Genomic DNA, 70,710 nt, shown 5'->3' with positions numbered 1-70,710 from the left:
ACCTTCGCTCCGCCTGCTCCCCCGGGCGTGCCGCCGCTCCGCTTCTCCCCCCTCCCTCTCAGGTGAGGGAGGGCGGAGAAGCGGAGCAGCGGCACGTTCAGGGGAGCAGGCGGAGCAGAGGTGAGCTGGGGGGGGGGACGCAGGAAGTAACGGGGGGGTAGAGGAACCGCTCTCCGCTCCAGCTCACCTCCGCTCCAGCACCACCACCTCCCCCGAGCGCCCGCCGCTCCGCTTCTCCTCCCTCCCAGCCTTGCTGCGCGAAATAGCGGTTTTGCACGTGGCAAGCCTAGGAGGGAGGGGGGAGAAGCGGAGCGGCGGCGCGTTCAGGGGCGCAGGCGGAGCAGAGGTGAGCTAGGGTGGGGGGGCGCAGGAAGTAACGGGGGGGTAGAGGAACCACTCCCTGCTCCAGCTCACCTCCACCGCCTCCCCCGAGCGCCCCGCCGCTTGGCTTCTCCTCCCTCTGGGAGGGAGGGGGGAGAAGCGGAGCGGCGGCGGCGCACTCAGGGGAGCAGGCAGAGGCAGAGCGGAGGCGAGCTGGGGCGGCGAGGGCACTTTTTCCCCATGCCCCGGAGTCGGCACCTATGATGGCCGGCACCTGAATGCCGCCCCTAGAAATGTGCCACCCCAAGCACCTGCTTGTTTTGCTGGTGCCTGGAGCCGGCCCTGGGAGAGGGGATGGGAGCCAGACCAGATCAGTAGAACAGGTCAGCCACCGATTCGCCACTCGCCTCCTCAGCCCCCGTCTCCCGGCTCGCCTACTCACCCCCTGCCACTGCCTGCTCGCTCGCCTCCTCAGCCCCCCACCCCTCCGGCTCGCTGGCTCACCTGCCCCCCCGCCACTGCCCACCCGCTTGCCGCCTCAGCCCCCCCCTCCCCCGGCTCGCCTACTTACCCCCCGCCACTGCCCGCCCACTCGCCTCCTCAGCCCCCCCTCCCCCGCCACCGGCTCACCTGCCACTGCCCGCCCACTCGCCTCCTCAGCCCTCCACCCACCCGGCTCGCCTACTCTCACCCCCGCGGGCCGCACAGTGAGCCCACGCGGGCCACATGTTGTGCAGGCCTGCTCTACATAGTGCCAACCTGTGCTCAGCACCCAAAGGTCGTCAAGGCAGCACTAGCCATCTTATTAGGACAGGGGTACTCGGTGCTTTTTCCATCTTCTCTTGTCTCCTGTAACCTCACCACATATGGTACAAAACCCCTTCATAGCCTCTGCCATCTAAAAACGTCTCTCTCTGTCATTCTGCCTTCTCACGTCTACTGATCTGCTCTTCCTTGTGCCTCTCAATCCTTTGTTTAAATGGCCTTATACCTGAAAGCTATAGAGTATCCATACAATGCCTATACAACAGTGCACCAGGTACTCATCACTATCCTACATGGTTCTGAGCATGCTTTGGGATAGTTTGTCCCTTGAACAAGCCAGTGGGTGCTCATTCTGCTGAGAAAAAATTAAGTGGTTCTGTTGACTCTCCAAGGCCGGTGGCTCATTACCCCGCTTGGACATGAGAGAGGTGGGAGTGGCTCTCTTGGGGACAAAGGACCTAGGGTGTGGGCTGGGCAGTCCTAAGAGAAGAACCCTAGGAACAGACAAGCCTAGGAAGAAAATCTGAGCAGATATTATGGCTTTACTAACACAAATCAGCAACCTCCCAGGAGGGGGCAAGTTTGGACTTTACAGGCTGCTTTACATGTCTGTAGAGGAAGTTGGAAAAGATGCCTGCTCAAAGATCCCATCCCACATCAGGTTGCATTGTACTCCACACAATGAGAGAGACCAAGGCTAGCATATGAAATATTTAGTTACATTTGTAATCAGACACACACAAGTTCCCACAAGGAAAATGCTTCACACACAAAACAGATTTTTTTTTTTTTGCCATATAGCCATTAGTCATAATTAAGATAAATAATGTACAAGAGGAATTGACCTCTATCAGAAAGGCCCGTGTAGATTGATGACCACCTCTCCTCTCTCTCTCCTCCATGCTGGGGATAGGTACAAACACCCCTATGACTGAGGGCTGCATACACAAGGAAGAAACTAAGTCTTCAAGAGAGAGACAAGGCTCCTCTCGAAACCCTATGGGCCCAATCCTCCAATCAGATTGCATTTAGCAGGGAGACCCATTGAAGTCAAGGGCATTCTGCATTGGTGCATGGATTGGATTGCAAGATCGGGCCTTAAGGCGTAAGAAAAGTGATTAAAACTGGCACCTCACTTCATGTATCTGCTCCTTGGAGCTGTGCACGTGCTGGGACAAATGGACCCTCTATTCACACCCACTGCAGCCCAGCAGAAGCTGCAGCATGGAAAGAGCTCATGACTCTTAGTCTCGGATCTGAACAGCACTAGACCACAGGGCAGCAGAAGTCCTGGCTACACGGCTACTGCTACCGCTGCTGGAGTATTGCATGTACTATTTTTGCCAGAGTAGACAAGATGCAGATCTGTTGACACAGCCCAGCTTGTACTTTTTACGCTAGCTGAGCCAACGCAGCTCTGGAAGGTGGCTTCTAGTGTTAGCTAAACTCCAATTATTCACAGGGATAATGGAAGGGGGAGAAGGACTCCGCTTCATTTGCAGCTTCTGAACCAAGGGCTCAATCCTGCCTGCTGTTGCATGCCCTCCACTCCCACCAAAGCCACCAGGATACACCACCCTGTATATCGGACCTTCCCAGCACCCAGTGCCATGGCATCAGGTCAGGAGTGGGCAGCAGCTGCTAGATAAAAGCCTTTGGACTTGTAAGGTCAATTAATTGGACTGGGAGCCATTACATGAAAGGGTGAATGGAAAGGACATGCTGGGCTCCACAGCCACTTTCCAGCATACACCTCCCTACAAAGGAGGGCCCTGGCTCAGCAGATGTAGGGCGGTACAGTCTGGTTCCATCAGCAGGCAGGAGGACTTCCTGTTCCCAAGGATACAGGTAACACCAAGATTTGCCGGGAACAGGACGCCATAGCCAGGAACTGGAATTCCAACCTGGGCGAGGAAGGTGGAGTTCTCCCCTACACCAGGCTAGCCATGTGCTAACATTCATGGTAACAGACACAACCAGGCATGATGAAGGGTCCCTCCCAGTGGCATGCTGGAAAGGAGACCAGCAGCAGTCCCTCCCCAGTGGTGGGAGGAATGGCTTGCAGGGGAGATGCCTGAACATTGCCCCGGCACCCAGAGAGCAGCGAGGATTGGTCTAGCTAGCTTGGTGTCTGTACTATGCCCACCACAGGGGCATGGCTCAGCTATGCTGCGCTCTATGGTCATGTCTATCAGTCCCCAGCGGCCTCCCCAGAACACCGTTAGGGCAAAGGGGAGTTCAGTCTCCATGGCCCATTCATACAGAGCTGGGGACCCAGAGATAGGAAACCACGTGCAGCCTTGTGCTGGTTCAGTCTACTTCATCCATCTCCCACCGGTGCTCCCGACAGAGCCGAGCAGTCTGGGAATAGGGATGCACCTGGGCTAAGAGCATGGCCTCGAACTGAGAGAGAGACAGAAAAGGGGACACACTCCTCCAGGGGAGATGCAGAGACACCCCAGTGAGTCTCACTCCTGTCTGTTCGCCGACTCCTGCGCTGGAGGGGTCACTGGAGGGGAGAGATCTTCAGGGGGATCATGATCCGAGACTCCATGTTCCGAACCAGGGGGACTGCAAATCAAAAGGAACAAACATCACTGTGCATGGGAGCCCTGGGCAGAGGGGGCTGTAAACTCTGCCCCAGCTTTGGCTCCTGAGGCGCTCACAGCTACGCCACTCTACCAGCAGGAGGCACTGCAGCACACTGATTATAGGAGAAGCAACAGAGGGTCCTGTGGCATCTTTGAGACTAACAGAAGTATTGGAGCGTAAGCTTTCGTGGGTGAATGGCCACTTCATCAGACGAAAGTAATGGAAATTTCCAGAGGCAGGTATAAGTCAGTGAGGAGATAACGAGGTTAGTTCAATCAGGGAGGGTGAGGGCTCTGCTAGCAGTTGAGGTGTGAACACCAAGGGAGGAGAAACTGCTTCTGTAGTTGGATAGCCATTCACAGTCTTTGTTTAATCCTGATCTGAGGGTGTCAAATTTGCAAATGAACTGGAGCTCAGCAGTTTCTCTTTGGAGTCTGGTCCTGAAGTTTTTTTGCTGTAAGATGGCTATCTTTACATCTGCTATTGTATGGCCAGGGAGGTTGAAGTGTTCTCCTACAGGTTTTTGTATATTGCCATTCCTGATATCTGACTTGTGTCCATTTATCCTCTTGCGTAGTGACTGTCCAGTTTGGCCAATGTACATAGCAGAGGGGCATTGCTGGCACATGATGGCATATATAACATTGGTGGACGTGCAGGTGAATGAGCCGGTGATGATGTAGCTGATCTGGTTAGGTCCTGTGATGGTGTTGCTGGTGTAGATATGTGGGCAGAGTTGGCATCGAGGTTTGTTGCATGGGTTGGTTCCTGAGTTAGAGTTGTTATGGTGCGGTGCGTGGTTGCTGGTGAGAATATGCTTAAGGTTGGCGGGTTGTCTGTGGGCGAGGACTGGCCTGCCTCCCAAGGTCTGTGAAAGTGAGGGATCATTGTCCAGGATGGGTTGTAGATCACTGATGATGCGTTGGAGAGGTTTAAGCTGAGGACTGTAGGTGATGGCCAGTGGAGTTCTGTTGGTTTCTTTTTTGGGCCTGTCTTGTAGCAGGAGGCTTCTAGGTACACGTCTGGCTCTGTTTATTTGTTTCTTTATTTCCTTGTGTGGGTATCGTAGTTTAGAGAATGCTTGGTGAAGATCTTGTAGGTGTTGGTCTCTGTCTGAGGGATTGGAGCAGATGCGGTTGTACCTCAGCGCTTGGCTGTAGACGATGGATCGTGTGGTGTGTCTGGGGTGGAAGCTGGAGGCATGAAGGTAGGCGTAGCGGTCGGTGGGTTTTCGGTATAGGGTGGTGTTAATGTGGCCATCACTTATTTGTACTGTGGTGTCTAGGAAGTGGACCTCCCGTGTAGATTGGTCCAGGCTGAGGTTGATGGTGGGGTGGAAGCTGTTGAAATCATGGTGGAATGCATGCAACAAACCTCGATGCCAACTCTGCCCACATATCTACACCAGCAACACCATCACAGGACCTAACCAGATCAGCTACATCATCACCGGCTCATTCACCTGCACGTCCACCAATGTTATATATGCCATCATGTGCCAGCAATGCCCCTCTGCTATGTACATTGGCCAAACTGGACAGTCACTACGCAAGAGGATAAATGGACACAAGTCAGATATCAGGAATGGCAATACACAAAAACCTGTAGGAGAACACTTCAACCTCCCTGGCCATACAATAGCAGATGTAAAGGTAACCATCTTACAGCAAAAAAACTTCAGGACCAGACTCCAAAGAGAAACTGCTGAGCTCCAGTTCATTTGCAAATTTGACACCCTCAGATCAGGATTAAACAAAGACTGTGAATGGCTATCCAACTACAGAAGCAGTTTCTCCTCCCTTGGTGTTCACACCTCAACTGCTAGCAGAGCACCTCACCCTCCCTGATTGAACTAACCTCGTTATCTCCTCACTGACTTATACCTGCCTCTGGAAATTTCCATTACTTTCGTCTGATGAAGTGGCCATTCACCCACGAAAGCTTACGCTCCAATACTTCTGTTAGTCTCAAAGGTGCCACAGGACCCTCTGTTGCTTTTTACAGATTCAGACTAACACGGCTACCCCTCTGATACTGATTATAGGAGAGTTCTCATTTACACTGATTCCAGCCCCTTGACTGGAGGCACACTGAAAAGGAGTAAAGGTGGAGTGCTGGCTATGGAGGATGTGCCACAACAGAACGGACATAGTCCAGCTGCTCCACTATCCTCTTTCTGGCTGTGAGCAGCCAATACTATTTCATAGGAAAGCATATAATCCCCACAATATACCTCACTGGGCAACACTGTATCATAGGGGGCTTTTCTTCCTGACCACAGCTGACAACTGGCTTCGGCCCTGGAGCATGAGGATTAGAGCTCACAGCAGCAGCCACTCCAGAGAAGCACTCACCTGTATAGTACACATTCTCATCCCAGCCTCGCTTCCTCCAGGCCGCGTTCCTTGTCTCCTCTCGGGACTGTAGGTCCTTGTAGGCTGAAAGAAGAAAATGCCAGGTGTGGAGGCGGGGGCATCCCCCCCATTTGCTGAGGTCTCTAGTGTTTGCTGCCAGCAGCAGCTTAGCTAGAAATCCAGGCAAAAGGGAGCATTGCTATGGGGGACAGCCCAGACTAAGTCTTGGTGTGTCTCCATGGTATGCTTTAATGCTGTGGGTGGGGGGCTGGGAGGAGGGTCTCTGATAGGAGGGTTGCGTACACAAAAGCAGTGGAAGGTTCACTCTCCAGGACCAATTCAATCCTACCAAGGGTGCCAATGGGTGCCAGTGTTAATGGTGGGTTTTGTGATGAGGATAACTGTCCACTTCAAACTGGGCTGAGACCCACCGAACTCATTGCACATGGGTGCTCTTCCACTGGAGAAGGGATGCAGCAGTGGCAGGGCTGGCCACAGACACTTTGTAGGATGCTCAGAAGTGGTTCGTGGCCATCTCAGCTGATTGCTTTTTGCAGGAGCTAGGGGTTCTCCCCAGTGTCTTTCCATCAGATTTCAGTGCGAGTAACAACACTCTACCTCCCTAAACTTTCAACTGGATACCGAGTTATTTTCACTCCTTGTCCTAAAGTGTTGTGTATGCTGCCAAGCATCATTAAACCAAGCTACCATGTTTCACCCCAGAGTTGGCTGCATTTTGTTGGCCCTTCCTTTGGAAGCAGTTTGCAAAACACATACGGATCCTTCCTGATGACAGGCACAAAGGAAATGTACAATGTTCCTATTTTAAAAATCACATGCATCTGCCCTAGTCAATTGGGCTGTGGCTGCCAAGCAGCAGCGGTAACTAGGCCTAGTAGGAAAATTGTGGATGAAACATTTTTTCCTTAGAATCTGGACATGTTTTGCGGGACTGTGTTGATTTTGGTGGAATTCCACCAGAAACCAGCATGAACCTGATGGAACCCTGCCTGCCATTGCAAACCTGTCTGCTTTCCTGCCAGCCTGGAGGACTGATAGAAAGCCCAGAGTCTGGGGGTAGGTAGGTCTACACTGCAGTTAACAACCCCCGGGTGGCCCGTGTCAGCTGACTCAGGCTACGGGGCTGTAAAATTGCGGTGTAGCCATTCAGGCTCGAGAAGGAGCCTGGGACGAGGATCTCAGAGTCTGGGCTCCAGTCCAAGCCTGAATGTTTACACTGCAGTTTTTGCAGCCCTGCAAGTCAGCTGACACAAGCCAGCCGGAGGGGGGTGTGTGTGTGAATTGCAATGTAGACATACCCAGAGAGTTCAGATTCCCAGTCCCTGGCTCCCCATCAGCCCACCAGGTGGACTGCCCCAGAGCTGGGGCTCCCAGTAGAGCTGGGTGGAGAATTTGTCTTTTTGTTCTGCATTTGTACAATGCCTAGCACAAGGGATTCCTGCTCCTATGTGCTCCAGTAATACAATACCAGAACTGAGAAATACTGCAGGGTGTTCTGAACCGGAATAAAACCGAACTTTGAAATCTCAAACCCCGCCCTGAAATGGAATCGCTGCTCTCTGCCCAGCTCGCAGTGCCATGTACAAAATGTAACCAATGGGGCAGGAGCTGCTTTAAAGGCACTTGGTGATAATAAACCGTCTTACAATGCTTTCAGCACTGCAATAAGGACCAGCCTCTGAAAGCAGCCGAGAGCGTGAAAACAGAGGCATGAAGGTAAAGGGGAGATCATAGACTATCAGGGTTGGAAGGGACCTCAGGAGGTCATCTAGTCCAACCCCCTGCTCAAAGCAGGACCACTTCCCAACTAAATCATCCCAGCCAGGGCTTTGTCAAGCCTGACCTTAAAAACCTCTAAGGAAGGAGATTCCACCACCTCCCTAGGTAACCCATTCCAGTGCTAATGGCGTGTATGTGTTAGGAGGATGTCGGGGGAGGGGATAAGGGAACAAATGTAGGGCCCAGCAATCAAACTAAATCTCCCTTTTGGAACGGCCAGGGTCTGACATTGATTAAGTGGCGAGAGAGGGCACATGGGAGTTTCATGCTCTAGGATGCATCCTCGCAAAAGTGGGACCCTTGTGCTGCGGTGCTGGCAGAGCAAAGTTACCCACCAGCTGAAGCTCAGGCCGGACAATGGCTAATAAATACTCAAGGAAAAAGAAAGCCACCTACCCCAGAGGTGATGAACCACGTAGAGCTCTCCAATCTGGGAGAAGAACCCGCCCACAGCTTCCTGGTTTTTCTGACGGTATTTAATGGCTCGAGCCCTAGCAAAGACATAGGAGGAGAGAATCGATCAGGTGGCATTGCTCTGGGATGCAACCGGCATTGCCAGAGGCGTTTTAAAGTTTCCACAGAATCCTAATTATCCAACCTCCTGCTATGCAAGTCTCCTTTAATGACCCCAGGCTACTGGCTAGCCAAACATACCCAACATCACCCATGTGCAATAAGAAGTGGTCACATGGATATTACCATGGTCAGCAGCAGGGCTTGAACTAGGAGACGTCAGCACAAGACACACAGGCCTCGACCCTTAGAGCTACAGGGAGAAACAACATCAACAGGGAAGAAGTGGCGGGCTGTTCTTGTCGCCGACGCCAGGCACTAAAGGGCACCATTCTCACATATGTAGTGTGTTATACATGCAGTCAGAACAGGCCAGGCTTCTACCTGGTTCCTCCAGCTAAGAGGAAGAAATTAACAGCAAGAGAGTGAGAAAACAGAGCAAAGAAATCAGAGTGAAAGTTCAACTGGAGATTCGATAGTTAGCCCCTTAAAGGCGGAAGGATGGCCTAATGGACAGGGGACTTGCCTGCACTAGGTCTCAGCAGACCTGAGTTCAATGCCTGGCTCCATCATAGACTTTGGGCAAGTCACATCTTCTAGCCTGCACCTCAGATCCTGTATGTGGGGCTAATACCCCCTACCTGGGGGCGGGGATAAAATCCATTAATGATTGGGTGGTGCTCAGATGCTATAGGGATGACAAGAACAACATAAGCACCTAGCAAGAGCCTTACACATGCCATAACTTTGATACAATAGCAGCCCCCACCTTGATATAAGAGATGCTTGTATCTTATTTTGGATACATGTAACTAAGACATGGCCAACGCTGGCATGAAAAGATCAGACTACTTTTGCCCAATGCAGACCCCCTTTATACGCTACTACAGTCCATTTCTGCATTGCACAATAGTTCAGACTACAATACAGCTACTCACCTCCCACTATAGGCCCAATCCTCAGGGCTTCCCTGTTTAGAAGGTAAGAGCCTCCAAGAGGTTTTGGAACCTGCTCAGTCTGATCCATCTGGTGCCAGCTGAATTCTAGGCATGGAAAACACTAGTTTAAGGTGGCAGAATTTTATACCCTCCCTGGGATTTTGTCCCGTAGAATCACTGGGGACATTAGGGTTTGTCCTTTTCGTTTTACCTTTTCCTCCATCCCTCCTTCCTTTCTCTTCATCTCTTACTTCTTTTGTCCTTTCTCCTGTTCCCCTCCCACCACCAGGAGGTGTGAATGTGTGTGTGTGAGTGTGTGTGTTGCGTGTTGCGGGGGGTGCTCTGCATCTCCCATTGTGGGGGGTCCACCCAAGAAAGTGGGGCTGAAATAGTCCTCGGACAGTGATCCCTACTGGTGACCTGGGCCTTCCTTTGGGCTCTCTGGTGAGAACTCTCAGCCTCCCGCCCCTCATTCTCTACCCTGATACGTTGAGCAGGGGGTTATTGACAGGGAGGAGACTCAGGTCCTTTTTGTTCTCTTTTAAGAACAAGTAAATAAGTCATAACCAGTCATCTGTTTGACGAATTTTGCTGCTTCTCTACATGAATTGTCTCTGCGCAGTTCATGAACTGTTGTTGGTCTGGAGCTCATTTGAGAGCACTTTATTCAGGCTCTGGCTTCGGCAGGGATGGGGAGGGACCAAAAAGGCTGGTTAGTGAGAGGCTGCCTTGACCCCAGACTCACGCCTGCTCCCCGCTCGGTTCCAGGCTGTCCTGAGGAGGTTCAGGAAGAAGGCTCTGCAGGTGGCCCCAGAGCCTGAGGGAAGCAGCTGCCATCTTCCCCAGGAGCAAAGCGGCCTCTCCGTCCCTGCTGGCGGGGAAGGAGCTCCCGGCCGAGCGAGGAGGTGGAAGTGCCCAGCCTTCTGGCAGAGGAAAGCCGCTCCTGGCGCAGGCGCTGAGGTGAGAGAGCCACCAGCCAGGCCGAAATGGAGCTGGCCCAGGATGCGGCTGGGCAGGCAGGACCCAGCCCAGAAGGGGAGCCGGGCAGGGTGGCTCTGGGGCTTGTTGTGTGGGAAGCACCGGCCCCAAGAGCCCAGCCCTGATTCTCATCAGGAGGCATCGCCCTGCCTAGTCCCTGAGGACCTTCCAGCCTCCCCAGGGCAGGAGGTGGAGGATCCCTGTCGCAGCACCAGCAGCTCGGCCCACTCCCCAGGGGACAGCAGCAGCACCTGGGACTCAGGCAGCAGTGAGGCCGATGGGCGTTGCTGCTTTGTTCCAGGTGAGGAGCCAGGCTGGGCTCAGGGAGGGGTGAGGAGGGGGCTGTGAACACCCTGGGCCACGCACTCGACCAGTACTATGGGGGCGGGTCCCCAGCCCAGGTGTCTGGTCTGAGCCACGTGAACCCCACTGACACTAGATGCTGCCATCCTGTGGCTTAGCATTAGTGTCTGGGATGACTTGGGGCAAGATCTCAACCTCCCCGCAACCCACTTCACTGCTGCCAGAATCCCTCCTGCCCCCCCTGCTAGAGCCGCCTCCCTGCCCAACCTGGGTGGGGGTGGAGAAGAGGGTTCTGAGAACTTGAGCTGTGGTTTGGAGGTGGAACAGCTGTCAAGGGCACTGAGGGGGAGGTAGCAGGAGCTCACCCTACAAGGAGGGGGGTTGGCACTGGAGGTTACTAGAAAGGACAAGAAGACTCCATTCTGGGGTTCAGGAGGTGAATTCATCCCTCAGTGGTGGGCAGGTGCTGGGTGGAAATACTGCTGGTTCCAGGTGCCCTTAATTCCCCCTGATTCCTCGGGGCGTTTAAGTCTCTGACAGGTTCTCGTTCCCTTGCAGCAGGAGGACGTCACGGCCAAAGTGATGCACCAGCTCCACATCATCCGGCACTTGCGCCAGGTGCCTGAGACACTGCAGGGGCTGTGCCTCTGAGGCCATCAGCAACTCCCGCTCCCTGCTGCAGGTACTGCTCTGGCTCACTGTAAATGGGGAGCTAGTGGAAGGGGAAATGGAGTCCCCTGGCACTCACTAAAAGGGAAAGTGGTGGATTCTCCATCTCTTGATGTCATTGAATGAAGACTAGATGCCTTTCTGGAATGTGTTTCCAAAAAAGTAACTGTTGTGCTATACAGGAAGCCCATGATATGCAGGGGGTTAGATGAGATGCTCTAAAGGTCTCTTCTGGCCATAAAGTCTACTAATTTTGGAAAAACTGAGTGTAGCATTGGGAGCAGCCTCTGATGTTTTACTGTCTAGCCGGCTTGCTTCCTAGAATGAACACGCATTGAGTGGGGTGATCCACAGAGAGTAGCTGAAACCTTCAAAGTGTCAGGCCAGCAGCAGGACATTAGCACTTCAGGGGATGGGTGGGTGTGGCAGTGACATCACAAAGGCCTTTTGCAGGACCTCAGCCTATTGGTCAAAGGTGTTAGGGAGGTGGTGACCTCACAGAGAGATGCTGACATCAGCCAGGCAGGACAGGGGCGCAGGGCCAGGGAAACCTCAGAGACCCCTGTGGCTTTGCTTCAGCAAGTCTCCTTCTCGAGGTCTCTCTTTGAGGACTGAGAGAGTATTAGGGTTCACGTATGTGAGTGCGAGCAGGCGCCTCTTTCGAGTTTTCTCCTTTCCTTTTACTGATTTTACTAGAAAACAGACTTCCCTGTTTAGAAGGTAAGAGCCTCCAAGAGGTTTTGGAACCTGCTCAGTCTGATCCATCTGGTGCCAGCTGAATTCTAGGCATGGAAAACACTAGTTTAAGGTGGCAGAATTTTATACCCTCCCTGGGATTTTGTCCCGTAGAATCACTGGGGACATTAGGGTTTGTCCTTTTCGTTTTACCTTTTCCTCCATCCCTCCTTCCTTTCTCTTCATCTCTTACTTCTTTTGTCCTTTCTCCTGTTCCCCTCCCACCACCAGGAGGTGTGAGTGAGTGTGTGTGTTGCGTGTTGCGGGGGGTGCTCTGCATCTCCCATTGTGGGGGGTCCACCCAAGAAAGTGGGGCTGAAATAGTCCTCGGACAGTGATCCCTACTGGTGACCTGGGCCTTCCTTTGGGCTCTCTGGTGAGAACTCTCAGCCTCCCGCCCCTCATTCTCTACCCTGATACGTTGAGCAGGGGGTTATTGACAGGGAGGAGACTCAGGTCCTTTTTGTTCTCTTTTAAGAACAAGTAAATAAGTCATAACCAGTCATCTGTTTGACGAATTTTGCTGCTTCTCTACATGAATTGTCTCTGCGCAGTTCATGAACTGTTGTTGGTCTGGAGCTCATTTGAGAGCACTTTATTCAGGCTCTGGCTTCGGCAGGGATGGGGAGGGACCAAAAAGGCTGGTTAGTGAGAGGCTGCCTTGACCCCAGACTCACGCCTGCTCCCCGCTCGGTTCCAGGCTGTCCAGGCTCCTGAGGAGGTTCAGGAAGAAGGCTCTGCAGGTGGCCCCAGAGCCTGAGGGAAGCAGCTGCCATCTTCCCCAGGAGCAAAGCGGCTTCTCCATCCCTGCTGGCAGGGAAGGAGCTCCCGGCCGAGCGAGGAGGTGGAAGTGCCCAGCCTTCTGGCAGAGGAAAGCCGCTCCTGGCGCAGGCACTGAGGTGAGAGAGCCACCAGCCAGGCCGAAATGGAGCTGGCCCAGGATGCGGCTGGGCAGGCAGGACCCAGCCCAGAAGGGGAGCCGGGCAGGGTGGCTCTGGGGCTTGTTGTGTGGGAAGCACCGGCCCCAAGAGCCCAGCCCTGATTCTCAGCAGGAGGCATCGCCCTGCCTAGTCCCTGAGGACCTTCCAGCCTCCCCAGGGCAGGAGGTGGAGGATCCCTGTCGCAGCACCAGCAGCTCGGCCCACTCCCCAGGGGACAGCAGCAGCACCTGGGACTCAGGCAGCAGTGAGGCCGATGGGCGTTGCTGCTTTGTTCCAGGTGAGGAGCCAGGCTGGGCTCAGGGAGGGGTGAGGAGGGGGCTGTGAACACCCTGGGCCACGCACTCGACCAGTACTATGGGGGCGGGTCCCCAGCCCAGGTGTCTGGTCTGAGCCACGTGAACCCCACTGACACTAGATGCTGCCATCCTGTGGCTTAGCATTAGTGTCTGGGATGACTTGGGGCAAGATCTCAACCTCCCCGCAACCCACTTCACTGCTGCCAGAATCCCTCCTGCCCCCCCTGCTAGAGCCGCCTCCCTGCCCAACCTGGGTGGGGGTGGAGAAGAGGGTTCTGAGAACTTGAGCTGTGGTTTGGAGGTGGAACAGCTGTCAAGGGCACTGAGGGGGAGGTAGCAGGAGCTCACCCTACAAGGAGGGGGGTTGGCACTGGAGGTTACTAGAAAGGACAAGAAGACTCCATTCTGGGGTTCAGGAGGTGAATTCATCCCTCAGTGGTGGGCAGGTGCTGGGTGGAAATACTGCTGGTTCCAGGTGCCCTTAATTCCCCCTGATTCCTCGGGGCGTTTAAGTCTCTGACAGGTTCTCGTTCCCTTGCAGCAGGAGGACGTCACGGCCAAAGTGATGCACCAGCTCCACATCATCCGGCACTTGCGCCAGGTGCCTGAGACACTGCAGGGGCTGTGCCTCTGAGGCCATCAGCAACTCCCGCTCCCTGCTGCAGGTACTGCTCTGGCTCACTGTAAATGGGGAGCTAGTGGAAGGGGAAATGGAGTCCCCTGGCACTCACTAAAAGGGAAAGTGGTGGATTCTCCATCTCTTGATGTCATTGAATGAAGACTAGATGCCTTTCTGGAATGTGTTTCCAAAAAAGTAACTGTTGTGCTATACAGGAAGCCCATGATATGCAGGGGGTTAGATGAGATGCTCTAAAGGTCTCTTCTGGCCATAAAGTCTACTAATTTTGGAAAAACTGAGTGTAGCATTGGGAGCAGCCTCTGATGTTTTACTGTCTAGCCGGCTTGCTTCCTAGAATGAACACGCATTGAGTGGGGTGATCCACAGAGAGTAGCTGAAACCTTCAAAGTGTCAGGCCAGCAGCAGGACATTAGCACTTCAGGGGATGGGTGGGTGTGGCAGTGACATCACAAAGGCCTTTTGCAGGACCTCAGCCTATTGGTCAAAGGTGTTAGGGAGGTGGTGACCTCACAGAGAGATGCTGACATCAGCCAGGCAGGACAGGGGCGCAGGGCCAGGGAAACCTCAGAGACCCCTGTGGCTTTGCTTCAGCAAGTCTCCTTCTCGAGGTCTCTCTTTGAGGACTGAGAGAGTATTAGGGTTCACGTATGTGAGTGCGAGCAGGCGCCTCTTTCGAGTTTTCTCCTTTCCTTTTACTGATTTTACTAGAAAACAGACTTCCCTGTTTAGAAGGTAAGAGCCTCCAAGAGGTTTTGGAACCTGCTCAGTCTGATCCATCTGGTGCCAGCTGAATTCTAGGCATGGAAAACACTAGTTTAAGGTGGCAGAATTTTATACCCTCCCTGGGATTTTGTCCCGTAGAATCACTGGGGACATTAGGGTTTGTCCTTTTCGTTTTACCTTTTCCTCCATCCCTCCTTCCTTTCTCTTCATCTCTTACTTCTTTTGTCCTTTCTCCTGTTCCCCTCCCACCACCAGGAGGTGTGAGTGAGTGTGTGTGTTGCGTGTTGCGGGGGGTGCTCTGCATCTCCCATTGTGGGGGGTCCACCCAAGAAAGTGGGGCTGAAATAGTCCTCGGACAGTGATCCCTACTGGTGACCTGGGCCTTCCTTTGGGCTCTCTGGTGAGAACTCTCAGCCTCCCGCCCCTCATTCTCTACCCTGATACGTTGAGCAGGGGGTTATTGACAGGGAGGAGACTCAGGTCCTTTTTGTTCTCTTTTAAGAACAAGTAAATAAGTCATAACCAGTCATCTGTTTGACGAATTTTGCTGCTTCTCTACATGAATTGTCTCTGCGCAGTTCATGAACTGTTGTTGGTCTGGAGCTCATTTGAGAGCACTTTATTCAGGCTCTGGCTTCGGCAGGGATGGGGAGGGACCAAAAAGGCTGGTTAGTGAGAGGCTGCCTTGACCCCAGACTCACGCCTGCTCCCCGCTCGGTTCCAGGCTGTCCAGGCTCCTGAGGAGGTTCAGGAAGAAGGCTCTGCAGGTGGCCCCAGAGCCTGAGGGAAGCAGCTGCCATCTTCCCCAGGAGCAAAGCGGCTTCTCCGTCCCTGCTGGCAGGGAAGGAGCTCCCGGCCGAGCGAGGAGGTGGAAGTGCCCAGCCTTCTGGCAGAGGAAAGCCGCTCCTGGCGCAGGCGCTGAGGTGAGAGAGCCACCAGCCAGGCCGAAATGGAGCTGGCCCAGGATGCGGCTGGGCAGGCAGGACCCAGCCCAGAAGGGGAGCCGGGCAGGGTGGCTCTGGGGCTTGTTGTGTGGGAAGCACCGGCCCCAAGAGCCCAGCCCTGATTCTCAGCAGGAGGCATCGCCCTGCCTAGTCCCTGAGGACCTTCCAGCCTCCCCAGGGCAGGAGGTGGAGGATCCCTGTCGCAGCACCAGCAGCTCGGCCCACTCCCCAGGGGACAGCAGCAGCACCTGGGACTCAGGCAGCAGTGAGGCCGATGGGCGTTGCTGCTTTGTTCCAGGTGAGGAGCCAGGCTGGGCTCAGGGAGGGGTGAGGAGGGGGCTGTGAACACCCTGGGCCACGCACTCGACCAGTACTATGGGGGCGGGTCCCCAGCCCAGGTGTCTGGTCTGAGCCACGTGAACCCCACTGACACTAGATGCTGCCATCCTGTGGCTTAGCATTAGTGTCTGGGATGACTTGGGGCAAGATCTCAACCTCCCCGCAACCCACTTCACTGCTGCCAGAATCCCTCCTGCCCCCCCTGCTAGAGCCGCCTCCCTGCCCAACCTGGGTGGGGGTGGAGAAGAGGGTTCTGAGAACTTGAGCTGTGGTTTGGAGGTGGAACAGCTGTCAAGGGCACTGAGGGGGAGGTAGCAGGAGCTCACCCTACAAGGAGGGGGGTTGGCACTGGAGGTTACTAGAAAGGACAAGAAGACTCCATTCTGGGGTTCAGGAGGTGAATTCATCCCTCAGTGGTGGGCAGCTGCTGGGTGGAAATACTGCTGGTTCCAGGTGCCCTTAATTCCCCCTGATTCCTCGGGGCGTTTGAGTCTCTGACAGGTTCTCGTTCCCTTGCAGCAGGAGGACGTCACGGCCAAAGTGATGCACCAGCTCCACATCATCCGACACTTGCGCCAGGTGCCTGAGACACTGCAGGGGCTGTGCCTCTGAGGCCATCAGCAACTCCCGCTCCCTGCTGCAGGTACTGCTCTGGCTCACTGTAAATGGGGAGCTAGTGGAAGGGGAAATGGAGTCCCCTGGCACTCACTAAAAGGGAAAGTGGTGGATTCTCCATCTCTTGATGTCATTGAATGAAGACTAGATGCCTTTCTGGAATGTGTTTCCAAAAAAGTAACTGTTGTGCTATACAGGAAGCCCATGATATGCAGGGGGTTAGATGAGATGCTCTAAAGGTCTCTTCTGGCCATAAAGTCTACTAATTTTGGAAAAACTGAGTGTAGCATTGGGAGCAGCCTCTGATGTTTTACTGTCTAGCCGGCTTGCTTCCTAGAATGAACACGCATTGAGTGGGGTGATCCACAGAGAGTAGCTCAAACCTTCAAAGTGTCAGGCCAGCAGCAGGACATTAGCACTTCAGGGGATGGGTGGGTGTGGCAGTGACATCACAAAGGCCTTTTGCAGGACCTCAGCCTATTGGTCAAAGGTGTTAGGGAGGTGGTGACCTCACAGAGAGATGCTGACATCAGCCAGGCAGGACAGGGGCGCAGGGCCAGGGAAACCTCAGAGACCCCTGTGGCTTTGCTTCAGCAAGTCTCCTTCTCGAGGTCTCTCTTTGAGGACTGAGAGAGTATTAGGGTTCACGTATGTGAGTGCGAGCAGGCGCCTCTTTCGAGTTTTCTCCTTTCCTTTTACTGATTTTACTAGAAAACAGACTTCCCTGTTTAGAAGGTAAGAGCCTCCAAGAGGTTTTGGAACCTGCTCAGTCTGATCCATCTGGTGCCAGCTGAATTCTAGGCATGGAAAACACTAGTTTAAGGTGGCAGAATTTTATACCCTCCCTGGGATTTTGTCCCGTAGAATCACTGGGGACATTAGGGTTTGTCCTTTTCGTTTTACCTTTTCCTCCATCCCTCCTTCCTTTCTCTTCATCTCTTACTTCTTTTGTCCTTTCTCCTGTTCCCCTCCCACCACCAGGAGGTGTGAGTGAGTGTGTGTGTTGCGTGTTGCGGGGGGTGCTCTGCATCTCCCATTGTGGGGGGTCCACCCAAGAAAGTGGGGCTGAAATAGTCCTCGGACAGTGATCCCTACTGGTGACCTGGGCCTTCCTTTGGGCTCTCTGGTGAGAACTCTCAGCCTCCCGCCCCTCATTCTCTACCCTGATTGGTTGAGCAGGGGGTTATTGACAGGGAGGAGACTCAGGTCCTTTTTGTTCTCTTTTAAGAACAAGTAAATAAGTCATAACCAGTCATCTGTTTGACGAATTTTGCTGCTTCTCTACATGAATTGTCTCTGCGCAGTTCATGAACTGTTGTTGGTCTGGAGCTCATTTGAGAGCACTTTATTCAGGCTCTGGCTTCGGCAGGGATGGGGAGGGACCAAAAAGGCTGGTTAGTGAGAGGCTGCCTTGACCCCAGACTCACGCCTGCTCCCCGCTCGGTTCCAGGCTGTCCAGGCTCCTGAGGAGGTTCAGGAAGAAGGCTCTGCAGGTGGCCCCAGAGCCTGAGGGAAGCAGCTGCCATCTTCCCCCGGAGCAAAGCGGCTTCTCCGTCCCTGCTGGCGGGGAAGGAGCTCCCGGCCGAGCGAGGAGGTGGAAGTGCCCAGCCTTCTGGCAGAGGAAAGCCGCTCCTGGCGCAGGCGCTGAGGTGAGAGAGCCACCAGCCAGGCCGAAATGGAGCTGGCCCAGGATGCGGCTGGGCAGGCAGGACCCAGCCCAGAAGGGGAGCCGGGCAGGGTGGCTCTGGGGCTTGTTGTGTGGGAAGCACCGGCCCCAAGAGCCCAGCCCTGATTCTCAGCAGGAGGCATCGCCCTGCCTAGTCCCTGAGGACCTTCCAGCCTCCCCAGGGCAGGAGGTGGAGGATCCCTGTCGCAGCACCAGCAGCTCGGCCCACTCCCCAGGGGACAGCAGCAGCACCTGGGACTCAGGCAGCAGTGAGGCCGATGGGCGTTGCTGCTTTGTTCCAGGTGAGGAGCCAGGCTGGGCTCAGGGAGGGGTGAGGAGGGGGCTGTGAACACCCTGGGCCACGCACTCGACCAGTACTATGGGGGCGGGTCCCCAGCCCAGGTGTCTGGTCTGAGCCACGTGAACCCCACTGACACTAGATGCTGCCATCCTGTGGCTTAGCATTAGTGTCTGGGATGACTTGGGGCAAGATCTCAACCTCCCCGCAACCCACTTCACTGCTGCCAGAATCCCTCCTGCCCCCCCTGCTAGAGCCGCCTCCCTGCCCAACCTGGGTGGGGGTGGAGAAGAGGGTTCTGAGAACTTGAGCTGTGGTTTGGAGGTGGAACAGCTGTCAAGGGCACTGAGGGGGAGGTAGCAGGAGCTCACCCTACAAGGAGGGGGGTTGGCACTGGAGGTTACTAGAAAGGACAAGAAGACTCCATTCTGGGGTTCAGGAGGTGAATTCATCCCTCAGTGGTGGGCAGGTGCTGGGTGGAAATACTGCTGGTTCCAGGTGCCCTTAATTCCCCCTGATTCCTCGGGGCGTTTAAGTCTCTGACAGGTTCTCGTTCCCTTGCAGCAGGAGGACGTCACGGCCAAAGTGATGCACCAGCTCCACATCATCCGGCACTTGCGCCAGGTGCCTGAGACACTGCAGGGGCTGTGCCTCTGAGGCCATCAGCAACTCCCGCTCCCTGCTGCAGGTACTGCTCTGGCTCACTGTAAATGGGGAGCTAGTGGAAGGGGAAATGGAGCCCCCTGGCACTCACTGAAAGGGAAAGTGGTGGATTCTCCATCTCTTGATGTCATTGAATGAAGACTAGATGCCTTTCTGGAATGTGTTTCCAAAAAAGTAACTGTTGTGTTCTTCTTCGAGTGCTTGCTCATATCCATTCCAGTCAGGTGTGCGCGCGCCATGTGCACGATCGTCGGAAAACTTTTACCCTAGCAACACCCGGTGGGTCGGCTGTGGAGCCCCCTGGAGTGGCGCCCTCATGGCGCCGGATATATACCGCAGCCGACCCAGCGCCCCCTCAGTTCCTTCTTACCGCCCCTGACGGTCGTTGGAACTACGGAGCACAGCTTAGCTGGTCTCCACACTCCCTAGCGTCTAGCTTATTTCTGTAGATAGTTTAGATAGTTGTATAGTAGTTAGAGTCTTTAGATAGTTGTTATTTAGCTGGTAGCTGTTATAAATTGTGAGCGGGGGTTAAGGGGTTTGTTCTCCCCCCTTTTTTTCCCCCCGGAGCATACCGGGCTCATGCCCAAGGCTCCTGGCTTTAAGCCGTGCGCGTCCTGCGCGAAGCCGATGCCAACAAGTGACCCGCACGCCTCCTGCTTGAAGTGCCTCGGGGAAGCCCATCACGCAGATAAGTGCCCAATCTGCAAGGCCTTCAAGCCTCGAACGAGGAAGGAGCGGGACTTTCGGCTTCGGCAGCTCCTCATGGAGGCGGCGCTCAGCCCGGATCCTCCCTCGGCGCGCCCGACCCCGGCACCGAGCGCGTCGGTGCGCAGCGCCCCAGCGGCTCCGACCGGCGCCGCGGACAAGTCCTCCCGGCACCGGCAGACTTCGGCACCGCGCCCACCTCAGGGGACTCGGCGCCGATCCCTCTCTCCAGGCCATAAGAAGGCCCGCAAGGCTCAGGACACTGCTGCCCTGAAGACGCCGGCTCCCCCTGTGCCGGGGGTAGAGCCGCGTCCGCCTTTGGACCGCCAAAAGCAGGCGGCCACACCGTCGACTCCGGCACCGAGGCCGTTGAGTCCGGTACGGACTGCTTCCCCACCTAGGTTGGTGGTGGAACCTTGTCTCCCCTCGACTCCGGAGACGTTTAATACCGCGAGGGACCTGATCGCACTCACGGAGCCGGCACCGTCGCAGCTCCCGGCACCGGTGGCTCCGCGCATTGTGCAGTCGAGAGGCAAGCCTGCACTGGTGCGCCCACCGTCTCCAACCGTGGACTCTCGGCACCGCTCCAGGTCTCGGAGCAGGTCCCGACGCCGCTCGGAGTCCCGGCGCCGACTATCACCTCGGCGCCGGTCGTACTCGCGGTCGAGATCCTCTTCGCGACGCCGCTCTACATCTCGGCACCGTCGCGACCGCCGGCGCCGATCGGACTCGAGGCGCACCTCCCGGTACCGGTATGAGCGCCGATCAAGGGACCGCTCCCGGCACCGGGTGTCGTCGCGATCGTCGTCCCGCTCCAGATCCGGATCGCGGCACCGGCGGGGCTACCGGCACCGATCCCGATCCAGGCACCATTCTCCGGCACGCTGGGACAGATCGTCCTACGACCGGCACCGACCGGCACCGCACCAGCCGGGGACGGATGCTTCGCGTTCGGCACCGCCATGGCCGTCAAGATCCGCGTCCCACTCCTCTGAAGGGGCCTCTAGATCGGCCTACCCTCCACAGGGACAGGCGGCTTCGGCGGACTTCGGGCACTCGCAGGACATGGCAGAGGACCCTACGCAGGGACCTGCTCACTGGTCCTTTTGGACCCCATGGGCCTATCACCAAGCCCAAGGGGCCCCACCGTCTGCCTCCCGCTCGGCACGCTCTGAGCCCAGAGCCCCGGAGGCCACCATCTCCCGCCCCCCGCCAGGGGGCATGGAGGCTCCAGTGCCCACGCCGGCGCAGGCCATAGACACTGGGACGAGCGAGGCCCAGCTCCAGGAGCACCTGGAGCAAGACTTGCCTTTGGACCCCTTGCCACCGGGCGTATCCTCCTCCTCCTCGCCTGATGAGGCGGTAGCGGGGACATCCGCCATGGGTCCGCCCCCCATAGACCTCCGGGCCCACCAGGACCTGTTGCGCCGGGTGGCGCGCAATATGGACCTTCAGATGGAGGAGATCGTGGAGGTTCACGACCCGATCGTGAACATCCTTTCAGCGGACACCCCATCCAGGGTCGCGTTACCGCTGATTCGCTCCATTCAGACCAATGCCACCTCCATCTGGCAAACCCCGGCCTCTATTCCCCCCACGGCCAAGGGCGTGGAGAGGAAGTACTTTGTACCCTCCAAGGACCATGAGTACTTGTACACTCACCCTCAACCGTGCTCGCTGGTGGTCTCATCAGTAAATGCACGGGAGCGCCATGGTCAGCAGGCGGCAGCGCCGAAATCGAAGGACGCTAAGCGCTTCGATTTGTTCGGGCGCAAGGTCTATTCCGCGGGGGGGCTTCAGCTTAGGGCGGCCAACCAGCAGGCGCTCCTAAGCCGATATAGTTTTAACACCTGGTCCTCCATGGAGAAGTTCAAGGAACTGGTTCCCCAGGAATCTAGGGAAGAGTTCGGAACTTTGGTAGAGGAGGGTAAGCGGGTGGCACGCACCTCCCTACAGACCTCACTGGATATAGCCGACTCGGCCGCTAGGACCCTAGCGTCGGGTATAGCTATGAGGCGAACCTCCTGGCTCCAGGTGTCGGGCCTGCCACCTGAACTGCAGCAGACCCTCCAGGACTTGCCCTTTGAGGGTCAGGGCCTGTTTTCGGAAAAGACAGACTCGAGGCTCCAAAACCTTAAGGACTCTCGAACAATGATGCGCTCTCTGGGGATGCACGTCCCGGGTCCACAACGCAGACCCTTCAGGCCCCAGCCTCAGAGGTTCTACCCTCCCCCGCCTCGCCCGAGACAGGACTTTGCCAGGAGGCGGGGTCGAGGCGGTAGGCGACGGTCGACCGGCCCTCAACCCGGTCAGAACCAGGGCCAGCCGAGACCACCTTCAGGGCCTAGACAAGCCTTTTGAAGGTGCGGTCGAGGACGGCACCAGAACCAGCACCCAGGATTCATCTCCCCCCTTCCGGGATCGCCTTTCCCGTTTCCACCGTGTTTGGTCCCTTATAACATCGGACCGTTGGGTCCTTCGCACGGTGGAGAAGGGATACGCCCTCCAATTTTCCTCGCCCCCCCCCTCCCACTCCCCCTCCCCGTCCCTCTTCAGGGACCCTTCTCACGAGCAACTCCCTTCACTGGAGGTTTTTGGGCTCCTCTCTATGGGAGCCATAGAGGAGGTTCCGCAGGAGTTAAGGGGCAGGGGGTTTTATTCCCGCTACTTCCTGATCCCCAAGTCGAAAGGGGGTCTACGTCCCATCTTAGACCTGCGCGGACTCAACAAATTCATAGTAAAGTTGAAGTTCCGCATGGTATCATTGGGGACCATTATTCCCTCGCTGGATCCTGGAGACTGGTTCGCCGCCCTCGACATGAAGGACGCTTACTTCCATATAGCTATTTATCCGCCTCACAGGCGCTTCCTGCGATTTGTAGTGAACAAGGTGCACTACCAATTCGCAGTCCTTCCCTTCGGCTTGTCCTCGGCTCCCAGAGTGTTCACGAAATGTCTGGCAGTCGTCGCGGCATACCTTCGCCGACGAGGGGTACAGCTGTTCCCGTATTTGGACGACTGGCTGGTGCGCGGCCGCACCAGGGACCAAGTTCAAGCTCACGTCCACATGGTGACACAGACTTTCCACGAACTGGGCATTCTACTCAACAGGGAGAAGTCCACTCTGGTGCCAACACAGAGAATAGAGTTCATTGGAGCGATCCTGGACTCCAGAAGCGCACGAGCCATTCTGCCAGAAGGTCGCTTTCAGTCCATCGCACGCGTCATTCATGGACTGCGGGCATCTCCGTTCACCATCATAAGAACATGCCTTACCCTGTTGGGTCACATGGCCTCGTGCACCTACGTAACCAGCCACGCCAGACTGCGGCTTCGCCCACTGCAGGCTTGGGTGTCATCGGTGTACCGTCCTCACCGGGACGACCTGAACATGCTGGTCACGGTCCCACCCTCGGTCTTGACCTCCCTCACCTGGTGGTTGGATCGCGCAGTGGTCTGTGCAGGAGTGCCTTTTCACGCCCCACAACCTTCCCTCCACCTAGTCACGGACGCTTCATCTCTAGGATGGGGCGCTCACCTCGGGGAGCGTCATACCCAGGGTCTGTGGTCCGCTTCCGAATTAGCCCTACACATCAACGTCCGGGAACTGATGGCGGTGCGCCTAGCCTGCCAGGCATTCCTCAACTTCCTACAGGGCCGTTGCGTGCTGGTCCTCACCGACAACACCACGGCCATGTTTTACATCAACAAGCAAGGCGGAGCCCACTCATCGCTCCTATGCCAAGAGGCCATTCGCTTGTGGGACTTCTGCATCGCCCACTCGATCTATCTCACCGCATCATTCCTGCCTGGAGTCCAGAATACGCTGGCGGACCGTCTCAGCAGGTCCTTCCAGACGCACGAGTGGTCGATTCGCCCGGATGTCATCTATTCCGTCTTCCGGAGGTGGGGATTTCCCCAGATCGACCTATTCGCATCCCGGGCCAACAGGAAGTGCCACGCATTCTGCTCCCTTTACGGACGAGCTCCAGGCTCTCTGTCGGACGCATTCCTTCTAACGTGGAAGGGTCACCTGTTCTACGCCTTTCCCCCATTTCCGCTTGTCCACAGGGTGCTGCTCAAGATCCGCACCGACCAGGCACGAGTAATTCTAGTGGCTCCCGCTTGGCCGAGGCAGCACTGGTACACCACACTGCTAGAGCTGTCGGTTCAAGCGCCGATCACGCTCCCCTTGAGTCCGGATCTCATCTCTCAGGACCACGGCCGTCTGTGTCACCCCGACCTACAATCGCTCCACCTCACAGCGTGGATGCTCCATGGCTGAGTCAGACGGAGCAACAATGTTCGCAGTCCGTCCAGCAGATCCTGCTGGGAAGTAGGAAGCCCTCTACACGGTCCACTTACTTAGCCAAGTGGAAGCGGTTCTCCTGTTGGTGTCAGCAACGGGCTACGTCCCCCTTGCAGGCACCTATCCCTCTCATACTGGACTATCTCCTGTCACTAAGACAGCAAGGCTTGGCGGTATCTTCAATCAGGGTTCACCTCGCCGCCATTTCGGCATTCCACCCAGGAGAACTCTCGTCATCGGTCTTCTCTAACCCGATGGTCGTTAGATTCCTCAAGGGCTTGGACCGGCTGTACCCACAAATACGCCAGCCGGTTCCAACGTGGGACCTCAACCTTGTTCTCTCCAGGCTCACAGGGCCCCCATTTGAACCATTAGCGACCTGTTCGCTCCTGTACTTATCCTGGAAGACGGCCTTCCTCGTAGCCATTACCTCAGCACGGCGTGTTTCTGAACTCAGAGCGCTGACGTCCGAGCCCCCATACACGGTGTTCCACAAGGACAAGGTGCAGCTTCGCCCCCACCCTGCCTTTCTTCCGAAGGTGGTTTCACCTTTCCACGTAAACCAGGACATCTTTCTCCCGGTCTTCCATCCAAAGCCACACGCTACTCGTCAAGACCAGCGTCTGCATTCTTTGGACGTACGCAGGGCCCTGGCTTTCTACATTGACCGTACAAAGCCGTTTAGAAAGACGACGCAACTCTTCGTTGCGGTGGCCGACCGGATGAAGGGCTCACCGGTCTCCTCACAGTGCCTGTCCTCTTGGATCACGTCCTGCATTCGTGCTTGTTACGACCTGGCCGGTGTCCCGACGCCACGCCTCACCGCTCACTCCACGAGGGCCCAGGCCTCCTCGACTGCCTTCCTGGCTCAAGTCCCGATCCAGGACATTTGTAGAGCTGCAGTGTGGTCTTCGGTGCACACGTTCGCAGCGCACTATGCGCTGGTGCAACAATCCAGAGACGATGCTGCTTTCGGGTCAGCGGTTCTGCACACAGCAATGTCTCACTCCGACCCCGCCACCTAGGTGGGGCTTGGGAGTCACCTGACTGGAATGGATATGAGCAAGCACTCGAAGAAGAAAAGACGGTTACTCACCGTTGTAACTGTTGTTCTTCGAGATGTGTTGCTCATATCCATTCCAAACCCGCCCCCCTTCCCCACTGTCGGAGTAGCCGGCAAGAAGGAACTGAGGGGGCGCTGGGTCGGCTGCGGTATATATCCGGCGCCATGAGGGCGCCACTCCAGGGGGCTCCACAGCCGACCCACCGGGTGTTGCTAGGGTAAAAGTTTTCCGACGATCGTGCACGCGGCGCGCGCACACCTGACTGGAATGGATATGAGCAACACATCTCGAAGAACAACAGTTACAACGGTGAGTAACCGTCTTCTATACAGGAAGCCCATGATATGCAGGGGGTTAGATGAGATGCTCTAAAGGTCTCTTCTGGCCATAAAGTCTACTAATTTTGGAAAAACTGAGTGTAGCATTGGGAGCAGCCTCTGATGTTTTACTGTCTAGCCGGCTTGCTTCCTAGAATGAACACGCATTGAGTGGGGTGATCCACAGAGAGTAGCTCAAACCTTCAAAGTGTCAGGCCAGCAGCAGGACATTAGCACTTCAGGGGATGGGTGGGTGTGGCAGTGACATCACAAAGGCCTTTTGCAGGACCTCAGCCTATTGGTCAAAGGTGTTAGGGAGGTGGTGACCTGACAGAGAGATGCTGACATCAGCCAGGCAGGACAGGGGCGCAGGGCCAGGGAAACCTCAGAGACCCCTGTGGCTTTGCTTCAGCAAGTCTCCTTCTCGAGGTCTCTCTTTGAGGACTGAGAGAGTATTAGGGTTCACGTATGTGAGTGCGAGCAGGCGCCTCTTTCGAGTTTTCTCCTTTCCTTTTACTGATTTTACTAGAAAACAGACTTCCCTGTTTAGAAGGTAAGAGCCTCCAAGAGGTTTTGGAACCTGCTCAGTCTGATCCATCTGGTGCCAGCTGAATTCTAGGCATGGAAAACACTAGTTTAAGGTGGCAGAATTTTATACCCTCCCTGGGATTTTGTCCCGTAGAATCACTGGGGCCATTAGGGTTTGTCCTTTTCGTTTTACCTTTTCCTCCATCCCTCCTTCCTTTCTCTTCATCTCTTACTTCTTTTGTCCTTTCTCCTGTTCCCCTCCCACCACCAGGAGGTGTGAGTGAGTGTGTGTGTTGCGTGTTGCGGGGGGTGCTCTGCATCTCCCATTGTGGGGGGTCCACCCAAGAAAGTGGGGCTGAAATAGTCCTCGGACAGTGATCCCTACTGGTGACCTGGGCCTTCCTTTGGGCTCTCTGGTGAGAACTCTCAGCCTCCCGCCCCTCATTCTCTACCCTGATTGGTTGAGCAGGGGGTTATTGACAGGGAGGAGACTCAGGTCCTTTTTGTTCTCTTTTAAGAACAAGTAAATAAGTCATAACCAGTCATCTGTTTGACGAATTTTGCTGCTTCTCTACATGAATTGTCTCTGCGCAGTTCATGAACTGTTGTTGGTCTGGAGCTCATTTGAGAGCACTTTATTCAGGCTCTGGCTTCGGCAGGGATGGGGAGGGACCAAAAAGGCTGGTTAGTGAGAGGCTGCCTTGACCCCAGACTCACGCCTGCTCCCCGCTCGGTTCCAGGCTGTCCAGGCTCCTGAGGAGGTTCAGGAAGAAGGCTCTGCAGGTGGCCCCAGAGCCTGAGGGAAGCAGCTGCCATCTTCCCCAGGAGCAAAGCGGCTTCTCCGTCCCTGCTGGCAGGGAAGGAGCTCCCGGCCGAGCGAGGAGGTGGAAGTGCCCAGCCTTCTGGCAGAGGAAAGCCGCTCCTGGCGCAGGCGCTGAGGTGAGAGAGCCACCAGCCAGGCCGAAATGGAGCTGGCCCAGGATGCGGCTGGGCAGGCAGGACCCAGCCCAGAAGGGGAGCCGGGCAGGGTGGCTCTGGGGCTTGTTGTGTGGGAAGCACTGGCCCCAAGAGCCCAGCCCTGATTCTCAGCAGGAGGCATCGCCCTGCCTAGTCCCTGAGGACCTTCCAGCCTCCCCAGGGCAGGAGGTGGAGGATCCCTGTCGCAGCACCAGCAGCTCGGCCCACTCCCCAGGGGACAGCAGCAGCACCTGGGACTCAGGCAGCAGTGAGGCCGATGGGCGTTGCTGCTTTGTTCCAGGTGAGGAGCCAGGCTGGGCTCAGGGAGGGGTGAGGAGGGGGCTGTGAACACCCTGGGCCACGCACTCGACCAGTACTATGGGGGCGGGTCCCCAGCCCAGGTGTCTGGTCTGAGCCACGTGAACCCCACTGACACTAGATGCTGCCATCCTGTGGCTTAGCATTAGTGTCTGGGATGACTTGGGGCAAGATCTCAACCTCCCCGCAACCCACTTCACTGCTGCCAGAATCCCTCCTGCCCCCCCTGCTAGAGCCGCCTCCCTGCCCAACCTGGGTGGGGGTGGAGAAGAGGGTTCTGAGAACTTGAGCTGTGGTTTGGAGGTGGAACAGCTGTCAAGGGCATTGAGGGGGAGGTAGCAGGAGCTCACCCTACAAGGAGGGGGGTTGGCACTGGAGGTTACTAGAAAGGACAAGAAGACTCCATTCTGGGGTTCAGGAGGTGAATTCATCCCTCAGTGGTGGGCAGGTGCTGGGTGGAAATACTGCTGGTTCCAGGTGCCCTTAATTCCCCCTGATTCCTCAGGGCGTTTGAGTCTCTGACAGGTTCTCGTTCCCTTGCAGCAGGAGGATGTCACGGCCAAAGTGATGCACCAGCTCCGCATCATCCGGCACTTGCGCCAGGTGCCTGAGACACTGCAGGGGCTGTGCCTCTGAGGCCATCAGCAACTCCCGCTCCCTGCTGCAGGTACTGCTCTGGCTCACTGTAAATGGGGAGCTAGTGGAAGGGGAAATGGAGCCCCCTGGCACTCACTAAAAGGGAAAGTGGTGGATTCTCCATCTCTTGATGTCATTGAATGAAGACTAGATGCCTTTCTGGAATGTGTTTCCAAAAAAGTAACTGTTGTGCTATACAGGAAGCCCATGATATGCAGGGGGTTAGATGAGATGCTCTAAAGGTCTCTTCTGGCCATAAAGTCTACTAATTTTGGAAAAACTGAGTGTAGCATTGGGAGCAGCCTCTGATGTTTTACTGTCTAGCCGGCTTGCTTCCTAGAATGAACACGCATTGAGTGGGGTGATCCACAGAGAGTAGCTCAAACCTTCAAAGTGTCAGGCCAGCAGCAGGACATTAGCACTTCAGGGGATGGGTGGGTGTGGCAGTGACATCACAAAGGCCTTTTGCAGGACCTCAGCCTATTGGTCAAAGGTGTTAGGGAGGTGGTGACCTCACAGAGAGATGCTGACATCAGCCAGGCAGGACAGGGGCGCAGGGCCAGGGAAACCTCAGAGACCCCTGTGGCTTTGCTTCAGCAAGTCTCCTTCTCGAGGTCTCTCTTTGAGGACTGAGAGAGTATTAGGGTTCACGTATGTGAGTGCGAGCAGGCGCCTCTTTCGAGTTTTCTCCTTTCCTTTTACTGATTTTACTAGAAAACAGACTTCCCTGTTTAGAAGGTAAGAGCCTCCAAGAGGTTTTGGAACCTGCTCAGTCTGATCCATCTGGTGCCAGCTGAATTCTAGGCATGGAAAACACTAGTTTAAGGTGGCAGAATTTTATACCCTCCCTGGGATTTTGTCCCGTAGAATCACTGGGGACATTAGGGTTTGTCCTTTTCGTTTTACCTTTTCCTCCATCCCTCCTTCCTTTCTCTTCATCTCTTACTTCTTTTGTCCTTTCTCCTGTTCCCCTCCCACCACCAGGAGGTGTGAGTGTGTGTGTGATGCTCTAAAGCAGGCCTGCACAACTCGTAAAGCGGTGAGGGCCATATTACTCCAAAGAAAACAGCTGAGGGCCGAAACCCTCTGACCGCCGACAACCCCCCCCAGCGCCACCCAGCCCCCCCGAAACACAACACCCCCCCCCCCAGCGCCACCCGCCCCACGGAAACAACCCCCCCAGCGCCACCAAAACACCCCCCCTCCCGCGCCACCTGCCCCACGGATAAAAAGCCTCCTTCCCCAGTGCCGCCCCACCGAAACAGAAGTATTGAACCTTGGTAATATGTTATAGCGGGCCCCTAAGGTAGTATAATTAAGGTAAAAGAAAAATGTCTTTTTGCTAGAAGTAGAATAAGATCTTCCCCGGCACTTTGTAATCAATTGCCCTGTTGAATGAACGAGGTGTGAATGAGGAAGGCATGGAAAGCAGGCACCTCCAGACCGCTGCAACCCTTGGAGAGGGCAGGGCTGGCTCTAGGATTTTTGCCGCCACAAGCAAAAAAATTTTTGGCCGCCTCCCCTTTCTTTTTCATGTCCCTCTGCCCCCAGCCCCACCCCAACTCTACCCCTTCCGAACCCCTTCCCCAAATCCCCAGCACCGCCTCCGCCCCCGGCGTGCCACATTTCTCCCCCCCATTGCTTCCTGCGGGGCCCCCGTGACCTCCCGCCCTAACTCACCTTCGCTCCGCCTGCTCCCCCGGGCGTGCCGCCGCTCTGCTTCTCCCCCCTCCCTCTCAGGTGAGGGAGGGCGGAGAAGCGGAGCAGCGGCACGTTCAGGGGAGCAGGCGGAGCAGAGGTGAGCTAGGGTGGGGGGACGCAGGAAGTAACGGGGGGGTAGAGGAACCGCTCTCCGCTCCAGCTCACCTCCGCTCCAGCACCACCACCTCCCCCGAGCGCCCGCCACTCCGCTTCTCCTCCCTCCCAGCCTTGCTGCGCGAAATAGCGGTTTTGCACGTGGCAAGCCTAGGAGGGAGGGGGGAGAAGCGGAGCGGCGGCGCGTTCAGGGGCGCAGGCGGAGCAGAGGTGAGCTAGGGTGGGGGGGCGCAGGAAGTAACGGGGGGGTAGAGGAACCACTCCCTGCTCCAGCTCACCTCCACCGCCTCCCCCGAGCGCGCCGCCGCTTGGCTTCTCCTCCCTCTGGGAGGGAGGGGGGAGAAGCGGAGCGGCGGCGGCGCACTCAGGGGAGCAGGCAGAGGCAGAGCGGAGGCGAGCTGGGGCGACGAGGGCACTTTTTCCCCATGCCCCGGAGTCGGCACCTATGATGGCCGGCACCTGAATGCCGCCCCTAGAAATGTGCCACCCCAAGCACCTGCTTGTTTTGCTGGTGCCTGGAGCCGGCCCTGGGAGAGGGGATGGGAGCCAGACCAGATCAGTAGAACAGGTCAGCCACCGATTCGCCACTCGCCTCCTCAGCCCCCGTCTCCCGGCTCGCCTACTCACCCCCTGCCACTGCCTGCTCGCTCGCCTCCTCAGCCCTCCACCCCTCCGGCTCGCTGGCTCACCTGCCCCCCCGCCACTGCCCACCCGCTTGCCGCCTCAGCCCCCCCCTCCCCCGGCTCGCCTACTTACCCCCCGCCACTGCCCGCCCACTCGCCTCCTCAGCCCCCCCTCCCCCGCCACCGGCTCACCTGCCACTGCCCGCCCACTCGCCTCCTCAGCCCTCCACCCACCCGGCTCGCCTGCTCACACCCCCGCGGGCCGCACAGTGAGCCCACGCGGGCCACATGTTGTGCAGGCCTGCTCTACATAGTGCCAACCTGTGCTCAGCACCCAAAGGTCGTCAAGGCAGCACTAGCCATCTTATTAGGACAGGGGTACTCGGTGCTTTTTCCATCTTCTCTTGTCTCCTGTAACCTCACCACATATGGTACAAAACCCCTTCATAGCCTCTGCCATCTAAAAACGTCTCTCTCTGTCATTCTGCCTTCTCACGTCTACTGATCTGCTCTTCCTTGTGCCTCTCAATCCTTTGTTTAAATGGCCTTATACCTGAAAGCTATAGAGTATCCATACAATGCCTATACAACAGTGCACCAGGTACTCATCACTATCCTACATGGTTCTGAGCATGCTTTGGGATAGTTTGTCCCTTGAACAAGCCAGTGGGTGCTCATTCTGCTGAGAAAAAATTAAGTGGTTCTGTTGACTCTCCAAGGCCGGTGGCTCATTACCCCGCTTGGACATGAGAGAGGTGGGAGTGGCTCTCTTGGGGACAAAGGACCTAGGGTGTGGGCTGGGCAGTCCTAAGAGAAGAACCCTAGGAACAGACAAGCCTAGGAAGAAAATCTGAGCAGATATTATGGCTTTACTAACACAAATCAGCAACCTCCCAGGAGGGGGCAAGTTTGGACTTTACAGGCTGCTTTACATGTCTGTAGAGGAAGTTGGAAAAGATGCCTGCTCAAAGATCCCATCCCACATCAGGTTGCATTGTACTCCACACAATGAGAGAGACCAAGGCTAGCATATGAAATATTTAGTTACATTTGTAATCAGACACACACAAGTTCCCACAAGGAAAATGCTTCACACACAAAACAGATTTTTTTTTTTTTGCCATATAGCCATTAGTCATAATTAAGATAAATAATGTACAAGAGGAATTGACCTCTATCAGAAAGGCCCGTGTAGATTGATGACCACCTCTCCTCTCTCTCTCCTCCATGCTGGGGATAGGTACAAACACCCCTATGACTGAGGGCTGCATACACAAGGAAGAAACTAAGTCTTCAAGAGAGAGACAAGGCTCCTCTCGAAACCCTATGGGCCCAATCCTCCAATCAGATTGCATTTAGCAGGGAGACCCATTGAAGTCAAGGGCATTCTGCATTGGTGCATGGATTGGATTGCAAGATCGGGCCTTAAGGCGTAAGAAAAGTGATTAAAACTGGCACCTCACTTCATGTATCTGCTCCTTGGAGCTGTGCACGTGCTGGGACAAATGGACCCTCTATTCACACCCACTGCAGCCCAGCAGAAGCTGCAGCATGGAAAGAGCTCATGACTCTTAGTCTCGGATCTGAACAGCACTAGACCACAGGGCAGCAGAAGTCCTGGCTACACGGCTACTGCTACCGCTGCTGGAGTATTGCATGTACTATTTTTGCCAGAGTAGACAAGATGCAGATCTGTTGACACAGCCCAGCTTGTACTTTTCACGCTAGCTGAGCCAACGCAGCTCTGGAAGGTGGCTTCTAGTGTTAGCTAAACTCCAATTATTCACAGGGATAATGGAAGGGGGAGAAGGACTCCGCTTCATTTGCAGCTTCTGAACCAAGGGCTCAATCCTGCCTGCTGTTGCATGCCCTCCACTCCCACCAAAGCCACCAGGATACACCACCCTGTATATCGGACCTTCCCAGCACCCAGTGCCATGGCATCAGGTCAGGAGTGGGCAGCAGCTGCTAGATAAAAGCCTTTGGACTTGTAAGGTCAATTAATTGGACTGGGAGCCATTACATGAAAGGGTGAATGGAAAGGACATGCTGGGCTCCACAGCCACTTTCCAGCATACACCTCCCTACAAAGGAGGGCCCTGGCTCAGCAGATGTAGGGCGGTACAGTCTGGTTCCATCAGCAGGCAGGAGGACTTCCTGTTCCCAAGAATACAGGTAACACCAAGATTCGCCGGGAACAGGACGCCATAGCCAGGAACTGGAATTCCAACCTGGGCGAGGAAGGTGGAGTTCTCCCCTACACCAGGCTAGCCATGTGCTAACATTCATGGTAACAGACACAACCAGGCATGATGAAGGGTCCCTCCCAGTGGCATGCTGGAAAGGAGACCAGCAGCAGTCCCTCCCCAGTGGTGGGAGGAATGGCTTGCAGGGGAGATGCCTGAACATTGCCCCGGCACCCAGAGAGCAGCGAGGATTGGTCTAGCTAGCTTGGTGTCTGTACTATGCCCACCACAGGGGCATGGCTCAGCTATGCTGCGCTCTATGGTCATGTCTATCAGTCCCCAGCGGCCTCCCCAGAACACCGTTAGGGCAAAGGGGAGTTCAGTCTCCATGGCCCATTCATACAGAGCTGGGGACCCAGAGATAGGAAACCACGTGCAGCCTTGTGCTGGTTCAGTCTACTTCATCCATCTCCCACCGGTGCTCCCGACAGAGCCGAGCAGTCTGGGAATAGGGATGCACCTGGGCTAAGAGCATGGCCTCGAACTGAGAGAGAGACAGAAAAGGGGACACACTCCTCCAGGGGAGATGCAGAGACACCCCAGTGAGTCTCACTCCTGTCTGTTCGCCGACTCCTGCGCTGGAGGGGTCACTGGAGGGGAGAGATCTTCAGGGGGATCATGATCCGAGACTCCATGTTCCGAACCAGGGGGACTGCAAATCAAAAGGAACAAACATCACTGTGCATGGGAGCCCTGGGCAGAGGGGGCTGTAAACTCTGCCCCAGCTTTGGCTCCTGAGGCGCTCACAGCTACGCCACTCTACCAGCAGGAGGCACTGCAGCGCACTGATTATAGGAGAAGCAACAGAGGGTCCTGTGGCATCTTTGAGACTAACAGAAGTATTGGAGCGTAAGCTTTCGTGGGTGAATGGCCACTTCATCAGACGAAAGTAATGGAAATTTCCAGAGGCAGGTATAAGTCAGTGAGGAGATAACGAGGTTAGTTCAATCAGGGAGGGTGAGGGCTCTGCTAGCAGTTGAGGTGTGAACACCAAGGGAGGAGAAACTGCTTCTGTAGTTGGATAGCCATTCACAGTCTTTGTTTAATCCTGATCTGAGGGTGTCAAATTTGCAAATGAACTGGAGCTCAGCAGTTTCTCTTTGGAGTCTGGTCCTGAAGTTTTTTTGCTGTAAGATGGCTATCTTTACATCTGCTATTGTATGGCCAGGGAGGTTGAAGTGTTCTCCTACAGGTTTTTGTATATTGCCATTCCTGATATCTGACTTGTGTCCATTTATCCTCTTGCGTAGTGACTGTCCAGTTTGGCCAATGTACATAGCAGAGGGGCATTGCTGGCACATGATGGCATATATAACATTGGTGGACGTGCAGGTGAATGAGCCGGTGATGATGTAGCTGATCTGGTTAGGTCCTGTGATGGTGTTGCTGGTGTAGATATGTGGGCAGAGTTGGCATCGAGGTTTGTTGCATGGGTTGGTTCCTGAGTTAGAGTTGTTATGGTGCGGTGCGTGGTTGCTGGTGAGAATATGCTTAAGGTTGGCGGGTTGTCTGTGGGCGAGGACTGGCCTGCCTCCCAAGGTCTGTGAAAGTGAGGGATCATTGTCCAGGATGGGTTGTAGATCACTGATGATGCGTTGGAGAGGTTTAAGCTGAGGACTGTAGGTGATGGCCAGTGGAGTTCTGTTGGTTTCTTTTTTGGGCCTGTCTTGTAGCAGGAGGCTTCTAGGTACACGTCTGGCTCTGTTTATTTGTTTCTTTATTTCCTTGTGTGGGTATCGTAGTTTAGAGAATGCTTGGTGAAGATCTTGTAGGTGTTGGTCTCTGTCTGAGGGATTGGAGCAGATGCGGTTGTACCTCAGCGCTTGGCTGTAGACGATGGATCGTGTGGTGTGTCTGGGGTGGAAGCTGGAGGCATGAAGGTAGGCGTAGCGGTCGGTGGGTTTTCGGTATAGGGTGGTGTTAATGTGGCCATCACTTATTTGTACTGTGGTGTCTAGGAAGTGGACCTCCCGTGTAGATTGGTCCAGGCTGAGGTTGATGGTGGGGTGGAAGCTGTTGAAATCATGGTGGAATGCATGCAACAAACCTCGATGCCAACTCTGCCCACATATCTACACCAGCAACACCATCACAGGACCTAACCAGATCAGCTACATCATCACCGGCTCATTCACCTGCACGTCCACCAATGTTATATATGCCATCATGTGCCAGCAATGCCCCTCTGCTATGTACATTGGCCAAACTGGACAGTCACTACGCAAGAGGATAAATGGACACAAGTCAGATATCAGGAATGGCAATACACAAAAACCTGTAGGAGAACACTTCAACCTCCCTGGCCATACAATAGCAGATGTAAAGGTAACCATCTTACAGCAAAAAAACTTCAGGACCAGACTCCAAAGAGAAACTGCTGAGCTCCAGTTCATTTGCAAATTTGACACCCTCAGATCAGGATTAAACAAAGACTGTGAATGGCTATCCAACTACAGAAGCAGTTTCTCCTCCCTTGGTGTTCACACCTCAACTGCTAGCAGAGCACCTCACCCTCCCTGATTGAACTAACCTCGTTATCTCCTCACTGACTTATACCTGCCTCTGGAAATTTCCATTACTTTCGTCTGATGAAGTGGCCATTCACCCACGAAAGCTTACGCTCCAATACTTCTGTTAGTCTCAAAGGTGCCACAGGACCCTCTGTTGCTTTTTACAGATTCAGACTAACACGGCTACCCCTCTGATACTGATTATAGGAGAGTTCTCATTTACACTGATTCCAGCCCCTTGACTGGAGGCACACTGAAAAGGAGTAAAGGTGGAGTGCTGGCTATGGAGGATGTGCCACAACAGAACGGACATAGTCCAGCTGCTCCACTATCCTCTTTCTGGCTGTGAGCAGCCAATACTATTTCATAGGAAAGCATATAATCCCCACAATATACCTCACTGGGCAACACTGTATCATAGGGGGCTTTTCTTCCTGACCACAGCTGACAACTGGCTTCGGCCCTGGAGCATGAGGATTAGAGCTCACAGCAGCAGCCACTCCAGAGAAGCACTCACCTGTATAGTACACATTCTCATCCCAGCCTCGCTTCCTCCAGGCCGCGTTCCTTGTCTCCTCTCGGGACTGTAGGTCCTTGTAGGCTGAAAGAAGAAAATGCCAGGTGTGGAGGCGGGGGCATCCCCCCCATTTGCTGAGGTCTCTAGTGTTTGCTGCCAGCAGCAGCTTAGCTAGAAATCCAGGCAAAAGGGAGCATTGCTATGGGGGACAGCCCAGACTAAGTCTTGGTGTGTCTCCATGGTATGCTTTAATGCTGTGGGTGGGGGGCTGGGAGGAGGGTCTCTGATAGGAGGGTTGCGTACACAAAAGCAGTGGAAGGTTCACTCTCCAGGACCAATTCAATCCTACCAAGGGTGCCAATGGGTGCCAGTGTTAATGGTGGGTTTTGTGATGAGGATAACTGTCCACTTCAAACTGGGCTGAGACCCACCGAACTCATTGCACATGGGTGCTCTTCCACTGGAGAAGGGATGCAGCAGTGGCAGGGCTGGCCACAGACACTTTGTAGGATGCTCAGAAGTGGTTCGTGGCCATCTCAGCTGATTGCTTTTTGCAGGAGCTAGGGGTTCTCCCCAGTGTCTTTCCATCAGATTTCAGTGCGAGTAACAACACTCTACCTCCCTAAACTTTCAACTGGATACCGAGTTATTTTCACTCCTTGTCCTAAAGTGTTGTGTATGCTGCCAAGCATCATTAAACCAAGCTACCATGTTTCACCCCAGAGTTGGCTGCATTTTGTTGGCCCTTCCTTTGGAAGCAGTTTGCAAAACACATACGGATCCTTCCTGATGACAGGCACAAAGGAAATGTACAATGTTCCTATTTTAAAAATCACATGCATCTGCCCTAGTCAATTGGGCTGTGGCTGCCAAGCAGCAGCGGTAACTAGGCCTAGTAGGAAAATTGTGGATGAAACATTTTTTCCTTAGAATCTGGACATGTTTTGCGGGACTGTGTTGATTTTGGTGGAATTCCACCAGAAACCAGCATGAACCTGATGGAACCCTGCCTGCCATTGCAAACCTGTCTGCTTTCCTGCCAGCCTGGAGGACTGATAGAAAGCCCAGAGTCTGGGGGTAGGTAGGTCTACACTGCAGTTAACAACCCCCGGGTGGCCCGTGTCAGCTGACTCAGGCTACGGGGCTGTAAAATTGCGGTGTAGCCATTCAGGCTCGAGAAGGAGCCTGGGACGAGGATCTCAGAGTCTGGGCTCCAGTCCAAGCCTGAATGTTTACACTGCAGTTTTTGCAGCCCTGCAAGTCAGCTGACACAAGCCAGCTGGAGGGGGGTGTGTGTGTGAATTGCAATGTAGACATACCCAGAGAGTTCAGATTCCCAGTCCCTGGCTCCCCATCAGCCCACCAGGTGGACTGCCCCAGAGCTGGGGCTCCCAGTAGAGCTGGGTGGAGAATTTGTCTTTTTGTTCTGCATTTGTACAATGCCTAGCACAAGGGATTCCTGCTCCTATGTGCTCCAGTAATACAATACCAGAACTGAGAAATACTGCAGGGTGTTCTGAACCGGAATAAAACCGAACTTTGAAATCTCAAACCCCGCCCTGAAATGGAATCGCTGCTCTCTGCCCAGCTCGCAGTGCCATGTACAAAATGTAACCAATGGGGCAGGAGCTGCTTTAAAGGCACTTGGTGATAATAAACCGTCTTACAATGCTTTCAGCACTGCAATAAGGACCAGCCTCTGAAAGCAGCCGAGAGCGTGAAAACAGAGGCATGAAGGTAAAGGGGAGATCATAGACTATCAGGGTTGGAAGGGACCTCAGGAGGTCATCTAGTCCAACCCCCTGCTCAAAGCAGGACCACTTCCCAACTAAATCATCCCAGCCAGGGCTTTGTCAAGCCTGACCTTAAAAACCTCTAAGGAAGGAGATTCCACCACCTCCCTAGGTAACCCATTCCAGTGCTAATGGCGTGTATGTGTTAGGAGGATGTCGGGGGAGGGGATAAGGGAACAAATGTAGGGCCCAGCAATCAAACTAAATCTCCCTTTTGGAACGGCCAGGGTCTGACATTGATTAAGTGGCGAGAGAGGGCACATGGGAGTTTCATGCTCTAGGATGCATCCTCGCAAAAGTGGGACCCTTGTGCTGCGGTGCTGGCAGAGCAAAGTTACCCACCAGCTGAAGCTCAGGCCGGACAATGGCTAATAAATACTCAAGGAAAAAGAAAGCCACCTACCCCAGAGGTGATGAACCACGTAGAGCTCTCCAATCTGGGAGAAGAACCCGCCCACAGCTTCCTGGTTTTTCTGACGGTATTTAATGGCTCGAGCCCTAGCAAAGACATAGGAGGAGAGAATCGATCAGGTGGCATTGCTCTGGGATGCAACCGGCATTGCCAGAGGCGTTTTAAAGTTTCCACAGAATCCTAATTATCCAACCTCCTGCTATGCAAGTCTCCTTTAATGACCCCAGGCTACTGGCTAGCCAAACATACCCAACATCACCCATGTGCAATAAGAAGTGGTCACATGGATATTACCATGGTCAGCAGCAGGGCTTGAACTAGGAGACGTCAGCACAAGACACACAGGCCTCGACCCTTAGAGCTACAGGGAGAAACAACATCAACAGGGAAGAAGTGGCGGGCTGTTCTTGTCGCCGACGCCAGGCACTAAAGGGCACCATTCTCACATATGTAGTGTGTTATACATGCAGTCAGAACAGGCCAGGCTTCTACCTGGTTCCTCCAGCTAAGAGGAAGAAATTAACAGCAAGAGAGTGAGAAAACAGAGCAAAGAAATCAGAGTGAAAGTTCAACTGGAGATTCGATAGTTAGCCCCTTAAAGGCGGAAGGATGGCCTAATGGACAGGGGACTTGCCTGCACTAGGTCTCAGCAGACCTGAGTTCAATGCCTGGCTCCATCATAGACTTTGGGCAAGTCACATCTTCTAGCCTGCACCTCAGATCCTGTATGTGGGGCTAATACCCCCTACCTGGGGGCGGGGATAAAATCCATTAATGATTGGGTGGTGCTCAGATGCTATAGGGATGACAAGAACAACATAAGCACCTAGCAAGAGCCTTACACATGCCATAACTTTGATACAATAGCAGCCCCCACCTTGATATAAGAGATGCTTGTATCTTATTTTGGATACATGTAACTAAGACATGGCCAACGCTGGCATGAAAAGATCAGACTACTTTTGCCCAATGCAGACCCCCTTTATACGCTACTACAGTCCATTTCTGCATTGCACAATAGTTCAGACTACAATACAGCTACTCACCTCCCACTATAGGCCCAATCCTCAGGGCTTCCCTGTTTAGAAGGTAAGAGCCTCCAAGAGGTTTTGGAACCTGCTCAGTCTGATCCATCTGGTGCCAGCTGAATTCTAGGCATGGAAAACACTAGTTTAAGGTGGCAGAATTTTATACCCTCCCTGGGATTTTGTCCCGTAGAATCACTGGGGACATTAGGGTTTGTCCTTTTCGTTTTACCTTTTCCTCCATCCCTCCTTCCTTTCTCTTCATCTCTTACTTCTTTTGTCCTTTCTCCTGTTCCCCTCCCACCACCAGGAGGTGTGAATGTGTGTGTGTGAGTGTGTGTGTTGCGTGTTGCGGGGGGTGCTCTGCATCTCCCATTGTGGGGGGTCCACCCAAGAAAGTGGGGCTGAAATAGTCCTCGGACAGTGATCCCTACTGGTGACCTGGGCCTTCCTTTGGGCTCTCTGGTGAGAACTCTCAGCCTCCCGCCCCTCATTCTCTACCCTGATTGGTTGAGCAGGGGGTTATTGACAGGGAGGAGACTCAGGTCCTTTTTGTTCTCTTTTAAGAACAAGTAAATAAGTCATAACCAGTCATCTGTTTGACGAATTTTGCTGCTTCTCTACATGAATTGTCTCTGCGCAGTTCATGAACTGTTGTTGGTCTGGAGCTCATTTGAGAGCACTTTATTCAGGCTCTGGCTTCGGCAGGGATGGGGAGGGACCAAAAAGGCTGGTTAGTGAGAGGCTGCCTTGACCCCAGACTCACGCCTGCTCCCCGCTCGGTTCCAGGCTGTCCAGGCTCCTGAGGAGGTTCAGGAAGAAGGCTCTGCAGGTGGCCCCAGAGCCTGAGGGAAGCAGCTGCCATCTTCCCCAGGAGCAAAGCGGCTTCTCCGTCCCCGCTGGCAGGGAAGGAGCTCCCGGCCGAGCGAGGAGGTGGAAGTGCCCAGCCTTCTGGCAGAGGAAAGCCGCTCCTGGCGCAGGCGCTGAGGTGAGAGAGCCACCAGCCAGGCCGAAATGGAGCTGGCCCAGGATGCGGCTGGGCAGGCAGGACCCAGCCCAGAAGGGGAGCCGGGCAGGGTGGCTCTGGGGCTTGTTGTGTGGGAAGCACCGGCCCCAAGAGCCCAGCCCTGATTCTCAGCAGGAGGCATCGCCCTGCCTAGTCCCTGAGGACCTTCCAGCCTCCCCAGGGCAGGAGGTGGAGGATCCCTGTCGCAGCACCAGCAGCTCGGCCCACTCCCCAGGGGACAGCAGCAGCACCTGGGACTCAGGCAGCAGTGAGGCCGATGGGCGTTGCTGCTTTGTTCCAGGTGAGGAGCCAGGCTGGGCTCAGGGAGGGGTGAGGAGGGGGCTGTGAACACCCTGGGCCACGCACTCGACCAGTACTATGGGGGCGGGTCCCCAGCCCAGGTGTCTGGTCTGAGCCACGTGAACCCCACTGACACTAGATGCTGCCATCCTGTGGCTTAGCATTAGTGTCTGGGATGACTTGGGGCAAGATCTCAACCTCCCCGCAACCCACTTCACTGCTGCCAGAATCCCTCCTGCCCCCCCTGCTAGAGCCGCCTCCCTGCCCAACCTGGGTGGGGGTGGAGAAGAGGGTTCTGAGAACTTGAGCTGTGGTTTGGAGGTGGAACAGCTGTCAAGGGCACTGAGGGGGAGGTAGCAGGAGCTCACCCTACAAGGAGGGGGGTTGGCACTGGAGGTTACTAGAAAGGACAAGAAGACTCCATTCTGGGGTTCAGGAGGTGAATTCATCCCTCAGTGGTGGGCAGGTGCTGGGTGGAAATACTGCTGGTTCCAGGTGCCCTTAATTCCCCCTGATTCCTCGGGGCGTTTAAGTCTCTGACAGGTTCTCGTTCCCTTGCAGCAGGAGGACGTCACGGCCAAAGTGATGCACCAGCTCCACATCATCCGACACTTGCGCCAGGTGCCTGAGACACTGCAGGGGCTGTGCCTCTGAGGCCATCAGCAACTCCCGCTCCCTGCTGCAGGTACTGCTCTGGCTCACTGTAAATGGGGAGCTAGTGGAAGGGGAAATGGAGTCCCCTGGCACTCACTAAAAGGGAAAGTGGTGGATTCTCCATCTCTTGATGTCATTGAATGAAGACTAGATGCCTTTCTGGAATGTGTTTCCAAAAAAGTAACTGTTGTGCTATACAGGAAGCCCATGATATGCAGGGGGTTAGATGAGATGCTCTAAAGGTCTCTTCTGGCCATAAAGTCTACTAATTTTGGAAAAACTGAGTGTAGCATTGGGAGCAGCCTCTGATGTTTTACTGTCTAGCCGGCTTGCTTCCTAGAATGAACACGCATTGAGTGGGGTGATCCACAGAGAGTAGCTCAAACCTTCAAAGTGTCAGGCCAGCAGCAGGACATTAGCACTTCAGGGGATGGGTGGGTGTGGCAGTGACATCACAAAGGCCTTTTGCAGGACCTCAGCCTATTGGTCAAAGGTGTTAGGGAGGTGGTGACCTCACAGAGAGATGCTGACATCAGCCAGGCAGGACAGGGGCGCAGGGCCAGGGAAACCTCAGAGACCCCTGTGGCTTTGCTTCAGCAAGTCTCCTTCTCGAGGTCTCTCTTTGAGGACTGAGAGAGTATTAGGGTTCACGTATGTGAGTGCGAGCAGGCGCCTCTTTCGAGTTTTCTCCTTTCCTTTTACTGATTTTACTAGAAAACAGACTTCCCTGTTTAGAAGGTAAGAGCCTCCAAGAGGTTTTGGAACCTGCTCAGTCTGATCCATCTGGTGCCAGCTGAATTCTAGGCATGGAAAACACTAGTTTAAGGTGGCAGAATTTTATACCCTCCCTGGGATTTTGTCCCGTAGAATCACTGGGGACATTAGGGTTTGTCCTTTTCGTTTTACCTTTTCCTCCATCCCTCCTTCCTTTCTCTTCATCTCTTACTTCTTTTGTCCTTTCTCCTGTTCCCCTCCCACCACCAGGAGGTGTGAGTGAGTGTGTGTGTTGCGTGTTGCGGGGGGTGCTCTGCATCTCCCATTGTGGGGGGTCCACCCAAGAAAGTGGGGCTGAAATAGTCCTCGGACAGTGATCCCTACTGGTGACCTGGGCCTTCCTTTGGGCTCTCTGGTGAGAACTCTCAGCCTCCCGCCCCTCATTCTCTACCCTGATACGTTGAGCAGGGGGTTATTGACAGGGAGGAGACTCAGGTCCTTTTTGTTCTCTTTTAAGAACAAGTAAATAAGTCATAACCAGTCATCTGTTTGACGAATTTTGCTGCTTCTCTACATGAATTGTCTCTGCGCAGTTCATGAACTGTTGTTGGTCTGGAGCTCATTTGAGAGCACTTTATTCAGGCTCTGGCTTCGGCAGGGATGGGGAGGGACCAAAAAGGCTGGTTAGTGAGAGGCTGCCTTGACCCCAGACTCACGCCTGCTCCCCGCTCGGTTCCAGGCTGTCCAGGCTCCTGAGGAGGTTCAGGAAGAAGGCTCTGCAGGTGGCCCCAGAGCCTGAGGGAAGCAGCTGCCATCTTCCCCAGGAGCAAAGCGGCTTCTCCGTCCCTGCTGGCAGGGAAGGAGCTCCCGGCCGAGCGAGGAGGTGGAAGTGCCCAGCCTTCTGGCAGAGGAAAGCCGCTCCTGGCGCAGGCGCTGAGGTGAGAGAGCCACCAGCCAGGCCGAAATGGAGCTGGCCCAGGATGCGGCTGGGCAGGCAGGACCCAGCCCAGAAGGGGAGCCGGGCAGGGTGGCTCTGGGGCTTGTTGTGTGGGAAGCACCGGCCCCAAGAGCCCAGCTCTGATTCTCAGCAGGAGGCATCGCCCTGCCTAGTCCCTGAGGACCTTCCAGCCTCCCCAGGGCAGGAGGTGGAGGATCCCTGTCGCAGCACCAGCAGCTCGGCCCACTCCCCAGGGGACAGCAGCAGCACCTGGGACTCAGGCAGCAGTGAGGCCGATGGGCGTTGCTGCTTTGTTCCAGGTGAGGAGCCAGGCTGGGCTCAGGGAGGGGTGAGGAGGGGGCTGTGAACACCCTGGGCCACGCACTCGACCAGTACTATGGGGGCGGGTCCCCAGCCCAGGTGTCTGGTCTGAGCCACGTGAACCCCACTGACACTAGATGCTGCCATCCTGTGGCTTAGCATTAGTGTCTGGGATGACTTGGGGCAAGATCTCAACCTCCCCGCAACCCACTTCACTGCTGCCAGAATCCCTCCTGCCCCCCCTGCTAGAGCCGCCTCCCTGCCCAACCTGGGTGGGGGTGGAGAAGAGGGTTCTGAGAACTTGAGCTGTGGAGGTGGAACAGCTGTCAAGGGCACTGAGGGGGAGGTAGCAGGAGCTCACCCTACAAGGAGGGGGGTTGGCACTGGAGGTTACTAGAAAGGACAAGAAGACTCCATTCTGGGGTTCAGGAGGTGAATTCATCCCTCAGTGGTGGGCAGGTGCTGGGTGGAAATACTGCTGGTTCCAGGTGCCCTTAATTCCCCCTGATTCCTCGGGGCGTTTGAGTCTCTGACAGGTTCTCGTTCCCTTGCAGCAGGAGGACGTCACGGCCAAAGTGATGCACCAGCTCCACATCATCCGACACTTGCGCCAGGTGCCTGAGACACTGCAGGGGCTGTGCCTCTGAGGCCATCAGCAACTCCCGCTCCCTGCTGCAGGTACTGCTCTGGCTCACTGTAAATGGGGAGCTAGTGGAAGGGGAAATGGAGTCCCCTGGCACTCACTAAAAGGGAAAGTGGTGGATTCTCCATCTCTTGATGTCATTGAATGAAGACTAGATGCCTTTCTGGAATGTGTTTCCAAAAAAGTAACTGTTGTGCTATACAGGAAGCCCATGATATGCAGGGGGTTAGATGAGATGCTCTAAAGGTCTCTTCTGGCCATAAAGTCTACTAATTTTGGAAAAACTGAGTGTAGCATTGGGAGCAGCCTCTGATGTTTTACTGTCTAGCCGGCTTGCTTCCTAGAATGAACACGCATTGAGTGGGGTGATCCACAGAGAGTAGCTGAAACCTTCAAAGTGTCAGGCCAGCAGCAGGACATTAGCACTTCAGGGGATGGGTGGGTGTGGCAGTGACATCACAAAGGCCTTTTGCAGGACCTCAGCCTATTGGTCAAAGGTGTTAGGGAGGTGGTGACCTCACAGAGAGATGCTGACATCAGCCAGGCAGGACAGGGGCGCAGGGCCAGGGAAACCTCAGAGACCCCTGTGGCTTTGCTTCAGCAAGTCTCCTTCTCGAGGTCTCTCTTTGAGGACTGAGAGAGTATTAGGGTTCACGTATGTGAGTGCGAGCAGGCGCCTCTTTCGAGTTTTCTCCTTTCCTTTTACTGATTTTACTAGAAAACAGACTTCCCTGTTTAGAAGGTAAGAGCCTCCAAGAGGTTTTGGAACCTGCTCAGTCTGATCCATCTGGTGCCAGCTGAATTCTAGGCATGGAAAACACTAGTTTAAGGTGGCAGAATTTTATACCCTCCCTGGGATTTTGTCCCGTAGAATCACTGGGGACATTAGGGTTTGTCCTTTTCGTTTTACCTTTTCCTCCATCCCTCCTTCCTTTCTCTTCATCTCTTACTTCTTTTGTCCTTTCTCCTGTTCCCCTCCCACCACCAGGAGGTGTGAGTGAGTGTGTGTGTTGCGTGTTGCGGGGGGTGCTCTGCATCTCCCATTGTGGGGGGTCCACCCAAGAAAGTGGGGCTGAAATAGTCCTCGGACAGTGATCCCTACTGGTGACCTGGGCCTTCCTTTGGGCTCTCTGGTGAGAACTCTCAGCCTCCCGCCCCTCATTCTCTACCCTGATTGGTTGAGCAGGGGGTTATTGACAGGGAGGAGACTCAGGTCCTTTTTGTTCTCTTTTAAGAACAAGTAAATAAGTCATAACCAGTCATCTGTTTGACGAATTTTGCTGCTTCTCTACATGAATTGTCTCTGCGCAGTTCATGAACTGTTGTTGGTCTGGAGCTCATTTGAGAGCACTTTATTCAGGCTCTGGCTTCGGCAGGGATGGGGAGGGACCAAAAAGGCTGGTTAGTGAGAGGCTGCCTTGACCCCAGACTCACGCCTGCTCCCCGCTCGGTTCCAGGCTGTCCAGGCTCCTGAGGAGGTTCAGGAAGAAGGCTCTGCAGGTGGCCCCAGAGCCTGAGGGAAGCAGCTGCCATCTTCCCCAGGAGCAAAGCGGCTTCCCCGTCCCTGCTGGCGGGGAAGGAGCTCCCGGCCGAGCGAGGAGGTGGAAGTGCCCAGCCTTCTGGCAGAGGAAAGCCGCTCCTGGCGCAGGCGCTGAGGTGAGAGAGCCACCAGCCAGGCCGAAATGGAGCTGGCCCAGGATGCGGCTGGGCAGGCAGGACCCAGCCCAGAAGGGGAGCCGGGCAGGGTGGCTCTGGGGCTTGTTGTGTGGGAAGCACCGGCCCCAAGAGCCCAGCCCTGATTCTCAGCAGGAGGCATCGCCCTGCCTAGTCCCTGAGGACCTTCCAGCCTCCCCAGGGCAGGAGGTGGAGGATCCCTGTCGCAGCACCAGCAGCTCGGCCCACTCCCCAGGGGACAGCAGCAGCACCTGGGACTCAGGCAGCAGTGAGGCCGATGGGCGTTGCTGCTTTGTTCCAGGTGAGGAGCCAGGCTGGGCTCAGGGAGGGGTGAGGAGGGGGCTGTGAACACCCTGGGCCACGCACTCGACCAGTACTATGGGGGCGGGTCCCCAGCCCAGGTGTCTGGTCTGAGCCACGTGAACCCCACTGACACTAGATGCTGCCATCCTGTGGCTTAGCATTAGTGTCTGGGATGACTTGGGGCAAGATCTCAACCTCCCCGCAACCCACTTCACTGCTGCCAGAATCCCTCCTGCCCCCCCTGCTAGAGCCGCCTCCCTGCCCAACCTGGGTGGGGGTGGAGAAGAGGGTTCTGAGAACTTGAGCTGTGGTTTGGAGGTGGAACAGCTGTCAAGGGCACTGAGGGGGAGGTAGCAGGAGCTCACCCTACAAGGAGGGGGGTTGGCACTGGAGGTTACTAGAAAGGACAAGAAGACTCCATTCTGGGGTTCAGGAGGTGAATTCATCCCTCAGTGGTGGGCAGGTGCTGGGTGGAAATACTGCTGGTTCCAGGTGCCCTTAATTCCCCCTGATTCCTCGGGGCGTTTAAGTCTCTGACAGGTTCTCGTTCCCTTGCAGCAGGAGGACGTCACGGCCAAAGTGATGCACCAGCTCCACATCATCCGGCACTTGCGCCAGGTGCCTGAGACACTGCAGGGGCTGTGCCTCTGAGGCCATCAGCAACTCCCGCTCCCTGCTGCAGGTACTGCTCTGGCTCACTGTAAATGGGGAGCTAGTGGAAGGGGAAATGGAGTCCCCTGGCACTCACTAAAAGGGAAAGTGGTGGATTCTCCATCTCTTGATGTCATTGAATGAAGACTAGATGCCTTTCTGGAATGTGTTTCCAAAAAAGTAACTGTTGTGCTATACAGGAAGCCCATGATATGCAGGGGGTTAGATGAGATGCTCTAAAGGTCTCTTCTGGCCATAAAGTCTACTAATTTTGGAAAAACTGAGTGTAGCATTGGGAGCAGCCTCTGATGTTTTACTGTCTAGCCGGCTTGCTTCCTAGAATGAACACGCATTGAGTGGGGTGATCCACAGAGAGTAGCTCAAACCTTCAAAGTGTCAGGCCAGCAGCAGGACATTAGCACTTCAGGGGATGGGTGGGTGTGGCAGTGACATCACAAAGGCCTTTTGCAGGACCTCAGCCTATTGGTCAAAGGTGTTAGGGAGGTGGTGACCTCACAGAGAGATGCTGACATCAGCCAGGCAGGACAGGGGCGCAGGGCCAGGGAAACCTCAGAGACCCCTGTGGCTTTGCTTCAGCAAGTCTCCTTCTCGAGGTCTCTCTTTGAGGACTGAGAGAGTATTAGGGTTCACGTATGTGAGTGCGAGCAGGCGCCTCTTTCGAGTTTTCTCCTTTCCTTTTACTGATTTTACTAGAAAACAGACTTCCCTGTTTAGAAGGTAAGAGCCTCCAAGAGGTTTTGGAACCTGCTCAGTCTGATCCATCTGGTGCCAGCTGAATTCTAGGCATGGAAAACACTAGTTTAAGGTGGCAGAATTTTATACCCTCCCTGGGATTTTGTCCCGTAGAATCACTGGGGACATTAGGGTTTGTCCTTTTCGTTTTACCTTTTCCTCCATCCCTCCTTCCTTTCTCTTCATCTCTTACTTCTTTTGTCCTTTCTCCTGTTCCCCTCCCACCACCAGGAGGTGTGAGTGAGTGTGTGTGTTGCGTGTTGCGGGGGGTGCTCTGCATCTCCCATTGTGGGGGGTCCACCCAAGAAAGTGGGGCTGAAATAGTCCTCGGACAGTGATCCCTACTGGTGACCTGGGCCTTCCTTTGGGCTCTCTGGTGAGAACTCTCAGCCTCCCGCCCCTCATTCTCTACCCTGATTGGTTGAGCAGGGGGTTATTGACAGGGAGGAGACTCAGGTCCTTTTTGTTCTCTTTTAAGAACAAGTAAATAAGTCATAACCAGTCATCTGTTTGACGAATTTTGCTGCTTCTCTACATGAATTGTCTCTGCGCAGTTCATGAACTGTTGTTGGTCTGGAGCTCATTTGAGAGCACTTTATTCAGGCTCTGGCTTCGGCAGGGATGGGGAGGGACCAAAAAGGCTGGTTAGTGAGAGGCTGCCTTGACCCCAGACTCACGCCTGCTCCCCGCTCGGTTCCAGGCTGTCCAGGCTCCTGAGGAGGTTCAGGAAGAAGGCTCTGCAGGTGGCCCCAGAGCCTGAGGGAAGCAGCTGCCATCTTCCCCAGGAGCAAAGCGGCTTCTCCGTCCCTGCTGGCGGGGAAGGAGCTCCCGGCCGAGCGAGGAGGTGGAAGTGCCCAGCCTTCTGGCAGAGGAAAGCCGCTCCTGGCGCAGGCGCTGAGGTGAGAGAGCCACCAGCCAGGCCGAAATGGAGCTGGCCCAGGATGCGGCTGGGCAGGCAGGACCCAGCCCAGAAGGGGAGCCGGGCAGGGTGGCTCTGGGGCTTGTTGTGTGGGAAGCACCGGCCCCAAGAGCCCAGCCCTGATTCTCAGCAGGAGGCATCGCCCTGCCTAGTCCCTGAGGACCTTCCAGCCTCCCCAGGGCAGGAGGTGGAGGATCCCTGTCGCAGCACCAGCAGCTCGGCCCACTCCCCAGGGGACAGCAGCAGCACCTGGGACTCAGGCAGCAGTGAGGCCGATGGGCGTTGCTGCTTTGTTCCAGGTGAGGAGCCAGGCTGGGCTCAGGGAGGGGTGAGGAGGGGGCTGTGAACACCCTGGGCCACGCACTCGACCAGTACTATGGGGGCGGGTCCCCAGCCCAGGTGTCTGGTCTGAGCCACGTGAACCCCACTGACACTAGATGCTGCCATCCTGTGGCTTAGCATTAGTGTCTGGGATGACTTGGGGCAAGATCTCAACCTCCCCGCAACCCACTTCACTGCTGCCAGAATCCCTCCTGCCCCCCCTGCTAGAGCCGCCTCCCTGCCCAACCTGGGTGGGGGTGGAGAAGAGGGTTCTGAGAACTTGAGCTGTGGTTTGGAGGTGGAACAGCTGTCAAGGGCACTGAGGGGGAGGTAGCAGGAGCTCACCCTACAAGGAGGGGGGTTGGCACTGGAGGTTACTAGAAAGGACAAGAAGACTCCATTCTGGGGTTCAGGAGGTGAATTCATCCCTCAGTGGTGGGCAGGTGCTGGGTGGAAATACTGCTGGTTCCAGGTGCCCTTAATTCCCCCTGATTCCTCGGGGCGTTTAAGTCTCTGACAGGTTCTCGTTCCCTTGCAGCAGGAGAACGTCACGGCCAAAGTGATGCACCAGCTCCACATCATCCGGCACTTGCGCCAGGTGCCTGAGACACTGCAGGGGCTGTGCCTCTGAGGCCATCAGCAACTCCCGCTCCCTGCTGCAGGTACTGCTCTGGCTCACTGTAAATGGGGAGCTAGTGGAAGGGGAAATGGAGTCCCCTGGCACTCACTAAAAGGGAAAGTGGTGGATTCTCCATCTCTTGATGTCATTGAATGAAGACTAGATGCCTTTCTGGAATGTGTTTCCAAAAAAGTAACTGTTGTGCTATACAGGAAGCCCATGATATGCAGGGGGTTAGATGAGATGCTCTAAAGGTCTCTTCTGGCCATAAAGTCTACTAATTTTGGAAAAACTGAGTGTAGCATTGGGAGCAGCCTCTGATGTTTTACTGTCTAGCCGGCTTGCTTCCTAGAATGAACACGCATTGAGTGGGGTGATCCACAGAGAGTAGCTCAAACCTTCAAAGTGTCAGGCCAGCAGCAGGACATTAGCACTTCAGGGGATGGGTGGGTGTGGCAGTGACATCACAAAGGCCTTTTGCAGGACCTCAGCCTATTGGTCAAAGGTGTTAGGGAGGTGGTGACCTCACAGAGAGATGCTGACATCAGCCAGGCAGGACAGGGGCGCAGGGCCAGGGAAACCTCAGAGACCCCTGTGGCTTTGCTTCAGCAAGTCTCCTTCTCGAGGTCTCTCTTTGAGGACTGAGAGAGTATTAGGGTTCACGTATGTGAGTGCGAGCAGGCGCCTCTTTCGAGTTTTCTCCTTTCCTTTTACTGATTTTACTAGAAAACAGACTTCCCTGTTTAGAAGGTAAGAGCCTCCAAGAGGTTTTGGAACCTGCTCAGTCTGATCCATCTGGTGCCAGCTGAATTCTAGGCATGGAAAACACTAGTTTAAGGTGGCAGAATTTTATACCCTCCCTGGGATTTTGTCCCGTAGAATCACTGGGGACATTAGGGTTTGTCCTTTTCGTTTTACCTTTTCCTCCATCCCTCCTTCCTTTCTCTTCATCTCTTACTTCTTTTGTCCTTTCTCCTGTTCCCCTCCCACCACCAGGAGGTGTGAGTGAGTGTGTGTGTTGCGTGTTGCGGGGGGTGCTCTGCATCTCCCATTGTGGGGGGTCCACCCAAGAAAGTGGGGCTGAAATAGTCCTCGGACAGTGATCCCTACTGGTGACCTGGGCCTTCCTTTGGGCTCTCTGGTGAGAACTCTCAGCCTCCCGCCCCTCATTCTCTACCCTGATACGTTGAGCAGGGGGTTATTGACAGGGAGGAGACTCAGGTCCTTTTTGTTCTCTTTTAAGAACAAGTAAATAAGTCATAACCAGTCATCTGTTTGACGAATTTTGCTGCTTCTCTACATGAATTGTCTCTGCGCAGTTCATGAACTGTTGTTGGTCTGGAGCTCATTTGAGAGCACTTTATTCAGGCTCTGGCTTCGGCAGGGATGGGGAGGGACCAAAAAGGCTGGTTAGTGAGAGGCTGCCTTGACCCCAGACTCACGCCTGCTCCCCGCTCGGTTCCAGGCTGTCCAGGCTCCTGAGGAGGTTCAGGAAGAAGGCTCTGCAGGTGGCCCCAGAGCCTGAGGGAAGCAGCTGCCATCTTCCCCAGGAGCAAAGCGGCTTCTCCGTCCCTGCTGGCGGGGAAGGAGCTCCCGGCCGAGCGAGGAGGTGGAAGTGCCCAGCCTTCTGGCAGAGGAAAGCCGCTCCTGGCGCAGGCGCTGAGGTGAGAGAGCCACCAGCCAGGCCGAAATGGAGCTGGCCCAGGATGCGGCTGGGCAGGCAGGACCCAGCCCAGAAGGGGAGCCGGGCAGGGTGGCTCTGGGGCTTGTTGTGTGGGAAGCACCGGCCCCAAGAGCCCAGCCCTGATTCTCAGCAGGAGGCATCGCCCTGCCTAGTCCCTGAGGACCTTCCAGCCTCCCCAGGGCAGGAGGTGGAGGATCCCTGTCGCAGCACCAGCAGCTCGGCCCACTCCCCAGGGGACAGCAGCAGCACCTGGGACTCAGGCAGCAGTGAGGCCGATGGGCGTTGCTGCTTTGTTCCAGGTGAGGAGCCAGGCTGGGCTCAGGGAGGGGTGAGGAGGGGGCTGTGAACACCCTGGGCCACGCACTCGACCAGTACTATGGGGGCGGGTCCCCAGCCCAGGTGTCTGGTCTGAGCCACGTGAACCCCACTGACACTAGATGCTGCCATCCTGTGGCTTAGCATTAGTGTCTGGGATGACTTGGGGCAAGATCTCAACCTCCCCGCAACCCACTTCACTGCTGCCAGAATCCCTCCTGCCCCCCCTGCTAGAGCCGCCTCCCTGCCCAACCTGGGTGGGGGTGGAGAAGAGGGTTCTGAGAACTTGAGCTGTGGTTTGGAGGTGGAACAGCTGTCAAGGGCACTGAGGGGGAGGTAGCAGGAGCTCACCCTACAAGGAGGGGGGTTGGCACTGGAGGTTACTAGAAAGGACAAGAAGACTCCATTCTGGGGTTCAGGAGGTGAATTCATCCCTCAGTGGTGGGCAGGTGCTGGGTGGAAATACTGCTGGTTCCAGGTGCCCTTAATTCCCCCTGATTCCTCGGGGCGTTTAAGTCTCTGACAGGTTCTCGTTCCCTTGCAGCAGGAGGACGTCACGGCCAAAGTGATGCACCAGCTCCACATCATCCGGCACTTGCGCCAGGTGCCTGAGACACTGCAGGGGCTGTGCCTCTGAGGCCATCAGCAACTCCCGCTCCCTGCTGCAGGTACTGCTCTGGCTCACTGTAAATGGGGAGCTAGTGGAAGGGGAAATGGAGCCCCCTGGCACTCACTAAAAGGGAAAGTGGTGGATTCTCCATCTCTTGATGTCATTGAATGAAGACTAGATGCCTTTCTGGAATGTGTTTCCAAAAAAGTAACTGTTGTGCTATACAGGAAGCCCATGATATGCAGGGGGTTAGATGAGATGCTCTAAAGGTCTCTTCTGGCCATAAAGTCTACTAATTTTGGAAAAACTGAGTGTAGCATTGGGAGCAGCCTCTGATGTTTTACTGTCTAGCCGGCTTGCTTCCTAGAATGAACACGCATTGAGTGGGGTGATCCACAGAGAGTAGCTCAAACCTTCAAAGTGTCAGGCCAGCAGCAGGACATTAGCACTTCAGGGGATGGGTGGGTGTGGCAGTGACATCACAAAGGCCTTTTGCAGGACCTCAGCCTATTGGTCAAAGGTGTTAGGGAGGTGGTGACCTCACAGAGAGATGCTGACATCAGCCAGGCAGGACAGGGGCGCAGGGCCAGGGAAACCTCAGAGACCCCTGTGGCTTTGCTTCAGCAAGTCTCCTTCTCGAGGTCTCTCTTTGAGGACTGAGAGAGTATTAGGGTTCACGTATGTGAGTGCGAGCAGGCGCCTCTTTCGAGTTTTCTCCTTTCCTTTTACTGATTTTACTAGAAAACAGACTTCCCTGTTTAGAAGGTAAGAGCCTCCAAGAGGTTTTGGAACCTGCTCAGTCTGATCCATCTGGTGCCAGCTGAATTCTAGGCATGGAAAACACTAGTTTAAGGTGGCAGAATTTTATACCCTCCCTGGGATTTTGTCCCGTAGAATCACTGGGGACATTAGGGTTTGTCCTTTTCGTTTTACCTTTTCCTCCATCCCTCCTTCCTTTCTCTTCATCTCTTACTTCTTTTGTCCTTTCTCCTGTTCCCCTCCCACCACCAGGAGGTGTGAGTGAGTGTGTGTGTTGCGTGTTGCGGGGGGTGCTCTGCATCTCCCATTGTGGGGGGTCCACCCAAGAAAGTGGGGCTGAAATAGTCCTCGGACAGTGATCCCTACTGGTGACCTGGGCCTTCCTTTGGGCTCTCTGGTGAGAACTCTCAGCCTCCCGCCCCTCATTCTCTACCCTGATACGTTGAGCAGGGGGTTATTGACAGGGAGGAGACTCAGGTCCTTTTTGTTCTCTTTTAAGAACAAGTAAATAAGTCATAACCAGTCATCTGTTTGACGAATTTTGCTGCTTCTCTACATGAATTGTCTCTGCGCAGTTCATGAACTGTTGTTGGTCTGGAGCTCATTTGAGAGCACTTTATTCAGGCTCTGGCTTCGGCAGGGATGGGGAGGGACCAAAAAGGCTGGTTAGTGAGAGGCTGCCTTGACCCCAGACTCACGCCTGCTCCCCGCTCGGTTCCAGGCTGTCCAGGCTCCTGAGGAGGTTCAGGAAGAAGGCTCTGCAGGTGGCCCCAGAGCCTGAGGGAAGCAGCTGCCATCTTCCCCAGGAGCAAAGCGGCTTCTCCGTCCCTGCTGGCAGGGAAGGAGCTCCCGGCCAAGCGAGGAGGTGGAAGTGCCCAGCCTTCTGGCAGAGGAAAGCCGCTCCTGGCGCAGGCGCTGAGGTGAGAGAGCCACCAGCCAGGCCGAAATGGAGCTGGCCCAGGATGCGGCTGGGCAGGCAGGACCCAGCCCAGAAGGGGAGCCGGGCAGGGTGGCTCTGGGGCTTGTTGTGTGGGAAGCACCGGCCCCAAGAGCCCAGCCCTGATTCTCAGCAGGAGGCATCGCCCTGCCTAGTCCCTGAGGACCTTCCAGCCTCCCCAGGGCAGGAGGTGGAGGATCCCTGTCGCAGCACCAGCAGCTCGGCCCACTCCCCAGGGGACAGCAGCAGCACCTGGGACTCAGGCAGCAGTGAGGCCGATGGGCGTTGCTGCTTTGTTCCAGGTGAGGAGCCAGGCTGGGCTCAGGGAGGGGTGAGGAGGGGGCTGTGAACACCCTGGGCCACGCACTCGACCAGTACTATGGGGGCGGGTCCCCAGCCCAGGTGTCTGGTCTGAGCCACGTGAACCCCACTGACACTAGATGCTGCCATCCTGTGGCTTAGCATTAGTGTCTGGGATGACTTGGGGCAAGATCTCAACCTCCCCGCAACCCACTTCACTGCTGCCAGAATCCCTCCTGCCCCCCCTGCTAGAGCCGCCTCCCTGCCCAACCTGGGTGGGGGTGGAGAAGAGGGTTCTGAGAACTTGAGCTGTGGTTTGGAGGTGGAACAGCTGTCAAGGGCATTGAGGGGGAGGTAGCAGGAGCTCACCCTACAAGGAGGGGGGTTGGCACTGGAGGTTACTAGAAAGGACAAGAAGACTCCATTCTGGGGTTCAGGAGGTGAATTCATCCCTCAGTGGTGGGCAGGTGCTGGGTGGAAATACTGCTGGTTCCAGGTGCCCTTAATTCCCCCTGATTCCTCGGGGCGTTTGAGTCTCTGACAGGTTCTCGTTCCCTTGCAGCAGGAGGATGTCACGGCCAAAGTGATGCACCAGCTCCGCATCATCCGGCACTTGCGCCAGGTGCCTGAGACACTGCAGGGGCTGTGCCTCTGAGGCCATCAGCAACTCCCGCTCCCTGCTGCAGGTACTGCTCTGGCTCACTGTAAATGGAGAGCTAGTGGAAGGGGAAATGGAGCCCCCTGGCACTCACTAAAAGGGAAAGTGGTGGATTCTCCATCTCTTGATGTCATTGAATGAAGACTAGATGCCTTTCTGGAATGTGTTTCCAAAAAAGTAACTGTTGTGCTATACAGGAAGCCCATGATATGCAGGGGGTTAGATGAGATGCTCTAAAGGTCTCTTCTGGCCATAAAGTCTACTAATTTTGGAAAAACTGAGTGTAGCATTGGGAGCAGCCTCTGATGTTTTACTGTCTAGCCGGCTTGCTTCCTAGAATGAACACGCATTGAGTGGGGTGATCCACAGAGAGTAGCTCAAACCTTCAAAGTGTCAGGCCAGCAGCAGGACATTAGCACTTCAGGGGATGGGTGGGTGTGGCAGTGACATCACAAAGGCCTTTTGCAGGACCTCAGCCTATTGGTCAAAGGTGTTAGGGAGGTGGTGACCTCACAGAGAGATGCTGACATCAGCCAGGCAGGACAGGGGCGCAGGGCCAGGGAAACCTCAGAGACCCCTGTGGCTTTGCTTCAGCAAGTCTCCTTCTCGAGGTCTCTCTTTGAGGACTGAGAGAGTATTAGGGTTCACGTATGTGAGTGCGAGCAGGCGCCTCTTTCGAGTTTTCTCCTTTCCTTTTACTGATTTTACTAGAAAACAGACTTCCCTGTTTAGAAGGTAAGAGCCTCCAAGAGGTTTTGGAACCTGCTCAGTCTGATCCATCTGGTGCCAGCTGAATTCTAGGCATGGAAAACACTAGTTTAAGGTGGCAGAATTTTATACCCTCCCTGGGATTTTGTCCCGTAGAATCACTGGGGACATTAGGGTTTGTCCTTTTCGTTTTACCTTTTCCTCCATCCCTCCTTCCTTTCTCTTCATCTCTTACTTCTTTTGTCCTTTCTCCTGTTCCCCTCCCACCACCAGGAGGTGTGAGTGAGTGTGTGTGTTGTGTGTTGCGTGTTGCGGGGGGTGCTCTGCATCTCCCATTGTGGGGGGTCCACCCAAGAAAGTGGGGCTGAAATAGTCCTCGGACAGTGATCCCTACTGGTGACCTGGGCCTTCCTTTGGGCTCTCTGGTGAGAACTCTCAGCCTCCCGCCCCTCATTCTCTACCCTGATTGGTTGAGCAGGGGGTTATTGACAGGGAGGAGACTCAGGTCCTTTTTGTTCTCTTTTAAGAACAAGTAAATAAGTCATAACCAGTCATCTGTTTGACGAATTTTGCTGCTTCTCTACATGAATTGTCTCTGCGCAGTTCATGAACTGTTGTTGGTCTGGAGCTCATTTGAGAGCACTTTATTCAGGCTCTGGCTTCGGCAGGGATGGGGAGGGACCAAAAAGGCTGGTTAGTGAGAGGCTGCCTTGACCCCAGACTCACGCCTGCTCCCCGCTCGGTTCCAGGCTGTCCAGGCTCCTGAGGAGGTTCAGGAAGAAGGCTCTGCAGGTGGCCCCAGAGCCTGAGGGAAGCAGCTGCCATCTTCCCCAGGAGCAAAGCGGCTTCTCCGTCCCTGCTGGCGGGGAAGGAGCTCCCGGCCGAGCGAGGAGGTGGAAGTGCCCAGCCTTCTGGCAGAGGAAAGCCGCTCCTGGCGCAGGCGCTGAGGTGAGAGAGCCACCAGCCAGGCCGAAATGGAGCTGGCCCAGGATGCGGCTGGGCAGGCAGGACCCAGCCCAGAAGGGGAGCCGGGCAGGGTGGCTCTGGGGCTTGTTGTGTGGGAAGCACCGGCCCCAAGAGCCCAGCCCTGATTCTCAGCAGGAGGCATCGCCCTGCCTAGTCCCTGAGGACCTTCCAGCCTCCCCAGGGCAGGAGGTGGAGGATCCCTGTCGCAGCACCAGCAGCTCGGCCCACTCCCCAGGGGACAGCAGCAGCACCTGGGACTCAGGCAGCAGTGAGGCCGATGGGCGTTGCTGCTTTGTTCCAGGTGAGGAGCCAGGCTGGGCTCAGGGAGGGGTGAGGAGGGGGCTGTGAACACCCTGGGCCACGCACTCGACCAGTACTATGGGGGCGGGTCCAAAGCCCAGGTGTCTGGTCTGAGCCACGTGAACCCCACTGACACTAGATGCTGCCATCCTGTGGCTTAGCATTAGTGTCTGGGATGACTTGGGGCAAGATCTCAACCTCCCCGCAACCCACTTCACTGCTGCCAGAATCCCTCCTGCCCCCCCTGCTAGAGCCGCCTCCCTGCCCAACCTGGGTGGGGGTGGAGAAGAGGGTTCTGAGAACTTGAGCTGTGGTTTGGAGGTGGAACAGCTGTCAAGGGCACTGAGGGGGAGGTAGCAGGAGCTCACCCTACAAGGAGGGGGGTTGGCACTGGAGGTTACTAGAAAGGACAAGAAGACTCCATTCTGGGGTTCAGGAGGTGAATTCATCCCTCAGTGGTGGGCAGGTGCTGGGTGGAAATACTGCTGGTTCCAGGTGCGGTGCCCTTAATTCCCCCTGATTCCTCGGGGCGTTTGAGTCTCTGACAGGTTCTCGTTCCCTTGCAGCAGGAGGACGTCACGGCCAAAGTGATGCACCAGCTCCGCATCATCCGGCACTTGCGCCAGGTGCCTGAGACACTGCAGGGGCTGTGCCTCTGAGGCCATCAGCAACTCCCGCTCCCTGCTGCAGGTACTGCTCTGGCTCACTGTAAATGGGGAGCTAGTGGAAGGGGAAATGGAGTCCCCTGGCACTCACTAAAAGGGAAAAGTGGTGGATTCTCCATCTCTTGATGTCATTGAATGAAGACTAGATGCCTTTCTGGAATGTGTTTCCAAAAAAGTAACTGTTGTGCTATACAGGAAGCCCATGATATGCAGGGGGTTAGATGAGATGCTCTAAAGGTCTCTTCTGGCCATAAAGTCTACTAATTTTGGAAAAACTGAGTGTAGCATTGGGAGCAGCCTCTGATGTTTTACTGTCTAGCCGGCTTGCTTCCTAGAATGAACACGCATTGAGTGGGGTGATCCACAGAGAGTAGCTCAAACCTTCAAAGTGTCAGGCCAGCAGCAGGACATTAGCACTTCAGGGGATGGGTGGGTGTGGCGAGTGACATCACAAAGGCCTTTTGCAGGACCTCAGCCTATTGGTCAAAGGTGTTAGGGAGGTGGTGACCTCACAGAGAGATGCTGACATCAGCCAGGCAGGACAGGGGCGCAGGGCCAGGGAAACCTCAGAGACCCCTGTGGCTTTGCTTCAGCAAGTCTCCTTCTCGAGGTCTCTCTTTGAGGACTGAGAGAGTATTAGGGTTCACGTATGTGAGTGCGAGCAGGCGCCTCTTTCGAGTTTTCTCCTTTCCTTTACTGATTTTACTAGAAAACAGACTTCCCTGTTTAGAAGGTAAGAGCCTCCAAGAGGTTTTGGAACCTGCTCAGTCTGATCCATCTGGTGCCAGCTGAATTCTAGGCATGGAAAACACTAGTTTAAGGTGGCAGAATTTTATACCTCCCTGGGATTTTGTCCCGTAGAATCACTGGGGACATTAGGGTTTGTCCTTTTCGTTTTACCTTTTCCTCCATCCCTCCTTCCTTTCTCTTCATCTCTTACTTCTTTTGTCCTTTCTCCTGTTCCCCTCCCACCACCAGGAGGTGTGAGTGAGTGTGTGTGTTGCGTGTTGCGGGGGGTGCTCTGCATCTCCATTGTGGGGGGTCCACCCAAGAAAGTGGGGCTGAAATAGTCCTCGGACAGTGATCCCTACTGGTGACCTGGGCCTTCCTTTGGGCTCTCTGGTGAGAACTCTCAGCCTCCCGCCCCTCATTCTCTACCCTGATACGTTGAGCAGGGGGTTATTGACAGGGAGGAGACTCAGGTCCTTTTTGTTCTCTTTTAAGAACAAGTAAATAAGTCATAACCAGTCATCTGTTTGACGAATTTTGCTGCTTCTCTACATGAATTGTCTCTGCGCAGTTCATGAACTGTTGTTGGTCTGGAGCTCATTTGAGAGCACTTTATTCAGGCTCTGGCTTCGGCAGGGATGGGGAGGGACCAAAAAGGCTGGTTAGTGAGAGGCTGCCTTGACCCCAGACTCACGCCTGCTCCCCGCTCGGTTCCAGGCTGTCCAGGCTCCTGAGGAGGTTCAGGAAGAAGGCTCTGCAGGTGGCCCCAGAGCCTGAGGGAAGCAGCTGCCATCTTCCCAGGAGCAAAGCGGCTTCTCCGTCCCTGCTGGCGGGGAAGGAGCTCCCGGCCGAGCGAGGAGGTGGAAGTGCCCAGCCTTCTGGCAGAGGAAAGCCGCTCCTGGCGCAGGCGCTGAGGTGAGAGAGCCACCAGCCAGGCCGAAATGGAGCTGGCCCAGGATGCGGCTGGGCAGGCAGGACCCAGCCCAGAAGGGGAGCCGGGCAGGGTGGCTCTGGGGCTTGTTGTGTGGGAAGCACCGGCCCCAAGAGCCCAGCCCTGATTCTCAGCAGGAGGCATCGCCCTGCCTAGTCCCTGAGGACCTTCCAGCCTCCCCAGGGCAGGAGGTGGAGGATCCCTGTCGCAGCACCAGCAGCTCGGCCCACTCCCCAGGGGACAGCAGCAGCACCTGGGACTCAGGCAGCAGTGAGGCCGATGGGCGTTGCTGCTTTGTTCCAGGTGAGGAGCCAGGCTGGGCTCAGGGAGGGGTGAGGAGGGGGCTGTGAACACCCTGGGCCACGCACTCGACCAGTACTATGGGGGCGGGTCCCCAGCCCAGGTGTCTGGTCTGAGCCACGTGAACCCCACTGACACTAGATGCTGCCATCCTGTGGCTTAGCATTAGTGTCTGGGATGACTTGGGGCAAGATCTCAACCTCCCCGCAACCCACTTCACTGCTGCCAGAATCCCTCCTGCCCCCCCTGCTAGAGCCGCCTCCCTGCCCAACCTGGGTGGGGGTGGAGAAGAGGGTTCTGAGAACTTGAGCTGTGGTTTGGAGGTGGAACAGCTGTCAAGGGCACTGAGGGGGAGGTAGCAGGAGCTCACCCTACAAGGAGGGGGGTTGGCACTGGAGGTTACTAGAAAGGACAAGAAGACTCCATTCTGGGGTTCAGGAGGTGAATTCATCCCTCAGTGGTGGGCAGGTGCTGGGTGGAAATACTGCTGGTTCCAGGTGCCCTTAATTCCCCCTGATTCCTCGGGGCGTTTGAGTCTCTGACAGGTTCTCGTTCCCTTGCAGCAGGAGGACGTCACGGCCAAAGTGATGCACCAGCTCCACATCATCCGGCACTTGCGCCAGGTGCCTGAGACACTGCAGGGGCTGTGCCTCTGAGGCCATCAGCAACTCCCGCTCCCTGCTGCAGGTACTGCTCTGGCTCACTGTAAATGGGGAGCTAGTGGAAGGGGAAATGGAGCCCCCTGGCACTCACTAAAAGGGAAAGTGGTGGATTCTCCATCTCTTGATGTCATTGAATGAAGACTAGATGCCTTTCTGGAATGTGTTTCCAAAAAAGTAACTGTTGTGCTATACAGGAAGCCCATGATATGCAGGGGGTTAGATGAGATGCTCTAAAGGTCTCTTCTGGCCATAAAGTCTACTAATTTTGGAAAAACTGAGTGTAGCATTGGGAGCAGCCTCTGATGTTTTACTGTCTAGCCGGCTTGCTTCCTAGAATGAACACGCATTGAGTGGGGTGATCCACAGAGAGTAGCTCAAACCTTCAAAGTGTCAGGCCAGCAGCAGGACATTAGCACTTCAGGGGATGGGTGGGTGTGGCAGTGACATCACAAAGGCCTTTTGCAGGACCTCAGCCTATTGGTCAAAGGTGTTAGGGAGGTGGTGACCTGACAGAGAGATGCTGACATCAGCCAGGCAGGACAGGGGCGCAGGGCCAGGGAAACCTCAGAGACCCCTGTGGCTTTGCTTCAGCAAGTCTCCTTCTCGAGGTCTCTCTTTGAGGACTGAGAGAGTATTAGGGTTCACGTATGTGAGTGCGAGCAGGCGCCTCTTTCGAGTTTTCTCCTTTCCTTTTACTGATTTTACTAGAAAACAGACTTCCCTGTTTAGAAGGTAAGAGCCTCCAAGAGGTTTTGGAACCTGCTCAGTCTGATCCATCTGGTGCCAGCTGAATTCTAGGCATGGAAAACACTAGTTTAAGGTGGCAGAATTTTATATCCTCCCTGGGATTTTGTCCCGTAGAATCACTGGGGACATTAGGGTTTGTCCTTTTCGTTTTACCTTTTCCTCCATCCCTCCTTCCTTTCTCTTCATCTCTTACTTCTTTTGTCCTTTCTCCTGTTCCCCTCCCACCACCAGGAGGTGTGAGTGTGTGTGTGATGCTCTAAAGCAGGCCTGCACAACTCGTAAAGCGGTGAGGGCCATATTACTCCAAAGAAAACAGCTGAGGGCCGAAACCCTCTGACCGCCGACAACCCCCCCCAGCGCCACCCAGCCCCCCCGAAACACAACACCCCCCCCCCCCAGCGCCACCCGCCCCACGGAAACAACCCCCCCAGCGCCACCAAAACACCCCCCCTCCCGCGCCACCTGCCCCACGGATAAAAAGCCTCCTTCCCCAGTGCCGCCCCACCGAAACAGAAGTATTGAACCTTGGTAATATGTTATAGCGGGCCCCTAAGGTAGTATAATTAAGGTAAAAGAAAAATGTCTTTTTGCTAGAAGTAGAATAAGATCTTCCCCGGCACTTTGTAATCAATTGCCCTGTTGAATGAACGAGGTGTGAATGAGGAAGGCATGGAAAGCAGGCACCTCCAGACCGCTGCAACCCTTGGAGAGGGCAGGGCTGGCTCTAGGATTTTTGCCGCCACAAGCAAAAAAATTTTTGGCCGCCTCCCTTTTCTTTTTCATGTTCCTCTGCCCCCAGCCCCACCCCAACTCTACCCCTTCCAAACCCCTTCCCCAAATCCCCAGCACCGCCTCCGCCCCCGGCGTGCCACATTTCTCCCCCCCATTGCTTCCTGCGGGGCCCCCGTGACCTCCCGCCCTAACTCACCTTCGCTCCGCCTGCTCCCCCGGGCGTGCCGCCGCTCTGCTTCTCCCCCCTCCCTCTCAGGTGAGGGAGGGCGGAGAAGCGGAGCAGCGGCACGTTCAGGGGAGCAGGCGGAGCAGAGGTGAGCTAGGGTGGGGGGACGCAGGAAGTAACGGGGGGGTAGAGGAACCGCTCTCCGCTCCAGCTCACCTCCGCTCCAGCACCACCACCTCCCCCGAGCGCCCGCCGCTCCGCTTCTCCTCCCTCCCAGCCTTGCTGCGCGAAATAGCGGTTTTGCACTAGGCAAGCCTAGGAGGGAGGGGGGAGAAGCGGAGCGGCGGCGCGTTCAGGGGCGCAGGCGGAGCAGAGGTGAGCTAGGGTGGGGGGGCGCAGGAAGTAACGGGGGGGTAGAGGAACCACTCCCTGCTCCAGCTCACCTCCACCGCCTCCCCCGAGCGCCCCGCCGCTTGGCTTCTCCTCCCTCTGGGAGGGAGGGGGGAGAAGCGGAGCGGCGGCGGCGCACTCAGGGGAGCAGGCAGAGGCAGAGCGGAGGCGAGCTGGGGCGACGAGGGCACTTTTTCCCCATGCCCCGGAGTCGGCACCTATGATGGCCGGCACCTGAATGCCGCCCCTAGAAATGTGCCACCCCAAGCACCTGCTTGTTTTGCTGGTGCCTGGAGCCGGCCCTGGGAGAGGGGATGGGAGCCAGACCAGATCAGTAGAACAGGTCAGCCACCGATTCGCCACTTGCCTCCTCAGCCCCCGTCTCCCGGCTCGCCTACTCACCCCCTGCCACTGCCTGCTCGCTCGCCTCCTCAGCCCCCCACCCCTCCGGCTCGCTGGCTCACCTGCCCCCCCGCCACTGCCCACCCGCTTGCCGCCTCAGCCCCCCCCTCCCCCGGCTCGCCTACTTACCCCCCGCCACTGCCCGCCCACTCGCCTCCTCAGCCCCCCCTCCCCCGCCACCGGCTCACCTGCCACTGCCCGCCCACTCGCCTCCTCAGCCCTCCACCCACCCGGCTCGCCTACTCACACCCCCACGGGCCGCACAGTGAGCCCACGCGGGCCGCATGCATCCCCCGGGCCGCATGTTGCTAACAGGTATGTTAGCAACAAGAAGAAAGTCAAGGAAAGTGTGGGCCCCTTACTGAATGTGGGAGGCAACCTAGTGACCGAGGATGTGGAAAAAGCTAATGTACTCAATGATTTTTTTGCCTCTGTCTTCACAAACAAGGTCAGCTCCCAGACTGCTGCACTGGGCAGCACAATATGGGGAGAAGGTGACCAGCCCTATGTGGAGAAAGAAGTGGTTCGGGACTATTTAGAAAAACTGGATGTGCACAAGTCCATGGGGCCGGATGCGCTGCATCCGAGGGTGCTAAAGGAGTTGGCGGATGAGATTGCAGAGCCATTAGCCATTATTTTTGAAAACTCATGGCGATCGGGGGAGGTCCCGGATGACTGGAAAAAGGCTAATGTAGTGCCCATCTTTAAAAAAGGGAAGAAGGAGGATCCGGGGAACTACAGGCCAGTCAGCCTCACCTCAGTCCCTAGAAAAATCATGGAACAGGTCCTCAAGGAATCAATTATGAAACACTTAGAGGAGAGGAAAGTGATCAGGAACAGTCAGCATGGATTCACCAAAGGGAAGTCGTGCCTGACTAACCTAATTGCCTTCTATGATGAGATAACTGGCTCTGTGGATGAGGGGAAAGCAGTGGATGTGTTATTCCTTGACTTTAGCAAAGCTTTTGATACAGTCTCCCACAGTATTCTTGCCGCCAAGTTAAAGAAATATGGGCTGGATGAATGGACTGTAAGGTGGATAGAAAGCTGGCTAGATCGTCGGGCTCAACGGGTAGTGATCAATGGCTCCATGTCTAGTTGGCAGCCGGTTTCAAGCGGAGTGCCCCAAGGGTCGGTCCTGGGGCCGGTTTTGTTTAATATCTTTATTAATGATCTGGAGGATGGTGTGGACTGCACTCTCAGCAAGTTTGCAGATGACACTAAACTAGGAGGCGTGGTAGATACACTAGAGGGTAGGGATCGGATACAGAGGGACCTAGACAAATTAGAGGATTGGGCCAAAAAAAACCTGATGAGGTTCAACAAGGATAAGTGCAGAGTCCTGCACTTAGGACGGAAGAATCCCATGCACTGCTACAGACTAGGGACCGAATGGCTAGGTAGCAGTTCTGCAGAAAAGGACCTAGGGGTCACAGTGGACGAGAAGCTGGATATGAGTCAACAGTGTGCTCTTGTTGCCAAGAAGGCTAACGGCATTTTGGGCTGTATAAGTAGGGGCATTGCCAGCAGATCGAGGAACGTGATCGTTCCCCTTTATTCGACATTGGTGAGGCCTCATCTGGAATACTGTGTCCAATTTTGGGCCCCACACTACAAGAAGGATGTGGAAAAATTGGAAAGAGTCCAGCGGAGGGCAACAAAAATGATTAGGGGTCTGGAGCACATGACTTATGAGGAGAGGCTGAGGGAACTGGGATTGTTTAGTCTCCAGAAGAGAAGAATGAGGGGGGATTTGATAGCAGCCTTCAACTACCTGAAGGGAGGTTCCAAAGAGATTGGAGCTCGGCTGTTCTCAGTGGTGGCAGATGACAGAACAAGGAGCAATGGTCTCAAGTTGCAGTGGGGGAGGTCCAGGTTGGATATTAGGAAACACTATTTCACTAGGAGGGTGGTGAAGCACTGGAATGCGTTACCTAGGGAGGTGGTGGAGTCTCCTTCCTTGGAGGTTTTTAAGGCCCGGCTTGACAAAGCCCTGGCTGGGATGATTTAGTTGGGAATTGGTCCTGCTTTGAGCAGGGGGTTGGACTAGATGACCTCTTGAGGTCCCTTCCAACCCTGATATTCTATGATTCTATGATTCTATGTTGTGCAGGCCTGCTCTACATAGTGCCAACCTCTGCTCAGCACCCAAAGGTCGTCAAGGCAGCACTAGCCATCTTATTAGGACAGGGGTACTCGGTGCTTTTTCCATCTTCTCTTGTCTCCTGTAACCTCACCACATATGGTACAAAACCCCTTCATAGCCTCTGCCATCTAAAAACGTCTCTCTCTGTCATTCTGCCTTCTCACGTCTACTGATCTGCTCTTCCTTGTGCCTCTCAATCCTTTGTTTAAATGGCCTTATACCTGAAAGCTATAGAGTATCCATACAATGCCTATACAACAGTGCACCAGGTACTCATCACTATCCTACATGGTTCTGAGCATGCTTTGGGATAGTTTGTCCCTTGAACAAGCCAGTGGGTGCTCATTCTGCTGAGAAAAAATTAAGTGGTTCTGTTGACTCTCCAAGGCCGGTGGCTCATTACCCCGCTTGGACATGAGAGAGGTGGGAGTGGCTCTCTTGGGGACAAAGGACCTAGGGTGTGGGCTGGGCAGTCCTAAGAGAAGAACCCTAGGAACAGACAAGCCTAGGAAGAAAATCTGAGCAGATATTATGGCTTTACTAACACAAATCAGCAACCTCCCAGGAGGGGGCAAGTTTGGACTTTACAGGCTGCTTTACATGTCTGTAGAGGAAGTTGGAAAAGATGCCTGCTCAAAGATCCCATCCCACATCAGGTTGCATTGTACTCCACACAATGAGAGAGACCAAGGCTAGCATATGAAATATTTAGTTACATTTGTAATCAGACACACACAAGTTCCCACAAGGAAAATGCTTCACACACAAAACAGATTTTTTTTTTTTTGCCATATAGCCATTAGTCATAATTAAGATAAATAATGTACAAGAGGAATTGACCTCTATCAGAAAGGCCCGTGTAGATTGATGACCACCTCTCCTCTCTCTCTCCTCCATGCTGGGGATAGGTACAAACACCCCTATGACTGAGGGCTGCATACACAAGGAAGAAACTAAGTCTTCAAGAGAGAGACAAGGCTCCTCTCGAAACCCTATGGGCCCAATCCTCCAATCAGATTGCATTTAGCAGGGAGACCCATTGAAGTCAAGGGCATTCTGCATTGGTGCATGGATTGGATTGCAAGATCGGGCCTTAAGGCGTAAGAAAAGTGATTAAAACTGGCACCTCACTTCATGTATCTGCTCCTTGGAGCTGTGCACGTGCTGGGACAAATGGACCCTCTATTCACACCCACTGCAGCCCAGCAGAAGCTGCAGCATGGAAAGAGCTCATGACTCTTAGTCTCGGATCTGAACAGCACTAGACCACAGGGCAGCAGAAGTCCTGGCTACACGGCTACTGCTACCGCTGCTGGAGTATTGCATGTACTATTTTTGCCAGAGTAGACAAGATGCAGATCTGTTGACACAGCCCAGCTTGTACTTTTCACGCTAGCTGAGCCAACGCAGCTCTGGAAGGTGGCTTCTAGTGTTAGCTAAACTCCAATTATTCACAGGGATAATGGAAGGGGGAGAAGGACTCCGCTTCATTTGCAGCTTCTGAACCAAGGGCTCAATCCTGCCTGCTGTTGCATGCCCTCCACTCCCACCAAAGCCACCAGGATACACCACCCTGTATATCGGACCTTCCCAGCACCCAGTGCCATGGCATCAGGTCAGGAGTGGGCAGCAGCTGCTAGATAAAAGCCTTTGGACTTGTAAGGTCAATTAATTGGACTGGGAGCCATTACATGAAAGGGTGAATGGAAAGGACATGCTGGGCTCCACAGCCACTTTCCAGCATACACCTCCCTACAAAGGAGGGCCCTGGCTCAGCAGATGTAGGGCGGTACAGTCTGGTTCCATCAGCAGGCAGGAGGACTTCCTGTTCCCAAGAATACAGGTAACACCAAGATTCGCCGGGAACAGGACGCCATAGCCAGGAACTGGAATTCCAACCTGGGCGAGGAAGGTGGAGTTCTCCCCTACACCAGGCTAGCCATGTGCTAACATTCATGGTAACAGACACAACCAGGCATGATGAAGGGTCCCTCCCAGTGGCATGCTGGAAAGGAGACCAGCAGCAGTCCCTCCCCAGTGGTGGGAGGAATGGCTTGCAGGGGAGATGCCTGAACATTGCCCCGGCACCCAGAGAGCAGCGAGGATTGGTCTAGCTAGCTTGGTGTCTGTACTATGCCCACCACAGGGGCATGGCTCAGCTATGCTGCGCTCTATGGTCATGTCTATCAGTCCCCAGCGGCCTCCCCAGAACACCGTTAGGGCAAAGGGGAGTTCAGTCTCCATGGCCCATTCATACAGAGCTGGGGACCCAGAGATAGGAAACCACGTGCAGCCTTGTGCTGGTTCAGTCTACTTCATCCATCTCCCACCGGTGCTCCCGACAGAGCCGAGCAGTCTGGGAATAGGGATGCACCTGGGCTAAGAGCATGGCCTCGAACTGAGAGAGAGACAGAAAAGGGGACACACTCCTCCAGGGGAGATGCAGAGACACCCCAGTGAGTCTCACTCCTGTCTGTTCGCCGACTCCTGCGCTGGAGGGGTCACTGGAGGGGAGAGATCTTCAGGGGGATCATGATCCGAGACTCCATGTTCCGAACCAGGGGGACTGCAAATCAAAAGGAACAAACATCACTGTGCATGGGAGCCCTGGGCAGAGGGGGCTGTAAACTCTGCCCCAGCTTTGGCTTCTGAGGCGCTCACAGCTACGCCACTCTACCAGCAGGAGGCACTGCAGCGCACTGATTATAGGAGAAGCAACAGAGGGTCCTGTGGCATCTTTGAGACTAACAGAAGTATTGGAGCGTAAGCTTTCGTGGGTGAATGGCCACTTCATCAGACGAAAGTAATGGAAATTTCCAGAGGCAGGTATAAGTCAGTGAGGAGATAACGAGGTTAGTTCAATCAGGGAGGGTGAGGGCTCTGCTAGCAGTTGAGGTGTGAACACCAAGGGAGGAGAAACTGCTTCTGTAGTTGGATAGCCATTCACAGTCTTTGTTTAATCCTGATCTGAGGGTGTCAAATTTGCAAATGAACTGGAGCTCAGCAGTTTCTCTTTGGAGTCTGGTCCTGAAGTTTTTTTGCTGTAAGATGGCTATCTTTACATCTGCTATTGTATGGCCAGGGAGGTTGAAGTGTTCTCCTACAGGTTTTTGTATATTGCCATTCCTGATATCTGACTTGTGTCCATTTATCCTCTTGCGTAGTGACTGTCCAGTTTGGCCAATGTACATAGCAGAGGGGCATTGCTGGCACATGATGGCATATATAACATTGGTGGACGTGCAGGTGAATGAGCCGGTGATGATGTAGCTGATCTGGTTAGGTCCTGTGATGGTGTTGCTGGTGTAGATATGTGGGCAGAGTTGGCATCGAGGTTTGTTGCATGGGTTGGTTCCTGAGTTAGAGTTGTTATGGTGCGGTGCGTGGTTGCTGGTGAGAATATGCTTAAGGTTGGCGGGTTGTCTGTGGGCGAGGACTGGCCTGCCTCCCAAGGTCTGTGAAAGTGAGGGATCATTGTCCAGGATGGGTTGTAGATCACTGATGATGCGTTGGAGAGGTTTAAGCTGAGGACTGTAGGTGATGGCCAGTGGAGTTCTGTTGGTTTCTTTTTTGGGCCTGTCTTGTAGCAGGAGGCTTCTAGGTACACGTCTGGCTCTGTTTATTTGTTTCTTTATTTCCTTGTGTGGGTATCGTAGTTTAGAGAATGCTTGGTGAAGATCTTGTAGGTGTTGGTCTCTGTCTGAGGGATTGGAGCAGATGCGGTTGTACCTCAGCGCTTGGCTGTAGACGATGGATCGTGTGGTGTGTCTGGGGTGGAAGCTGGAGGCATGAAGGTAGGCGTAGCGGTCGGTGGGTTTTCGGTATAGGGTGGTGTTAATGTGGCCATCACTTATTTGTACTGTGGTGTCTAGGAAGTGGACCTCCCGTGTAGATTGGTCCAGGCTGAGGTTGATGGTGGGGTGGAAGCTGTTGAAATCATGGTGGAATGCATGCAACAAACCTCGATGCCAACTCTGCCCACATATCTACACCAGCAACACCATCACAGGACCTAACCAGATCAGCTACATCATCACCGGCTCATTCACCTGCACGTCCACCAATGTTATATATGCCATCATGTGCCAGCAATGCCCCTCTGCTATGTACATTGGCCAAACTGGACAGTCACTACGCAAGAGGATAAATGGACACAAGTCAGATATCAGGAATGGCAATACACAAAAACCTGTAGGAGAACACTTCAACCTCCCTGGCCATACAATAGCAGATGTAAAGGTAACCATCTTACAGCAAAAAAACTTCAGGACCAGACTCCAAAGAGAAACTGCTGAGCTCCAGTTCATTTGCAAATTTGACACCCTCAGATCAGGATTAAACAAAGACTGTGAATGGCTATCCAACTACAGAAGCAGTTTCTCCTCCCTTGGTGTTCACACCTCAACTGCTAGCAGAGCACCTCACCCTCCCTGATTGAACTAACCTCGTTATCTCCTCACTGACTTATACCTGCCTCTGGAAATTTCCATTACTTTCGTCTGATGAAGTGGCCATTCACCCACGAAAGCTTACGCTCCAATACTTCTGTTAGTCTCAAAGGTGCCACAGGACCCTCTGTTGCTTTTTACAGATTCAGACTAACACGGCTACCCCTCTGATACTGATTATAGGAGAGTTCTCATTTACACTGATTCCAGCCCCTTGACTGGAGGCACACTGAAAAGGAGTAAAGGTGGAGTGCTGGCTATGGAGGATGTGCCACAACAGAACGGACATAGTCCAGCTGCTCCACTATCCTCTTTCTGGCTGTGAGCAGCCAATACTATTTCATAGGAAAGCATATAATCCCCACAATATACCTCACTGGGCAACACTGTATCATAGGGGGCTTTTCTTCCTGACCACAGCTGACAACTGGCTTCGGCCCTGGAGCATGAGGATTAGAGCTCACAGCAGCAGCCACTCCAGAGAAGCACTCACCTGTATAGTACACATTCTCATCCCAGCCTCGCTTCCTCCAGGCCGCGTTCCTTGTCTCCTCTCGGGACTGTAGGTCCTTGTAGGCTGAAAGAAGAAAATGCCAGGTGTGGAGGCGGGGGCATCCCCCCCATTTGCTGAGGTCTCTAGTGTTTGCTGCCAGCAGCAGCTTAGCTAGAAATCCAGGCAAAAGGGAGCATTGCTATGGGGGACAGCCCAGACTAAGTCTTGGTGTGTCTCCATGGTATGCTTTAATGCTGTGGGTGGGGGGCTGGGAGGAGGGTCTCTGATAGGAGGGTTGCGTACACAAAAGCAGTGGAAGGTTCACTCTCCAGGACCAATTCAATCCTACCAAGGGTGCCAATGGGTGCCAGTGTTAATGGTGGGTTTTGTGATGAGGATAACTGTCCACTTCAAACTGGGCTGAGACCCACCGAACTCATTGCACATGGGTGCTCTTCCACTGGAGAAGGGATGCAGCAGTGGCAGGGCTGGCCACAGACACTTTGTAGGATGCTCAGAAGTGGTTCGTGGCCATCTCAGCTGATTGCTTTTTGCAGGAGCTAGGGGTTCTCCCCAGTGTCTTTCCATCAGATTTCAGTGCGAGTAACAACACTCTACCTCCCTAAACTTTCAACTGGATACCGAGTTATTTTCACTCCTTGTCCTAAAGTGTTGTGTATGCTGCCAAGCATCATTAAACCAAGCTACCATGTTTCACCCCAGAGTTGGCTGCATTTTGTTGGCCCTTCCTTTGGAAGCAGTTTGCAAAACACATACGGATCCTTCCTGATGACAGGCACAAAGGAAATGTACAATGTTCCTATTTTAAAAATCACATGCATCTGCCCTAGTCAATTGGGCTGTGGCTGCCAAGCAGCAGCGGTAACTAGGCCTAGTAGGAAAATTGTGGATGAAACATTTTTTCCTTAGAATCTGGACATGTTTTGCGGGACTGTGTTGATTTTGGTGGAATTCCACCAGAAACCAGCATGAACCTGATGGAACCCTGCCTGCCATTGCAAACCTGTCTGCTTTCCTGCCAGCCTGGAGGACTGATAGAAAGCCCAGAGTCTGGGGGTAGGTAGGTCTACACTGCAGTTAACAACCCCCGGGTGGCCCGTGTCAGCTGACTCAGGCTACGGGGCTGTAAAATTGCGGTGTAGCCATTCAGGCTCGAGAAGGAGCCTGGGACGAGGATCTCAGAGTCTGGGCTCCAGTCCAAGCCTGAATGTTTACACTGCAGTTTTTGCAGCCCTGCAAGTCAGCTGACACAAGCCAGCCGGAGGGGGGTGTGTGTGTGAATTGCAATGTAGACATACCCAGAGAGTTCAGATTCCCAGTCCCTGGCTCCCCATCAGCCCACCAGGTGGACTGCCCCAGAGCTGGGGCTCCCAGTAGAGCTGGGTGGAGAATTTGTCTTTTTGTTCTGCATTTGTACAATGCCTAGCACAAGGGATTCCTGCTCCTATGTGCTCCAGTAATACAATACCAGAACTGAGAAATACTGCAGGGTGTTCTGAACCGGAATAAAACCGAACTTTGAAATCTCAAACCCCGCCCTGAAATGGAATCGCTGCTCTCTGCCCAGCTCGCAGTGCCATGTACAAAATGTAACCAATGGGGCAGGAGCTGCTTTAAAGGCACTTGGTGATAATAAACCGTCTTACAATGCTTTCAGCACTGCAATAAGGACCAGCCTCTGAAAGCAGCCGAGAGCGTGAAAACAGAGGCATGAAGGTAAAGGGGAGATCATAGACTATCAGGGTTGGAAGGGACCTCAGGAGGTCATCTAGTCCAACCCCCTGCTCAAAGCAGGACCACTTCCCAACTAAATCATCCCAGCCAGGGCTTTGTCAAGCCTGACCTTAAAAACCTCTAAGGAAGGAGATTCCACCACCTCCCTAGGTAACCCATTCCAGTGCTAATGGCGTGTATGTGTTAGGAGGATGTCGGGGGAGGGGATAAGGGAACAAATG

The sequence above is a fragment of the Emys orbicularis genome, chromosome 16 (assembly GCF_028017835.1).
Source record: "Emys orbicularis isolate rEmyOrb1 chromosome 16, rEmyOrb1.hap1, whole genome shotgun sequence".
NCBI classification, from domain to species: Eukaryota; Metazoa; Chordata; order Testudines; family Emydidae; genus Emys; species Emys orbicularis.
Note: the sequence above shows the minus strand (reverse complement) of the source record.